Source organism: Oratosquilla oratoria, chromosome 11 (genome assembly GCF_046742065.1).
Source record: "Oratosquilla oratoria isolate Oo_2021 chromosome 11, ASM4674206v1, whole genome shotgun sequence".
NCBI lineage: Eukaryota > Metazoa > Arthropoda > Malacostraca > Stomatopoda > Squillidae > Oratosquilla > Oratosquilla oratoria.
The window spans coordinates 56,767,309-56,827,308 of record NC_134787.1 but is presented as its reverse complement, the minus strand read 5'-3'; the positions used below and the strand labels follow the sequence as shown (position 1 = coordinate 56,827,308).

The 60,000-nt window shown below is 41.3% G+C and overlaps 1 protein-coding gene across 1 annotated transcript; it reads right to left on the bottom strand.

The window, feature by feature from the left end:
* Positions 1 to 18,634: 18,634 nt before the first annotated feature.
* On the bottom strand, positions 18,635 to 54,665 carry LOC143029840 (fatty acid synthase-like). The gene is made up of 39 exons (XM_076192937.1): positions 54,448 to 54,665; positions 44,399 to 44,454; positions 44,092 to 44,260; positions 43,744 to 43,896; positions 43,453 to 43,626; positions 41,378 to 41,585; positions 41,016 to 41,247; positions 40,689 to 40,829; positions 39,974 to 40,069; positions 38,752 to 39,111; positions 38,409 to 38,657; positions 37,796 to 37,985; positions 37,458 to 37,687; positions 36,993 to 37,119; positions 36,515 to 36,692; positions 36,164 to 36,262; positions 34,307 to 34,463; positions 33,413 to 33,574; positions 33,076 to 33,313; positions 32,772 to 32,959; positions 32,094 to 32,240; positions 31,492 to 31,650; positions 30,621 to 30,920; positions 30,307 to 30,509; positions 29,817 to 30,177; positions 29,322 to 29,498; positions 29,019 to 29,198; positions 28,706 to 28,904; positions 28,413 to 28,593; positions 27,352 to 27,598; positions 27,006 to 27,149; positions 26,670 to 26,838; positions 26,416 to 26,558; positions 25,813 to 25,978; positions 23,693 to 23,896; positions 23,264 to 23,547; positions 20,403 to 20,822; positions 20,005 to 20,166; positions 18,635 to 19,898 (listed from the first exon to the last, which is right to left on the bottom strand). The coding sequence occupies exons 2-39, from the start codon at positions 44,447 to 44,449 to the stop codon at positions 19,782 to 19,784; spliced, it is 7,365 nt and encodes a 2,454-aa protein (XP_076049052.1). The 5' UTR covers positions 44,450 to 44,454; positions 54,448 to 54,665; the 3' UTR covers positions 18,635 to 19,781.
* Positions 54,666 to 60,000: the final 5,335 nt, after the last annotated feature.

Here is a 60,000-nt window from a genome sequence, read left to right as displayed (position 1 = left end):
GGACTCGTGATCGACAGATATTACCCTCCCGGATGAGAGCTCAGGGCTTATATATGGCCCAATCTATGGGTAACGCTGTGACTTTACACACACGCGCACGCATACACACAACTTCTTGCCCACCAGAGTTGGAGTACCGGCTCGCAGTCCAGCGATGCTGAATATAGGGCGAGACCTGATCTCAGAGCACTGAATTGGCGGTTGAAAACGGTACCACTGCACCGTTGACCCGCGCGCGCGTGTGTGTGTGTGTGTGTGTGTGTGTGTGTGTGTGCGAGAGAGAGAGAGAGAGAGAGATAGAGAGAGAGAGAGAAAGAGAGAGAGCCTATGTGGTACGTTGAGCTTCAAACTCACCTCGTAAGTGCCTGGACCAGGGCTCGATTCCCAACGACTGCCATGAGTCCGGCTCTCCGAGCACGTGGGGGGAAAGGCGAAGGCCTCGGGATTGGAGCTAAGCGTCTCCTGGCGTAGGCTTCCCTACAGACTCGGTGTGTCAAGTTCTTTACTACGATGACACAAATTACGTTTATTCATTTATTTAATTGTTTACTTATTTATCCATTTATTGTATTTATTTTGTTTATTTATTTATTAATTCATTTATTCTATTCATTTATTAATTAATTTATTTATTTATTTATTTATTTTATTTATTTATCTATCTATTTACTCTAAAGTCCCGACGGAACCAGGCGAACAGACGGTTCCGACGGACACACTAAATCCGACGCGGGTCCTTAACGGAATCTGACAGAACCCGACGGAAGGAAATTCCCTACAAACAGACGGAATCTGACGTACGGTTCCTTTTGCAACATGAGACCTAACAAACAAACAAGAAAACAACGTAAAAAAAAAAATCTTATGCCCGAAATAGAAGCGAGGGGCCTGACAAGTTCCGATGACGTCACGGGCGTCTGATGACGTCACGGGCGTCTGATGACGTCACAGGCGTCTGCTGATGTTAGACGATTTTATTTAGCTCAAGAGTACCATGACTATGGAGGAATGAGGAATAAGCGCTTCGGCACAAGTTTGAAATCTCTTTACATTAACATCTTCGGAACCACAATTTTGCCCCCCCTCCCCCAGCCCCCGAAGGATAGAAGCGTTGGTGAAATGATTCCAGGCGACAGACGCACTCCAGCAGCATCTCGTCCAGGTGACAGTCTCTTGGGATTCCATTACGGCCACCGGCGCCAGGCGATTTTATTCAGCTGAGGTAACTCCTTTACAGACTCTTTTCCGTCCAATAAAAGACGATAATTTTATTCAGCCGGCATGGAATCACCCACCGGCAGCTGTCCGGCTTTCAGTCCTGTCCGCGCTCCCGACCGACTGGCCGTCTGGCTTCCAGTTTCTTCAGCTTCCCCGGCCGGCCAGTCCCTGTCCAGTCAGCTTTTCAATCAGGCATTTCCGGCCAGCCGGCCGGCATCATTCTTTCACGGTTTCCCGGCCAGCCGGCCTCCTTAAGTTTCATTCTTGCCTTTCTATCCAGCTCTCCCAGCCGGCCGGCCTTCATCGTTCCTTTAACGGTTCCCCGGCCAGCCGGCCTCCATACATTTCTAGAGTTTCTTTTCAATCTCCCCGGCCGGCCGGTCAGTCTTCAATTCTTTCTGTTTTGCTGGCCGGCCGACCTCCTTTCTTACAGGCTATGTCTTTCCAGCCATCCCAGCCAGCCCGTCGTTTTCTTCTGTTTTATTTTTATTTTTATTTTTTTTTCTTGGACAGACGTGCCTCCTTTTTAACTTATCTTCTGGCTTTTCTTTCCAACCTGTCCCGGCCGGCTGGCTCTTCCTTTATCAGCTTCGCTTCCCAGCCAGCCGGACTCCTGATCCTTTCTGTTGAACGTGCCCCCGACTCTCCAAGAGCCAGAGGAATCGGTGCAGACGGCGGCGGACCGAAGAGGACATTCGAGATGATCCGGCCACTCTAAGCCGGAGAAGGGGAGGGTCATTCCTGCATTTTATTTTTTCGTTCTTTCTCTTTTCTTTTTTCTTTATTTTTCTACTTTTTTCTCGTTCTTTTTTTCTTTTTCTCTTTTCCCTTTTCTTTTTTTTTCTTTCTTTTTTCAGTTTCCTTTGCTACCGCAAGGCGATTTTATTCAGCTTAAACAAAACCTCTTTAGGACAATTCAGGGTGTTATGGCCTATTTTGATTAACTCTGTGAAAGGAAAGATATTTCGATTTGGAGAGTATGGAGAAAGATAAGAGGCTGAGATTATGGCTCTGTGGGATACCAAGAGAATAACTGATCAGTCAGTAAATCACTGAATGAGTCAGTCAGCCATTTGGCGTTCGCTGCTGAACAAAGGCTTCCCCAGACTTTTTCATGAGTGGCACAATTATATCAACCTCAACATCATTCCTGTGAACTTGTCTATCTCGTCTTTTCACCTTCTGTCTGGTCTTCCTCTTCCACACTTTCCAGCTAGCGTCGTCCAGTCAGTAACACATTTGATCGATCTCCCAACCTCTCTTCTGACTACCTGACCTGGCCAATTCAACGTTCACACTTTTATCACCTCCATAATACACATCACTTTAGTTTGCTCTGTTACCCAATTTGCCCTCTCTCTTTCAATTGTTATCCCCAACACTGATCTTTAACATCGTCTCAACACAATCCAAGATACTCGATCTGAAACACTGCTTAACTACGTTACCAGCAAACTCTCGATTAACCAAGAATCCTATTCCATTGTATCTTTCCTTCTCTTCATCTCCGTAGAGGAACAAGTGGTGACTGTATTGTAACTACATCCTCCTCCCTTCGGACTTCGCTCAGTCACACGATATCCTAGTTGATGTTCCCCAGTTCTTCTACCTCTGATCTGTGGTCTTCTGCGGGGATTTCCACGTCGTACTTGTAGTTTTTTTTCGGCATTTTAATTTAAATATTCAGATCTGCCTAGACAGGGCTAAGTCACATTCGAGGGTACATTGCCTGTAAGCAATTACGAGAAAGGAGGCATTACTGAGAACATCCAAAACTGACCCGCTCACAAAGCGTAGATAGTGCTAGCTGGCAACTGATTTGTAGTGAGAAGTCTTTGGTGGCATGATCTTATAGATGAAGCTTACTTCCTTTGAAAAAGAAGTCTTTCCTTTGGTTGGGTAACACGTTTGTTTGAATAAATGTAAGGAATATTTTCGGAGCATTCACATATAAAAACGCTGCTGTTAACACCTAAGATATAAGAATCGGTACATACAACTGACAAGCTTACCACATACTGATAATCAAAGTTGAGAATCTAACTGAGATATCTAAATACTCGTGCTGTTATATGTCATCTGGGACAATGGGGTTCTATCCTTTTATACATGGATCTGAGGACGTGAAAATCATTGAAACAAGGACACTTGAAATTAGACAGTCGGAAAGGTTGCCCACCTTGTCCGTAGTCCTAAGAAACGCACAAATGTTCCTCCGAACCAAGAACATATAAGCTATCCCCATGAACCACAAATCATCGTCATCAATACGTCATGGCGATATCAGTAATTGCAAAGCTATGAATCAAGCCATGATTATGGGGAATAATCAATGTCCTACGCTTTCACGACGTAATGCAACATTAATAACAGTCCTCTTTAGTATGTTATAGAAAAGGCTGTGTTTATCACTATAGTCAAAATATTTCCAGATAAAATTACTGTATTAAAATTCAAACAAGGTTAACCCTTTAACTACAGAAAGGTTTACGGAAACTTGAGCAAAATAATCAAGCAAAGAAAGAGAGAGAGAGAGAGAGAGAGAGAGAGAGAGAGAGAGAGAGAGAGAGAGAGAGAGAGAGAGAGAGAGAGAGAGAGAGAGAGAGAGAGAGAGAGAGAGAGAGAGAGAGAGAGAGGGGGGGGAGGGAGGGAGATAGGGAGATAGGGAGAGAGGGGAGAGAGGGGGAGAGAGAGGGGGAAGGAGAGAGAGGGAGAGAGAGGGGAAGAGAGAGAGAGAGAGAGAGAGAGAGAGAGAGAGAGAGAGAGAGAGAGAGAGAGAGAGAGAGAGAGAGAGAGAGAGAGAGAGAGAGAGAGAGAGAGAGAGAATTAGGTGCCGCCCTTTACAAACGGAGACGACCAGAATGGGGTTAACACAGGTGGGTTTAACCCCTCCACTAGAAAGAGTCATGCGCATCAGAATGTGTGATTCACCATGGTCTTGGATCAAGTGTTGGATTCGTGATCGACAGCTATTTCCCTCCCGTAAGAGAGCTCAGAGCTCATATGTGACCGATCTCTGGGTAATGTTGTGACCTTACACGCACACCCACACCCAACTCCCCGCCAACGAGAGTTGGAGTAAAGACTCGCAGCGCAGCAATACTGAAATTATTTCAAATTGGGCGGGATTCGAACCCGGACAGCCGTGATGGCAGCAGGGAACTCTACCAACTGTGTGTGTGTGTGTGTGTGTGTGTGTGTGTGTGTGTGTGTGTGTGTGTGTGTGTGTGTGTGTGTGTGTGTGTGTGTGTGTGTGTGTGTGTGTGTGTGTGTGTGTGTGTGTGTGTGTTGATTTAAGTACGTGATGCATGTGTCTACAATGTCTATGGAAAGCAATTGCAGCCCAAAGTAGAGCATGGAATAAACCGACACCATTTCTATTTAATCTATCTATCTATTTACTAATTCTATTCTATTTCATTTTTCCTTTGGACAGAGCCAGATTATACAAAAGCTTAATTCACTTTCCCCTATGCCACTGCTGTGGTCACGCGTACATCGAGATGCGAAACAAAAGATGTCACAATCTGTTAGTAGCGCATAACAGTATTGCCATCACAAGTTCCGCGAATTAAGATTAACTTTCCCCAAGAGCTTTCAAAATGAACCCTTCCCTTCTCTAATGTACCGCTGCATTCCATTAAGGCAGTGCGTGTGTGTGCGTGCGTGCATGTTTGCGTGCATATGTGCGTGTGTGGGGGGGGCATTTATGTGAATCACTATGGTCTTGGATCACGTGTTGGACTCGTGATCGACATCTACTACCCTCCCGAATGAGAGCTCATGTATGACCGATCTATGGGTAATACTGTGACCTGACACACACACACCTCCAACTCCCCTCCCACGAGAGTTGGAGTAACGGCTCGCAACGCACCGATACTGAAATAATTTCAGACCTGGGCGGGATTCGCACTCGGACCGCTGTAGCGGCAGTTGCGAAAGCTACCACTGCGCCGTCAAGCCGTGTACATACACATATTTGTGCGTGTGCGAGTATGTAAGATAGATGGCAAATAGTCTAAGGCACGACATAGAAAGACGTTGCGACCCTCCTTCCCCTCCACCACGCCCCCCTCCACATCGCAACGTCATCGAGGCTACGAGCCTGTCAAAGCCAAACCAACAATGATGACACACACTATTGATTAATTCACAAACTTCCGTGTTGGTCTGCGATCGTAATGTCCCTTTCATGGCCTGAAACAAATATTGACAATGGGAGAAAAGTGATTTGACAAATGGGTCGGTAAAGTATGTACATTATTGTGTGTGTGTGTGTGTGTGTGTGTGTGTGTGTGTGTGTGTGTGTGTGTGTGTGTGTGTGTGTGTGTGTGTGTGTGTGTGTGTGTGTGTGCATATGTGTTTCTGTGTGCATATGTGTTTGTGTGTGCATTTGTGTTTGTGTGCGTACATGTGTTTGTGTGCGTACATGTGTTTGTGTGTGTACATGTGTTTGTGTGTGTACATGTGTTTGTGTGTGTACATGTGTTTGTGTGTGTACATGTGTTTGTGTGTGTACATGTGTTTGTGTGTGTCCATGTGTGTGTACATGTGTGTGTGTGTGTGTGTGTGTATTCATTCACTTGGTCTTTGGATCACGTGTTGGACTCGTGATCGACAGCTATTTCCCTCCTGGAAGAGAGCTCAGAGCTCGTAGGTCCGATCTATGGGTAATGCTATGACCTTGCACACACACACACACCCAACTCCCCGCCCACGAGAGTCAGAGTAACGACCCGAAGCGCAGCGGTACCGAAATAATTTCGGCCCTGGGCAGGATTCGAACCATGAGCTGCGGGCCACTATTCTGGCAGCTCAGCGCTCTACCAACTACGCCACCGAGTCACCATGTGTGTGTTCACCTCGGATCTGCTGCAGTCTCTGTCGAGACAGCCAGACACCACCCTACGGCAGTGAGCTCAGAGCTCATTATTTGCCGATCTCTGGGTAGGTCTGAGACCACTCACACACCACACACCGGGACAGCAAGGTCACAACTCCTTGACTAACGTCCCGTACCTACTCACTGCTAGGTGAACAGGGGTTACACGTGAAAGAGACAAACCCAACTTATCTCCGCCCGGCCGGGGAATCGAACCCCGGTTCTCTGGCTTGTGAGGCCAGTGCTTTACCAATCCGCCACCGAGTGAGTGTGTGTGTGTGTGTGTGTGTGTGTGTGTGTGTGTGTGTGTGTGTGTGTGTGTGTGTGTGTGTGTGTGTGTGTGTGTGTGTGTGTGTGTGTGTGTGTGTGTGTGTGTGATTACCTAGTATTATACGGGAAGGGGAGCTATGCTCGTCCCGTCTTCATATCTCGCAGCATCTTGTTTGTTCTTAACCTCTTGTATGGTGTTTGCACACACTTATGTTTCGTCCAATTTATTCCAGACATCTACCACTCTGTCTGTGTGTGTGTGTGTGTGTGTGTGTGTGTGTGTGTGTGTGTGTGTGTGTGTGTGTGTGTGTGTGTGTGTGTGTGTGTGTGTGTGTGTGTGTGTGTGTGTACGCGCGCGCGCGCGCGTATCTGATCCGTAAGTAATCTCAGCTTCGGGAAATAAAATCGAATTAACACTCACCCCAGGGGCGCTTGGTGTAAGGGACTTCACTTGAAGTGGTATATGCCTGCTCGAGTATTTTATGTTTTGTGTCATACAAAGCCGCTTTCACAACCTCACTGATAATGTATTTACAAGTAAGATGATATATGTACTATAGTCTGTAGGTTCCATTAAACGTGAAAAGTTATGCGGAAAGTGAGTAAATATTAGTCTTTTACATGCCATTTATTTAAGATGTCAAATGACATTTTCAACAGCATGCTAAAGGTAAATACTAAAGGTAAATAACAACTCGATGAAAGATTCACAATGAAAATAAATCCTGCCCAAAATGTCAAATCGAAACAGACTGTAGCCGTCCATCTCTGTCAATTGCATTCTAAACGTTTGCGTTGTAATTGGTACTTACCTTAGTATCGTCTAAGTTCCTCGTTGGTGGATGAAAAGTAACTTCATAATGTCTCATTGGGTCTGTAGAACACTTAGAATTAATTCTTCATCGATAACTAAGTATTTGAACACTTCACAAGATAGTTACCGGAAATTTAGATGGTCTGGTACTCCATGTTACCGTGTAGTTGCACGTGTGGCTATTGCCTCGAATGTGTTGTTTTTGTTGTCGACAGTGTTGCCACTTTTGTAGAGGCGAATTCCCACAGATTAATTTTCCCCACAGATTTCCACAAACTGAAATTAAAATCCCACAAAAATTCCCACAAAATGTAATACAGCATTATTTCATATAAATTTATTATTGATGAAGAAAATTAAACATTTTTCCTTACAAAAAAAGCAGTTACTTAATATTTAACAACTATATAAACTTAAAAACTAGGTCTTTCCATTATGACTGTTCTGTAGACAGCCTGCAGCTACAGTAGGCCAACCAAAACTTTGCAATACAAACATTATAATGACAATAATTAGATTTATGGTTACCTACAGTCTCAGTTTCTTACTGCATTAAATCAAGATTAATGACATTCTCCTCCTCCTCCTCCTCCTCTCTAGAACCTTTAGCACCGAAATTTCTTATCATGTCATCAGTGGGCTGAAAGTTTACACACGACTGATAATAATGAACCAACCCATACCTTATCTGCAACAATGCCTCTACCGACCTAACCTTTAGACGATTTCTCAGTTTCGAGTGAACAACATTCATTTGAGAGAAAATTCTTTCTACTGAGGCATTTGAAAATGGAAGGGACAATAATGCCAGTACGAGGCCTGAAATGTTTGGGAACATTTTTTGTCCTGCAGAATTTTCCCTTTCATTTACCTCAGTCCAAAAACTTACTACATTACCCAAGCAACTTTTAGGGCACTGCTGAAGACACATTGAACTCCATTCATTTTCAAGACCATCTAGATCCTCAAAGGTAGACCGATACCTAGCACCAATCAGAGCAACAGGGTCTTTAATATGCGATGTGGCAATGGAAGGATGGAAATTTTTCAACATCATAAGTATCTCAACATTATCAGGTAAGCGCATCTGAACTTGTTTTATGAGTTCAACCACAAACTCTTTACGCCGCTCTTTGATATAGTGAACTTGAGCTACAGTTAAAGAACAAGCAGATGCATATGTGGTGAACTCATATCCAAAGTTCATTGCCTCACATGGCACAACATGATCCAGAAATTTAAGTTTGGGTAGGTTTTCATCAGAACATTTTGACAAGTGCTTTCCATTTACTACAATGTTCATTAGATTACGATACATTGCAATGAGATCCTGTGTTACTTTTGTGACATCTGCAGTTTGCGACTGGAAAATCTTATTAACACTATTTCTTTCAGAGTTTTTCTGACAAACAACAAATACAATTTATTCTGGTCATCTCTGTATGCATCAGACAGGGTTTTCGCTGTGTAACAACGTTCTTTGGAAGCACTCAGGTCAAAATGAAGCTTTAGAGCCTCCCACTGATCGATAATTATACTAAACGAGTGATGGAGTCAGATGGACGCGTCCAGGACGCGTAAGTTATGAAACGGACCTAACTATGATCCACCCCATTCCCAGCTTACCCATATTGTGTACCACAGAATTAGTTCCAGTATTTAAAACTGACTGATTCAAACAATACTTTTTCAAATTCTCTTATTTATGGAGAATCTTAGTTATTTGTCTGACTAATTGTTGATCCCATAGAATTTCCCACAAGTTGTATGGATTCCCACAAAAAAAATCCACAAATTAAGAACAAAATTGGTCTCCCCACAAACAGTCCCACGTCAGATCATTTGTCCCACAGATCTGTGGGAAAATCCCACAAAGTGGCAACAGTGCTTTGTTGTTTTTGTTGTTGATCCAGCAACTTTATCTTACTGTGTCCGGTTTGTAAGGTTTGATTTAGCTGACCATCTACAGTTGTTTTTATGTAAAAATACGTGTTGAAAAAAAATGCGGTGAATATTTATAAATACTATTGACAAGGTAAAAAACCTTTTAGACCAGTAATTGAATTATTAATCATCAGCCTTCCTTCGCGGGAGTTCAATTGAACGCTACTCGACCATAACAAGAGGAAAATGCCCTTTTCAAGGTATTCGTTTGACGAACATAATAGATTGATATTCTCCTTCTTATATAGAAAAAATGAAAAATGAAAAAAATCAGCAAAGGGGAATGAACAGTTACCGACCACAGGCGCGTCATAGCCAGCGCTATATCGGCATTGCACATCCGAACGAAGAGGTAAGTTGCATTATACCGGTTGGCGTAATTGTTCACAAAAGATAACTTGAGATTGTGGAAATGAATATATACTAAATTAATTACATGCCTCCTTGCATCATTTCCTGGTTTGTTTGAGTTCTATAAATAAGTAAAATGTCAAAGGTTAGTCTCTAGAGAGTCTAGATAATCCGGACTTTGATCACAAATATCGTCAACAATTATATCTTCCCCCTGACCCCACACACGATTACCTAGTCACTAGTGAGTAGGAATAATAGCTAGTCTATGTTCCTTCCCCGGCTCCTCTTTTTGTAAGAACGTGCTATTTAAAGTTAGTATCCCCCCTACTCTGAACTACTGAAGAGGACTGCAGTCGAAATAATTATGTATAATTCTCGTTTCCATTTTTTTCTTCTGCTCCGACTGTGGTATTAGCTTTGATATATATATAAATATATATACATACATATATTTATATATATGTATAAATACGTATATGTTCGTAAAGAGCTGGAGTCCAGGAGCCATGTTATCGGAAAATTTCAAAACACTGGACTCAGAGTAACAGAATTTATTAACCGACGTTTCGAACCCTGTCCGGGGTTCGTCCTCAGGGTTATACATAGTAAGCAAAAGGATTCAGTTATATAGTGTACCGATGTTCACTGGGACAGGTCCCACCGGATTGAACAAAGTTGAACAAAATCAAAACCTATTCCGAATGACAAAAGGAAATTAATTTCAAATTTGTATAAAGCGTCACCCAAATGAAAAGAATTGACAAAAACCACATATCCCATGTCATAATAAACGGAACAATACAAATTCTGAATGACACCCAGAAATTAATAACAGGGTAAGTACAAAGTGTCGACAAATGGAACCACCGAAAATAAAATTAAAATGTTTTTGTTTTTGTTTTTGTTTTATCTTATAGTTTGATTTGTACTGATAAGGACATACAGGACAGTTAGAGCGGTGACAGACGACCCGTGTAGTGCTTTTATGTCTGGTCTGTGACATTTGATATTTTTCTTTTTGCCCTTTTAATTCTATTTTCGGTGGTTCCATTTGTTGACACTTTGTACTTACTCTGTTATTAATTTCTGGGTGTCGTTCAGAATTTGTATTGTTCCGTTTATTATGACATGGGATATGTGGTTTTTGTCAATTCTTTTCATTTGGGTGACGCTTTATACAAATTTGAAATTAATTTCCTTTTGTCATTCGGAATAGGTTTTGATTTTGTTCAACTTTGTTCAATCCGGTGGGACCTGTCCCAGAGAACATCGGTACACTATATAACTGAATCCTTTTGCTTACTATGTATAACCCTGAGGACGAACCCCGGACAGGGTTCGAAACGTCGGTAATAAATTCTGTTACTCTGAGTCCAGTGTTTTGAAATTTTCCGATATATATATATATATATATATATATATATATATATATATATATATATATATACATATACACGTATATATACATATACACATATATATACATATATATGTGTACATACATATATAAACATGCTTACTTGCTTATAGAAGTCCGTCGCAGACGACGATGACCTCACTCCATGTCTTGATTGATGGTAGATGAGTAGAGATGTGTCAATGTTTTGGTGATTTCATTCGAATTCGGTTGGTGGCTTATTATGGTTAGTGGACTTTTTGATGGCTAATTAGTCAAATTTTGGACTTGCAGATACGACCACAAATGTTACAAGGGAAGTGTCCTTCTGCATTTTGTGGAGCATGACGCCGAAGACGTCGTTGTTCTGCAGTCCTGTTTATATTGGTGGTCAGTTGTTCACTTCCTTGGTGGCAGATGTTACGCCAACCTTGTCTGTTGGAGGCCAGGTCTTCAAGATTTGAAGGAGTGATAGCGCATTTTTTCAAAATAGTTTTCATGTGATCTTTATGTCTTTTTTTCGGGGTTTTCCTACTCTGCGAGTACCTTCAGCTAATTCGTTATAAAGTATCTTGCGGAGGAGTCTGTCTGCAGGCATTCGGATGGTGTGACCCAACCATCTAAGTTGACGCTGAGATATAATAGTTTCAATTGGGTCAATGCGTGCTCTGCTACGAATTTCTGTGTGTGGAACTCTATGCCACCACTTCACACCCAGTATACGTTGGAGGCAGTTGGTGTGAAAAGCCTCCAGTTTTTTCAGGTGACGTCGGTACAGCACCCATGACTCGCTTCCGCACAACAGTATGGATAGGAAGACCGCTTTATATACAGAGATCATGGTGGTGATAGTGAGGTCTCTGTTCATGAAAACCCTGTGAGATAGCCTCCCAAAAGATGCAGAAGCTAGTCCGATCCGCCGTTGCACTTCACTTGTGAGATCATTTGTGCTACTTAGGACAGATCCCAGGTAAGTGAACTCTTCTACGTTTCTAAGAGGCTGGTTGTTAATAAGGAATTCGTTTTCTGAACATTAATGGCTAGTCCTGATCGTGAATAGGCTTCAGCTACAGCATTGGTAGTTCGTTGTAGCCCATTTGGGGAAGAGCTAACAAAAGCTGTGTCATCCGCATATTGCAATTCATGTATTGCCTCCGCGGTGACAAGTGTCTTGGATTGCAATCTACGTATGTTAAATAGACTGCCATCTAAACGGTAAGAGATGTGGACGCCATCTGCAGGGTAGATGTTCTGCTTAGCAATTGTCATGACTGCTGCCACAGATTGAAAAGGATGGGCGCAATGACACATCCCTGCTTTACGCCAGTTCCTACAAAAAACGGATCTGATATTGAGCCTGAGTTTATTACTCTGGCCACTGATCCATCGTGGAAGGATCTAAGTACTGCCAGGAAGGTAGGGGGGCAGCCAAATTTTCTCAGTATTTCCCAGAGCAGGGTTCGGTTGACAGTGTCAAATGCTTTGGCTAGATCAACAAAGATCATGTGGAGAACTTGTCGTTGTTCAATGGCCTTTTCTTGGATTTGTCTAGCAACAAACACCATGTATACAGTGCTTCTTTCTTTTCTGAAGCCACTCTGTGATTCTGGTAGAACCTCTTCAGCAATGTGATCGAGGAGCCTGAAGAGAAGAATCCTGGTACACCTTGCTAAATGTTACAAGGAGGGAGATGCCTCTGCTGTTGCCACACACAGCCCTGTCGCCTTTCTTCTTGAATATGCTAATAATGTTGGCGTCTTTCCATTGTTGTGGACAGCAATTAGAGGTCCAGACTTTCTGGCAGATGTTGTGCAGGCAGTCAGTAATAGCACGCCCACCGCATTTGAGAATTTCTGCAGGGATGCCATCTGGACCAGCTGCCTTGTTGTTTTTAAGGCTTGTTACTGCTTTATGCTCTTCCCAGCGAGTGGGCATGTTGTTTAATTCTGGTAGTGAGGGAGTGTCTGGGAGAGTGTCAAACACAGTGAGGTCTGTGGGATTGTCCATGTTTAGGAGGTGTTGGTAATGCTCGGCCCATCGGTCCAGTATTTCTTTTTTGTCTATAATAAGTCTATATATATATCAAAGCTAATACCACAGTCGGAGCAGAAAAAATGGAAACGAGAAGTATACATAGTTATTTCGACTATATATATATATATATATATATATATATATATATATACATATGTAGCCAAGCCCTTTCTTACTTAATTATTGTATATATTTATTGTATATGTATCTCCTTTAATGTATATGTCATACTTCTTTATTATACATGAGTACTTAATATCAACATATATCTATTGTAAATGTTTTGTATAAGTAAGCCTATGTAGTCATTACAATATAAGTGTCCTATACATAATTATATAACCGAATATATATATACGTCATTAGGCGTACGCTAAACGCGTATGCGTCTATGCCAATTGTACACGTCGTAGAATTAAGGAACTAAATATATGTTACCCTTAACCATTTTGCATGCATATTCATCATTATATGTAATTGTTCTCTTGTTGCTGTATATTTCTATGTATATACCTAGATATGTTAGTATGTATTATTTTGCCCAATCTTTTTCTCGCCTAGCAACAATGTAACAGAAAGTAGGCCACGGGCGCGTCTTAATGCCCAGCTAGGCCCCCCAAGCATTCGCTTGTGACAGATCACTTCCTGTCTTACTTGTGTGTAGATCTCCGCAATAAACTTCTACCAAAATACTGCGTGTTTGGCACTTACCACACACACACATACATTTGTGTATGTGTATGTGCATGTGCATGTGTGTGTATGCCCGCGTTTGTGCGGGGTGCCATGTCTTTTGGCGGATCGTAGTGCTTCCTCATATGACTCCAGATCTGATAATCCTGGATCGTACTCGTCTTCGAGTTTGGTGTACATTGTAGTCTGATGATGACGAAGGGTGAGCTTGGTAGATGTTTATGGATTTGGCTGAGCCTGAGCAATCTGTATATATACCTTCTAGGCGGCGCCATCTTCACTTACTGCAGTGATGAGCAATCTTTTCAAGCACGCTTGTCAAAATCGGCCAATTTTCGATACAAAAATGTTCTCACGTCCCAACCGAAATTGCTGGGATCTTATTACTAGTAATATCTACATATGAATTTACCGACTCAGCTACGGTCTTTGGTAAAATTCTTCTCTTTTTACTACTCTATCTCTGCATTTAATGATCTTTCCATTCCTGTTTTTCAAAAATATAATCTGGAGGTGGAGGTAGAATGTAGATTGAGAGAAGCAAAAAAATGCCTCGGGCGATAAAAAAAAATGTAATGAAAAATAGATATTTGGAAATGGATGCTAAGAGATTATATAAAGGGGTTATTGTGCCGACAGCACTGTATGGGGCAGAAACATGGAATATAGGAGAGGAAGAGATTAAATGCGTTTCAAATGAATGTCTGAGAAGTATGGTAGGGGTTAGGAGTGAGAAACGAGGTGGAGGAGAGCGTGGGTGGAAAAGGAGTTGGGAGGTAGGGGTGATGAAAGAGTATTGCGATAGTCTGAACACATGGAGAGAGTGATCGAAAAAAGATTAGTAAAAGTGTGGAAAGCAGAGTTAAATGAGTGAACATGAGTGGGTGACCGAGGATGAGATGGAAGGATGGGGGTAAAAGAGGCATTGAGAAAGAGGGGGATGTCTGTCGAGGAAAGAAGGGAGAAGTCGGAGGATAAGGGTGAGTGGAGAATGGTTCTATATGGATGATGATGTGATACATCGAAGGGAGTGGTTATGTTGAATGATATTTTGACACAGCCCAAAGGGATTTCTCCCAGTCTTCTCCCGGCCTTGCTATGGATGTGCAGTGTCTTGCTGCATTGCTTCTGTCCCAGAGCAATGGGCAAGATACAAGGATGACCCGTCATCCAGGAGGAACCAAGAAAAAAGGGAAGGAGGTGGGGGTGATGAATGGGAGTGGAGCGGGTGGGTATGAAATGGGTGGGCGTGAAATTATGCCTTTTAGCCTTGGCTACCTCCCTTGTAAGAGGGTAAAAAACCCTTGGTATATGTATAATTTGCTGCTTCCCTGAAGTTAGTCTGCGATCAGCTCTTAATACATACATATACCAAGGCTTTTTCCCCCTTATAAGGGAGGTAGCCAAAAAGGAAAAGGCATAAAATAATTCCCACCCATTCCATCCCTGAATACACTCAACACCCCTCTCTTTTATCTTAGCACCTCCTGGATGACGGGTCATCCCTGCACCTTGTCCACTGCCCTGGGTCAGAAGCAGTGTCGCAAGACACAGCACATCCACAGCAAGGCCGCTTCATTAAATCGGCGACCCCCCCCCCTCTCCGTCCCTCCCATATAAAGGAGAAGACGGGGAGAAATCGCTTCGGACTGCGTCAAATTTTGCTCACACATACTACCTCACCCCCATCCCCCCACCCATTCCACCTCATGCATCACATCATCCATATACAACCATTCTCCATTCACCCCTGTCTTCTGTCCTCTCCCGTCCTTCCTCAACAGACATACCCCTCTTCCCCAAAGCCCCCCTCACCCCATCCATCCACCTCATCCTAGGACGTCCCCTCATGTTCACTCCCTCCACATCTGCCTTCCATTCCTCTTTTACTAGTCTTTCTTCACTCGTTCTTTCCATGTGTCCAAACCACCCTAATACTCTTTCATCAACCCTATCTCCTAACTCCCTTTCCACCCCCGTACTCCTCACCTCTCATTCTATCTAGCCTAGTAACCCCCATCATACTTCTCAGACACCTCATCTCAAACACATTCAAACTCCTTCTCTCTTCCTCTCTTATGTTCCACGTTTCTGCCCCATACAGTGCTGTTGGCACAATCACTCCCTCATACAGTCTCCCCTTAGCATCCATTCCCAAATGTCTATTCCTCATTACACTTTTTAATCCACCAAGGCATTTACTCGCTTCTCTCAATTTACATTCTACCTCCACCTTCACTCCACCTTTTCCTGCCACATTTGCACCCAAGTATCTAAAACTGTCCACTTCCTCCAGTCGCTCTCCCTTAATGATCACTTCCAGTCTACTGCCACTTTCACCCCTTGTACATCTCATCACCTTACTTTTACCCACATTTATCTTTAGCTTTCTTCTATCACTCACTCTCCCAAACTCTGTCACCAACTTCCTCAATCCCTCCTCCGATCCTACCACAAGCGCAGTGTCGTCCGCAAACAACAGCTGGCTCACCTCCTACTTTTCTCCATTTTCTTTAACCATCTCCAATCTCTGACCCACTACCCTTGCATTTACCTCTCGCACTACCCCATCCATGTATAAGTTGAACAGCCAGGGCGACATAACGCATCCTTGACGAAGTCCCACCTTTACCTCAAACCACTCACTCTCTCCAATTCTAAACCTGACACATGCTCTACTACTCTCATAAAAACTCTTGACAGCTCCTAGAAGCTTTCCTCCTATCCCGTATATCCGAAAAACCTCCCACAGTACCTTTCTGTCTACCCTGTCATAAGCCTTTTCCAGATCCATAAAGGCCCAAAAAACATCCTTCCCCTTTCCTATAGCTTTCTCACATATCTGTCTTACCACAAAGATCTGATCTACACAACCTCTACCCGTCCTAAATCCACACTGTTCCTCACCAATTACTCCCTCTCTTCCTCTCCTAATCCTCTCAATCAAGATCCTCCCATAAGCCTTCCCAACTACACTTAACAAGCTAATCCCTCTGAAACTACTATATTCACACTTGTCCCCTTTTCCCTTGTAAAGTGGAACTATACAGGCACTCCTCCAGTCCTCCGCAACTCTACCCTTTCTCCAGCAAACATTAAATAACCTCACCAGCCAGTCCATCACTGTACCTCCTTTTTTTAGACATTCTGCATGGCATCCATCCACACCAGGTGCCTTACCTGCTTTCATCATAACAACTACCTTCACTTCATCCTTCCTTATGTCTCCTTCATTTTCCTCACTCATCACGGTCATTTTCTTGCATTTCCCACTGCAGCTATCTTTCCCTCCCTATCCTCCTTCACATTTAGCGACTCCATAAAATATTCTGCCCATCTTCCCCTTACTGCCTTCTCTTCCATTATCATCTCTCCATCTACACCTTTTACCTTTTCTTCTCTACTTGATTCGCCTCCTCTTCCTCTCTTGATTTCTTTCCAAAACATCTTTTTATTACTTTCAAAATTTTCTGTCATACTCTTATCCCATTTCACATCTGCTCTCCTCTTTGCCTCCTTTACCTTTTGCTTTACTTCTCTTTTCTTTTCTTTGTACCTCTCATACGACTCCCTCGTCCTATTTTGTAACCAATCTGTGAAAGCTCGCTTCTTCTCTTCTATAACCTTTTGTTTCCTCATCCCACCATTCACTACCCTTTCTTCTATTTCCTCCTGTCCTTCTTGTTCCACACACCATCTTTGCACACTTAGTGACTCCCTCCTTGAACCATCCCCATTCCTCCTCCACACCTAGCTCTACTCTATCCTTCAGCTTCTTGTACTCCTCCTCCTTTTCATTTAAAGAGTTCACTCTAAGCACCTCCCTACCTTTTGTCCCTTTCCTCTTTCTCCATCTATCCTCCACACTCAACTTACCTTCCACCAAAAAATGATCTGATATTCCCCCACCCTCTCCCCTTAGCACATGTACATCCTTAACTCTTCCTATCATAATCCTATTTACCACTACATAGTCCATTAACGCTCTATCTACCACCCTCCCCCATGTGGACTTATGCTTGACTTTCTTCCAAAACACTTTTACCTTTCCAAACAGCTTCCTCTATTTCATCCATGTTTCTTCTTTTCTCTGATCTGTATTTTCTTCTACTCTATTTCACCTCTCCTTTTTTTTAATTTGCTTAGTCCTTTTTCTTTTAATTAGGTTATTTATAGTTTTGGAGCGTTTGTTTTCAGTTTTTTGTACTCCCTACTTTCTCTGCCGATTCCCTAATAATATTCACAACTAGTTTATTTCTTTTGGCTCTAGAATTGAATTTTGCTGTGCAACCTACAATTCTATAGTCATTACCCATATTTACTTTATTCATCACCTTGACAGTGCTAATGATCTTATCTCCTAATATAAAGTCTTTATCCTTTGTTGTTCCATTTGGACTTTTCCAGGTCCTTTTACAATCTACACTCTTTTGGAAGAAAGTATTCATTCTCGTATTATAATTCTCTGCAAAATTTACCAACATCTTGCTTCTGTCATTTCTCTCACCTAGGCTACTCCCAACTTCCCAATGCACAGATTATCTCCCATCTTCTTCCCCACTTTAGCATTCAAGTCACCTATTTATTACCAACATGAATTATTTTTTTTATTGATCCATTACCATCTTGATCAGGGGTTGGGTTCACTGCCCAAGATCTCCAAATTTTTCTTCTGTCTTTACACATATGGAGATCTCATAATCAGCAACTGCTCCCCTCCTACTTTCAACCAGTCATGTACTAACAGCCCCTTACTATTAGAACGACAGTCCAAATTTCCTTCACAGATAGATCCATGTTAAGACCCAACGTCTGTTTCCAGCTACTGCAGGGCCACAGGTTTCCGATCAGTGAAACTGAAGGTGGCAATTATTAGTGTTACAACTAAATCATTTAAGCTCTCCTCCATTACCAATTCATGCAAAATCAGAAAATTGTACACATTTCTGTAAAAAGATGATTGTGTACAGTTCAAAAACTTTTCAACTGGATCATACAGTACTTCGGGGTAATCACAAAAATTCAATTGCTTTTTCCTTTTATTTTGTTACCTTTGTCTACTACAAAGACAGCATGCACTGTACAACCGGTGTTGACCTTGTAAACTAGTTTGTGCAGTGACCTAAAAGATGGGTATATACCCTCACTTTTGAACCAGACAATAACCAAGTTCTTAGTCTTGCAGGCACGGAACCATATGTTGTGCTCCACTTAGCAAACAACAGGTCTAACCCCACTAAAACTTGGACTCTTGCATTGAAGGCATTGCTTGTTGTGACGTGCAGCAACAGAAGTTGTGTATGCAAACAGGTGCCTTGACACTGTCAATTGACCTGTGCAGTTACCATATATTTACATTCCCATTAATCCCAGACTCGCTATCCAAGTACAGTACTACCTCTCACTAACGGACGTTAATTAGCTGCGTTTGCAGTGTTTTCACTGTTTTTGGTGTCTTTGGTGCTGTGCAATCACTATGCCACCCAAAAACCACTCCAAATCAAAAGATTTTTCACATCAACGGACACTGTTAACCCCCTTTTAGTCCATTAATGAGAGGTAGTACTGTATATCTATGTGTAGCTACTAATATGTGCACATATACAGATTTGAGTTTCTAGTATCACAAAATATTGTGAAATGAATTCTGGATAACTTATTTTAAATAAATAGACATATTTTAAATATACAATGTACAAATGACGTGTCATGTATTATATACTATCTTGTGTGACATTTATCAATGCCGACCTGTTCTGCCTGTGCAGTGCAACAAAACACAGAACAAAGAACTAATCCAAGATGTCATGTAAGCACATATATGATGTTTGGGGTGAAAAAGGAGCATGTGTTGGGGTGGGGGGAGGGGGATGAAGACCAAGAGTGAACTTATGCTCAATGTATACACCTCATGGCCACACTAGTAATTAGGAATTGTTTTGTCATTATTACAACATGTTCACCATGTGAACTTTCGTACACATTTGGTATAGAGTTTATGCTTCTACGAAACAAATCAGCTCTTCTACCTATACATCAATTCTTTGGAGAGTTCAAATCTTTGGTTTCTCATTCTTCAGCATTATAGTAACTTTGTTCAAGGATTATGAACAGCAGAAGTGTTAGGAAATAACCAAATTATTCTACATCTACACTTCAGACCACCTGGTATTCTAGACTGTAGATAGGAATGCATTAATGTGTGTGGAAACAGAACTTGCTCCTTCTTCCATGATGAACGACTCATGATTTCCATCTACTTGGACTACTGAAAGGCGACCTGTCACAACCTGTAAATATCAAAGATAAAAATGAATATCCTCACCTATCTTGTACATATACTCAGAAGCCAATTCTATAACTAAATAATCACCCATTACCCAAGTTCCTAATTACCTTGTCAAGCCCATAACTTTTTCCAAGATGGAGTGTATGTGTATTGTTGGTGGCTTTAATTAGCAAGGCTGGTCCTGTCCATCGCCGCCCTGATGCCTCAACATCTGCGTAATCCAGTCCTAACTGCAACCGCCCCACAAATTGTCGTGCTGCCTCAAGAATCTGCAAATAAAGTTCAAGTTAACCCCAAACAAGGCTACTATATATTGAACAGACACTTCGTAAAAAAAAAAAAAATAATAAATAAAAAAAAATATAAACAAATAAAATAATAAAATAAAAGTTTCTTTCTTACTTCATTCTATCTAATATCTAAGTTACTTGTAATATTCAACAATATATTTTTGCATTTTTTACATAAACCTTAGAAATATATGAACGTTAAAAATAATGTTTACCTGCTGTCTGGTATTGTCCAATTCTGCACAACCAGCTTTCCTCCTTGCCATTTCTACCATTTCTGCAACATGATTCACCCGTTCTTTCCAATCACCCAATGCCATAAGAGCTGTTCTCAAGACAGCGTATTCACTCGAAAAGAATTGGAGGGCGAAGGTAATAAGGGCATTGGTTTGTTCCTCAACACTTGTATATTTTTCTATTTCATCATCATTCTTGGCAGATGTTAATTTACCCTTGCGGTTGCGGTAAGTATCTACTACTCCTGCTACGTAGGAATGTGAACCATCCAAGAAGATAAGAGATTTTGGAGGGCGATCGAGAGCTTGAAGTTGTAGAGCAATTTCAAAAGCTACAGTGGCACCAAACGAGTAACCAGCAATATGAAGGGGGCCCTCTGGGTGAATTTGCAGGATTTCCTGTTGAAACAAGATATTGAGATTAACTTTTAGGTCAATCAACTTTACGTACATATATATATACCAAAGGCTTTTTCCCCCTTACACAGGGGGTAGCCAAAGAGAAAAAGTCATAGAAACCTCTCCCACCCATTCCATCCCCTACATACTCCATTCCCCTCCACCCTCCCTCTCATCTTGGCACCTCCTGGATGACGGGTCATCCCTGCATCCTGTCCACTGCCCTGGGTCAGAAGCAGTGTTGCAAGACACAGCACATCCACAGCAAGGCCACTTCATTAATTCAGTGACCCCTACTCTCCGTCCCCTCATGCATCTTAACTATCTTATAATGCAAGTAATGATAATTCCACTTTCCACTGGGCACTATATCTGACTTTCTATTCTTATATACCTCTTCACCCTCTGAAGAATGCCACTGGCTTTACCAATTTCATTCTATCTTAAGCCACACCACTTGTAACCAGGGGAAACCTCTACAATCTAAAGGGTTTAAAACTAAACTCCAGAATCAATGAGAGGCACCTTCACAGTGAATATTAAGGAGCAGAGGATCACCTCCCTACCATCCATTTCCAAAATATAAACAAATCCTTCAACAAGGTCCATAGACACATACATACATACATATACCAAGGCTTTTTCCCCTTTACAAGGGGGGTAGCCAAAAAGAAAAGGCATAAAATCATTCCCACCCATTCCATCCCTGAATACACTCCTCACCCCTCCACCCTCCCTCTTATCTTAGCACCTCCCTCTTATCTCAGCACCATAGACACATGCCATTCAAAAAGATCATCTAAACATCAGGAACAAAAATACTGTACTATAGAATCCTGCTGGGTGCAATGCTTTCACCATCACTGTTCATCTCTTCAAGTGATCTCTCAACTCCAGAACCAGAACTAAACACCAATGTTCTCTTGTATGCAGATGACCTAACAATAACCCAGCACAGTAAATGCAAAACAGTAGCAAAGAACACCCAAGCCTACTTAAGCAAGAACAATGGCTAAAAAATAAACTACAAGCTTCACCCCAAAAGTAAACAGTAACATTACTCAAGACAACCATGAATAGAAAAAAATCACCCCATGGTAAAATTGAACAGCCAAGTCCATCCTGGATAAAAATTCTATGCCTCACATTTGATACTTGCACAACTTTGAGCCTACTCATCAAAGACCCGACAGCAAAAATCAACAAGGAAACAAACCTAATATCCATCGCAAGCACAGACTCTGGAGAACAAAAACTAATAACGATCTACAAGCAATTCTCAATAACCACACTTGACAATGTCAACACAGTACAGTTCCCAATTATCTGCAAGACGAATTTACAAACTTTACAGAATGGAGCACTAAGAGTAATAACAGTATACACTAAAACCACCCCTGTTGGATACCTGCATACAGAAACTAAAATCCTATCACATGAAAATGATAGGAACACTATTCTTCATCAAAAGCCTTTACACAACACACCTTTCACATGTTTTGGAGCATCACTAACAAAATTCAATTAACAAAACCTGCAGCATACTTCAAACATCTATAGCAATCTACCTGTATCATATAAAATGACCACCTAAAATACACATGCACCCAGATCACTAACCAGGCCTTTCAAGACAGCCTGCCATACTCCTTACTCAAACAACCCCCACAACACTTAAGCCTCCCCCTCCCCCAAAAGAAAGAAAGAAAAAATCAAATCAAATCAAATCCTGCACATGTTGAGAATCAATACTTGGACATGATAAAAAAAATATTGGTTACATTGATAAGGCCTAGATTAGAGTATGCAGCGACATTGTGGTCCCCCAGTACCAAAAAGAATATAAAGAAAATAGAAAGAATCCAAAGAGCAGCTACAAAAATGGCACCTGCACTTGCAAACCTATCATACGAGGAGAGATTGGCTAAACTGGAGTTACCAACACTGGAGCAAAGAAGAGAGAGAGGTGACCTATTGACCATCTACAGAATCATGAGAGGCACAGAGGTACTCGATAGAGAGAACTTACTTAACTGGGACAAAAGAAACACAAGAGGACATGGAAAGAAAATAAAAAAACATAGCTATAGAAGAGAACTGAAGAAAAACAGTTTTCCTCAGAGTTTTGGACACTTGGAACAAACTGAACAATGAAACAGTATGCGCAAAAACCATTCATGAGTTTAAAAACAAACTAGACACTGCAAGATACAAAGGCAGGACATCACGAGCATAGCTCCCCTTCCCACAAAATACAACTAGGCAAATACAACTAGGTAAATAAATACACTGACATGACTGCCAGTGTGTCACATGGTAGAAAGCATATTAATTCTTGCTTCACAATTTGCAAAGTGGATATAAACCTTTATTCAAGACTGATTACAGTACTTCTACTTGTATAATGCTAATATGGTACCTTCAATTCGTTCAATACTTGCCTTTATAAGACTTCGGGCTAGTTCTGGAATGCTAGAATAGGTGACATCACCAGGATACTGAAGAGCAAAGACAGGGAGACCTATATCAGCTGCCACTTCTTTCAGGCACACTCCCATGCCTTGAATTGGAGAAGCCACAAAGAGAGGAGTGGTAGATGATGTAACCTCGTTAAGTTTCGCTATTGTTTTGGTTGTGATGAGAGGCAAGGTGAGCCAAGGGTAATCAATGTTGGTAGGGGGCATAGGACTGCCCACTCTACTAGACCCTGAAGACCTTCCCTTTTCTGAAAAAAGAAATACACATATCTTGAGGTTTCAATTGTATTGGCTATCATACTACACAAAATCAAGAAAGAATCTTGGAAAGGCAAAAGCATATCCCAGCACTATACTAGCAAAATGGGTTCTAAAAATGTTACTACACCTTACCATCAACACTACTTCCATCCGACAATTCCTTTGTATCGTACAACTTTTCGATGGCACCCAGAGTTAGCTGTCTTACTTCACTTGGATTCAGGACAACATCTGCCTCACGTTCAAGGGTCTGCTTTACTTCAACACTCATTAGAGAGTCCAGACCAAGATCACCTAAGGTGACATCTTTACGAACTGTACTAAGATCCTTGACACCTGTAAACAAAACAACACATTATAATATTGTGTATTTTTCTGTTACTGCAATGCAAAATATATCCAGCATTTTGTATATACCAAGCATTTACAAATGCAAGTAATAAAATCTTGTTATACCACATCAACTCAATCACAAGCATCAGCTAATTAATCCATTGCCTTAGTTATCTTAGAGAAAAAAAAAATAAATAAAATAAAATAAATAAATAAACAAACAAACAAAATAAATAAATCACAAACGCACACTCCAGGGAGCCAGCCATGGCCATTAGTTTAACCCAAAAGTCACTCTGTGAAAGATTTTGTGTTGCTGTTTGAAGGGGCGGGTGTAGGACAGTGTAGTACGAAGTACTCTATTTACCCAATTGTAATAGACAAGGAAACTATACTCATGGGGTTCCATTTCTTTAATATCATATGTAGTTTTCAATTTGCTTATGTCTTTGCTTAAGACCAATAAATTTAAATTTATTTGAAAGGGGTGATGCATCTTCCTAAAAAATGCTGCATTTTTCTGTACTTACTTGTACACCCACCCACTCATTCAACCACTCGCTTAGTATTGGTTTCCTTGGTAATATCAATCTATCAAACTATATTGACCTATTTATTATAAACGCAAAGTAAAAAAAATCAAATTCAAAATTGATGAAACTTGAAACCAACAAATTATTAATCATTCAACCCACTGACCCAGATCTTTGTCTGGAGACCCACAGTTCCCAGGTAAACAACAACAGCCACCAGACTGCCTTAAAAGCCAGTGTTCAGATATGTCTAGAGTGGGACAGAATCCTTTGAGATGATTGTATCTGGTGCAATTTCTGTGGCCAGGCCTATTCTGTGCTGGTACTGTCAGTGCTGGATGAACTGAATGCAGTTGTGCTAGTGTGGTTCTTGCTTCTCTTGAAAGGGATTTTTTGCTGGTGTGTCAATTTGATCATCAGTAGAGTGTGATTGTCTTGAGCTTGCTTTGTACATACATATACCAAGGCTTTTTCCCCCTTACAAGGGAGGTAGCCAAAAAGGGAAAGGCATAAAAACACTCCCACCCATTTCATCCCTACATACACTCCACACCCCTCCCACCCTCCCTCTCATCTGAGCACCTCCTGGATGACGGGTCATCCCTGCACCCTGCCCACCGCCCTGGGTCAGAAGCAGTGTCGCAAGACACAGCACATCCACAGCAAGGCCGCTTCATTTAATCGGCGACCCCCCCTCTCCGTCCCCCTTTGCATATAAGGAGAGGACGGGGAGAAAACCCTTCGGGCTGCGTCAAAATTTACTCACACATACTACCCCACCCCCCTGCCCATTCCTCCTCTTGCAATCACATCATCATCCATATACAACCATTCTCCACTCACCTCTGTCTTCCGTCCTCTCCCTTCCTTCCTCAACAGACATTCCCCTCTTCCCCAAAGCCCCCTTCACCCCATCCATCCACCTCATCCTAGGACGTCCCCTCATGTTCACTCCCTCCACATCGGCCTTCCATACCTCTTTTACTAGTCTTTCTTCACTCATTCTTTCCATGTGTCCAAACCATCCTAATATTCTTTCATCAACCCTATCTCCCAGCTCCTTTTTCACCCCTGTTCTCCTCCTCACCTCCTCATTTCTCACTCTATCCAGCCTAGTAACCCCCACCATACTTCTCAGACACCTCATCTCAAACACATTCAAACTCCTTCTCTCTTCTTCTCTTATGTTCCACGTTTCTGCTCCATACAGTGCTGTTGGCACAATCAGTGTAAACATATTTCTGTATAACTGCCTTGCATGATACAAGTGGCAGGTTTCTGTAACTGTTTCAGTAGTATACTGCTGATGTAGTTTTGTAATCACAATTTTATCAAACATTTGTAAATGCATGTATTCCCAATTACAGGTTTTGACTGAAAACATACCAAGAATATTGGCAACAGCAGCTACAAGAGAGGCTGAGGAAGATGAATCAGACTTTCTGTGTCTAGCAGCAAAGCAGCATGAAGACACGACTGGAGCATTTTGCTGCAGGAGAACATCCATTGTTGCCAAGATGGATCGCAGGGATTGTGGTAGAGTCCCTCCAACCTTGAATGGATAAACACAAGTAAATAATTTATACACAAAAACATCTGACTAAACAGACAAGCTTTACAATTCTTTGTACATCTGCATTATCTAGTCATTCCACTGAATAACCATTGACTGCATTAACTAATTTGAAAATGGGGTTAAATATTCAACCACCACTACTCACGAAAAATGTTAGCTTACCGAGAATATGTATCCTCATTTTTATGAATTCTGTTTCCCTTACGACCAAAGGGTAAAGTATCTCCCAGCCCAAAACTCTTACACAAATCCAAATCTCCATTTACAATCCCCTACAATTTACCTGACATAGCAATATACAGTTATTCAAGCCTTGATCTCCAGGTTCCATTTTAAATGTACATCAGCAAATATTCACACATGGGTTACATACATGAAAAAGTATTTATACCCATGATTGTCATTAAACTTACCTCAACATCACCCATGGTATCTGCTAGAACACCTACATCTCCTACTGCACCCCACTGTATGGCAATGCCTGGCAATCCTTGTGCTCTACGTTCCTCTGCAACTCGCTCGCACTCCGAATTGGCCCATCCATAGTTGCTTTGACCTAAAGTGTATTAGCAGTTATATATATTTGTACACACATCACTAGTTTCACAAACTATTCCAATACTCCATGAATTCAACCAAAGTTAGAAAGGACCTCAAAATTTCTCACCTGCATTTCCTCTGCCACATGAAACACTACTGAAGGCAACCCACATATGGAGGTCTGGGCAAAGACTGCGAGAGGCCAAATCTAAACTCTTGGCTCCCTCCCCCTTCACTCCTATCACACTTTTGAAGGTTGCTGGGGTTTGATTCTCAAGTAGAGCATCACGAAGAACCTGCAAGGATTATTTTATGTGAAATGTTTCGAGTCCCAAATTTTACTAATAATTCTTGTTCAACATACCAAATCACAGTCAGGATTATCATAACCTGTGTGCTGCAGGTATACAGAGATACTACCAGTCTAAATAAACTTTGAAATTAGACTTAGAAAACTACTTACCATAGCAAGGTGGAAAATGCCACCCACTGGACCATCTTTCATTGCCTCTTTCAAGAGCTCCTTTGCACCTTTGACATCAGAAGCATCTTGGCGAAGAACACTCACTTTTACTCCCATTTCTCTCCATCGTCGCACACACAAGGCCTTTGAGAAAAAGTAAATACAAGAAAGGATTTAAAAACATTTCCCATTTTGATATCAAATGTATCAATGGAATTTCTCAATTTCATAATAGTTTTAATCTTACAATGTCAGTGGCAGGTTCTATTTATTTGATCAATAAAAGAGCTGACAAAATATTTCTGAAGATATTTTCATCCTTATAATTTGTGGTACTTGTACTCACCTGATATCCAGTAGAGATTCCTTTCCTTGATGTCAGTACCAATTTCTTTGCACCTCTATGAATTAGCCAGTCACCTAGCTCTAGGCCAAGACCACCCAAACCCCCAGTAATTACATAAACAAGATCTGGGCGTGCATGGGTGCGGGGTACGGCAGGGATGCTAAATGAAGACAGGGAATCTTTCTGTTGTTCTTCTGACCGAACCTCAAGAAGTACTTTACCAATATGTTTTCCACTTGCCATGAACCTGAAGTGAAAGCAACATTTAACTGTAACGAGTCTCACAATTTTCAAGGAGAGTCTGCCATTCTGTTGTGTCTTTCCCACTGCTCAAGTGTTTATTTAGCTATGCGAGTGTTTGTGGCTGCTGTTTCACATATGTGGATTTTATGCATTTGTTTTTTGGCTACCTCTTGTAAGGGGGGAAAAGTCATTGGTATATATATATGCATGTATACACAGACAGACCAAGGATATAGACATATATATATTGTTGTAGAGAGATTACATAGATAGGTAAGAGATAAAGAGTGATAGAGACAGCAAGCAAGTGAGCAAGACAGAGAATATAGAGAAAGGACAGAAAAGGAGAGCTTATATAAATAACTTACAGCAAGAGGATATAGAGATATATTTAAAGATATACATAGATAAATAGATATATATAGATGTAGAGATGTACATGGAGATAAGTGTCTTTCTACACTGCTTCTGACCCAGGGCAGTGGGCAGGATGCAGGGACCCATCATCCATGAGGAGCTAAGATGAGAGGATGGAAAAAGGGTGATTGAGGGAGTGGAGAAAAAGCTCTTGGTGTATGGACAGACAAATGTAGAGAAACACAGATGTTGAGATATACAAAGATGTAGAGAGATTTATATATAGAAGTAGAGAATATAGATATAGATTTACATAGACAAAGAAAAAGTGAAAGACAGTGAGAAAGTGAGAGAAGGTGAGGAAGTAAGAATGCATGAAATTGAGAGAAGGCAAGAAAGTGAGAGCATGCAAGAAAGTAGAAAGAAATATTGAAAGAATGAAAAATTGTTCACATACACACCTGAAGGCATCCTCAACTTGACTCCTGGTAAAAACAGTGTCTGGGAGAGGAACAACTTCACCCTTCACAATGCCATCCTCCAAGAGGTGATGAAGACGCTTTTGAACTTTAGGTGAAGCATCAAAGAGAGCATCCAGGAGGATTCCATGGAAGGTTACATTCTTAAGGAACACAGCCATTCCTAGTTAAAGAGATTTAAATTGTTAGGTTGTACATCAGAAATATGTCAAAGTCTGAACATTTGTATGGTATCTATTTGTTTTGGTAACTCCTCCCCATTATCTGACACTCACCAAGTGGAGTGTTCTTTGACAAGTCAGCTTTTCCGATCTCTAAAAAGTGACCATGTTCTTTCAGACATCTGACTGAAGCTTGAAGAAGCTCCCCAGCTAAGGAGTTTAGGACAATGTCAACACCCTTTCCTCCTGTTCGTTTGAGCACATCGAATTCAAAACTGCTGTCGCGTGAATTAGCAAAATTCCAGTCTGTTAGCTGTAAAGATACAAGATTTTAAGTGTAATCTGTACAAGAAGGATACCTACATAGATTTTTACAAGAAAAAAGTAACATTTTTATTTCAATACAAATATGAAATGTACAACTTACTTGAGGAAATCTTTTCTTTAGGAACTCCCTCTTTTTTTCACTACCAACAGTGGTGAAAACTGTACATCCCCGGGCTAGTGCAATGCTAATTGCTGCTTGTCCAACTCCTCCAGACCCAGAGTGAATAAGAACACTGTCTCCTTCTTCTAATGCACCTCTAACAACCAAGGCATAGTAAGCCTGGAAGAGGTAATACAACTGTTAATTATAGTTGCACGAAATATATATATATATGCATACATACATATACACAACACTAAAAACAAACCTCGATTCAACCGAGAAATTTTTTAATTAAGTTACCGTTGCATAAACAACTGGAACTGTTGCAGCCTGACGCAGAGACCAATGGCTTGGTACTGTCCATGTGAAAGCTGGATGACCATACACATGGGTTGCTAGGCCCCGGCAGGGTACAAGGCCCATTACACGTCTACCCAGTTTTGTTACTCCAGCAAATTCCAAACCCAGAATACAATCCTTTAAAAAAAAGGAAAAGAAAAAAAAAATGATCATAACCTACACATCAGTTTACAAGAAAAACATCTTAGTATATACATACATATACCAAGGCTTTTTCCCCCTTTATAGGGAGGTAGCCAAAAAGGAAAAGGCATAAAATCATTCCCACCCATTCCATCCCTGAATACACTCCACACCCCTCCACCCTCCCTCTTATCTTATCACCTCCTGGATGACGGGTCATCCCTGCACCTTGTCCACTGCCCTGGGTCAGAAGCAGTGTCGCAAGACATCTCAAAATATCTCAGTAGCAGATGAAAAGACCAAAAAGCTTACCTGAGCTGCAAGATCTCCAGGTAATGCATCAGGTGGAAGGTTACCAGTGGCTAACATAACATCACGGAAGTTCAAAGGAGCATAGGAAACGTGACACTCCAAATCGTCTATTCTTTTGTCATCTTCCTTCAAAACTGGATTCTCATACCATTGCAGTGAACTCAGGTCACCTCTTGTACCCACATTGAGGAGAGCAGACTGTGTTGGCTGGGGTTGGATGGGGGGTAGTAAGCAATGTCTGTACGATCCCCACATACCATTGAACCACACATTAATGGCAAGATCATGAAGAGTTCGTTCATTCCAGAGTGAGGAGTTAGATTCAGAGAGGTCCAATGTTCCAGTCATGTCAAAGATGCATCTGTAGTGCACAAACATGTTTAGGCATCAGTACCTAATCAGTATTGCCCAGATCATTACTCAAATTCATACACGAACAAAAAAAATGTATAACATTGTTCACTTTCACTCCAAATTAATGTTTACAAACCTGAGCCGTTCACCACCAGGTTCTCTTCTTAAACAGTTGACAAGCCCCAGCAATCCCCCTGATGGGTCTGAAGATACAAGCCATAGCTTTGAACCTTTAGGATCCTCAGGTGTCAACATCTTTGATTTGAGTTCTTCCACCCATGTAAAGGTCCTACATTTCTCATCAACAAAGATCAGGTCCCTTTTCACTCCATTACTAGCCTGAAGGACAAGAAATTTCTAAATAATGTAGACTAAACTGGGATATATCCCTTTAATAAAATCATATCTTCAGAGTCAGGAGAGAGAGAGAAAAAAAAAAGCTCAACTTGCCTTTTTCCATAAACCAAATCCAAATTCTGGTGCCTTTGCTACTTGAACCATATCACAAGACTTTAGCTTTTTAGCTTCATCCACCTCATTCTTTGAGATGAGCAATACCCAAGTCTTATCTTCATTCTTTAAGAATTCTAATAGAGTTTCTTCAACATGTTCCACTATGAGAAGACTAGGAGGCTGTGACAAACTATTTGCTAGGTTTTCTTCTTTGGTTACAGCTATACCCAAATTCTCCAAGTTTTCTAGACTGACTGAATCCTGCATAATTTCATCACTGAACACTGTATAATCCATCTGCAAAATAACAATTAGTACACTTACTCTCCTATATTTTTTCATAAGTACATACCTAACAATTATTTAATTAAGTAATTTTCATAATTACATAAAGACTAGTGAAAGAGGTGTGTAAGACACGTGGAAGGAGTGAACATGACAATACGACCAAAGACAAGATGGATGGATGGGGTAAAAGAGGGGCATTGGGAAAGAGGGGAATGTGTCAAGAAAGGAAGGGAGAAGACAGATAGGGGTGAGTGGAGAATGGTTGTGTATGGATGATGCTGTGATGCATGGAAAGGAGTGGGTTGGGGATGGGTGAGGGAAGGTGTGTGAAAGATATTTTGACGCAGCCCAAAGGGAGCACCAACAGTAATAACAGGACCCACCAAATCCACCCATACAGGACACCTATATGGAGAAACCAAAATCCTCTCAATAGAACATCACAAAAATTAAAGGAACATGCACACACACACACCCAGGGGCACACTGGCACCCACCCACAGGTGTGCACACACAGGCAAACACTTGTATTTATTTCATGCAGAGAATTAAGAAGTTTTACAATGTTTTGATAAAATACCTGAACAAGTGGTTGTGTGGCCATAGCTGAATGGATAGCAGATGGGATGAAAGAAGCCACATCTGACAATACATGATTTATTTTGAGTCTCCTCACAGTCATGTTTTCTAATACAAGATCCAGAAAATAGTAGAGACCAGTCTCTGGCGATTCACAGTTCTAAAAGAAAAATTAAATACATACAAATAAATATATAGATAACTAAATGTGGTGTTAATGATACTAAGACAAAAGTATGGAGCTTTATTCATAACCAGACATTTTGACCCTTTGAGACTTCTTCAGTTGACTCGAGAAGGTCCAACAGTCTGAAACGTCTGGTTCTGAATAAAGCTTCTTATTCTAGCTTTAGCATTTTATTGCAATTTAATCTCCATATTTTGTCAATCTATATGTAAAAGACTGAAAATGTACACATACATGTATATGTACATGTCTATGTGTATGTGAATGTGTATGTGAATGTGTATGCAAATATATATGCAAATGTGTATGTAAATGTGTATCCATTTGTACATACATAAATACATACAGTAATCGAGATTAATCATGAACTAAAATGGAAAGAAATATATTACAATTTTAAAGCATGGGTACATCACCTGTTGCTGTAAGAAGTATGGCACAAAGCTCTGCTTCTCAAGAGTAACTTTGTCCTGGGGTAGCTTCCTTGGGGCATGGGTGGCTTTTAGTCCAGACATGGCTACACCCCCTCCTACAGTCACGCCAACATCAGGGTTGTTGGCAGCCTGTATGGTAATTGAGAATTGTTGCAATTATTATTTAATCTTCTGACCACAAGATAAAATCAGATGATTGAATTCCAGAATGGAGAAATTAATCACTTTGGTATGATGATGCCTACATAGGCATCATGAGGCATGAGTGGGTACACAAGGATGCCGGCATGGGCATCTTGATTTTACAATTTTTTTTGTAGTTGTACACAAGTTACCCCAGCAATTTGTGAACTGGTTTGATCACATTTTCTGTGCTTATTATTACTCAGTAAAAGAACAAGTAATACAGCAGTGACTTTATATTTCATTATGCTAGTAGTGTGACAAATCTTACATGTGGCAGCCAATGCGGCATACGAGAATTTAACTTGTACTGAAATGGTTAAAGACCTACTATTGGTCTGCAAAACTACTTAATACTTTATGGTTTCAACACTGCATGACTTTCAACATTGACTTTATTTTTTTTTTATAATAAACACTAGTTTTATTCCTCCATGGGCCAGCCCTAAACTAAAACAAATACCTAGAAATACTAACCAAAACAGCCTGAATGTTATCCTCTTGCTTTAGATTTTCCTGAAGATGTGCAGGGTCAACAGTAAAGCTACGAATTCGAGTGGGAAGGCGCAAGGCACGATGACCCACGGCTCCAAGCAACGAGAACTGCAGTATGGTGTCAAGGTAAGACACCCAGTTACCATGCCATTGTATTTTGCCACACAAACCTGGTACAGATACAGTTGGGTTAGTATACAACTTCAGGTCAAATCTGTTTTGTCAATGAGAAGTGATCCACAGTTTAAGATTTTATATTTCATACTTTATCTCTCTTTGCTCCTACCTTTATTATTAGCACTGAGGATGCCCTTAAATACTCCTTGGTACTGATAACCTCTCAGTCGTAGTTCTCTATAGACATCTTGCTGGTTCAAGTCAATGTTCACTTCATCCTCTAGTTCATCATCTGTGATATGACAATTCTGGGTTGCAAGATTCTTGCGAGTCATTACTACAGCCGGACTCTGCTCAGCTCCAAGTTGCACTCTACCTGAGGCAGCAACTGTTTCACCAACAGTCACCTGCAATTGTTATTTAACCAAAATTAAGTAAGGCTCATCATACGTTCTCCACATTCCAAAATAATTGATATACAGTTCCAGTTTTGACATAGGTCTTACCTCAAAGTCTCCAGAAAGTAATAACAGTCTAACAGATAACACAACAGAAGATCCAGGTGGGGGTAGAAGTGTAGCTTGATGCAAAGCAACATTGCTGAAGGTGACAGGTGTATCTTCATATGAAACTCCTTTCAAGCGACACAAGGCACGCCATGCCAGCACCTGAAAAAATTACTTTTCAATACATTTTGCAATATTTCAACATATCCAACTATACCTCATGTATTATAACCTCCCCCTCTTTCTATATATCAAGGGTTTTTTCCCCTTTATATGGGAGGTAGCCATTCCACTCCCATCCACCATTCTTTGTTCACTCTTATCTTAGCTCCTTGTGGATGAGGGGTCATCCCTATCTCCTGTCCATTGCCCAGGTCATAAACAATGCAGCTGACATAGAATTTCCACAGCAGGGCTGCTTCACTCACACAACCATCTCCCCCATCCTCTCCCCTCACGTAGAAAATAGAGACTGGGAGAAATCCATTTGAGCTACTTCAATATATCATCCATACTCAACTATCCTCCACTCACCCCTATCCCCTGCCTTCTCCCTTTCTTGTTCAATAGACATTCTCCTCTTGCTCAAAGCCCCTTTCACTCCATCCATCCATCTCATTGTTGGTCGCCCCCCCTCCCCACCAAGTTCACTTCATCCACCTCTTTCCACACCTTTTACTAATCTTTCTTCACTCATTCTTTCCATGTGTCCAAAACATCCCAATTATTTTTCATCAACCCTATATGTCATCTCCCTTTCCATTCCCTCTCTCCTCCTCACCTCATTTCTCACCCTTCCAACCCTGTAACCCCTACCACACTTCTCAAACACTTCATCTCAAACAAATCTCCTCTTTCTAACAAGTGTAAAAATCACTTTACTATTAGACTTACCATATAACCTGTAGCAGGGAAAATTACCCTTCCGTCAATAGTATGTCCTTCCAAGAACTTGTATTCATCAGAACCAAGGTCAACCTCAACAGTGTATTCTGATGATGATGGTGATGTGGTGAATGTTGCAACATCCCATTCAACACTGTGGTCCCATCTGGAGAGGTAATACCAAAAGAGAAAAATGTATATACATATATTACTAGTTAATGCAGATCATAATTTTCATTTTCATGCATGGTGGTAGTAGTATCTGCAAGCAAATGTTCTTATTATCTCATAGGCCCAAGAGAAACAGGGGACACTTTTCAATGCAGAAATTTGGGGCAACAAATGACTGAGCAAGGTTTTTAGTTTTGGAATTAAAACTACACCAACTCCCATCTTCCAAGACCAATAATGGATACCTGCTTGTGGTGGCCTTACAAGACAATTATCTCTCTGCCTCTTGTATTCAATTCTTATTCTTATCAACATCCTTATTTTGATCAGGTTAGTTGGGCTGGACTCCAAGTCTCGAGACTGGACCCAACATAAACTATTTTTCTTCCACTTTTTCACATAACTAGTGTTGACAAGAAACTGTTCCCCCCCTCTCCTTATTCTCCTCCTCCATATAATGCAATAAAAGTAGACTAACTATTGGGCTGTGCTGTAGATCTAAGCTCCACTACCAAGCAGTCTTTCACCTATGTAATTATTGTACTGGTCAGTGACACTGGTCTGCAGTTCAATAGTTTTTTTACTTCCTCCTTTACAAATGGGTACTATATTAGATCTTTTCCAGTTTTGTGGTACCATCCTTTCCTTTAATGAAAGGATATGAATCAAGAGAGACAAAGTAAATAAATAGATGAAAAAAAAATCCAGACCAATAAAACTTCATACAATATCACGAGTATCTACAAACCACCCTCCACATCAGTACCACAAGGCTACATGCCCTAATTACAACCTCTTAACAGTCTTAACAAACAACAGTGGCAGGTAACCTAAATGCACACTACAGAATATAGCTACACAAACATCAGACCAAAGAGGAAACAAAAGGCTAGAACATCTCCAACCTGTACATGAACTCTGCAAATACCCCAATAAACAACTGCCAACACAACCAGCATTCCAAGACATTGTGCTTACCTAATCATAGTATACAGGAGAGAATATACAGTATGCACATAGTATCTTCTTTAATGTTCTTACCTTTGAATTTATTTACATTTCCAGATTGGACTCCATCTGAGCCAGTGTTTTTCTTTTTTATAACCCAGGGCACTAGCACTTTTTGGTTAATTTTGTAAAACAGTTTCTGTGATCTGAATACAACAATCAAGTTCACCTTAATCTTTGTTCCTTTAATGATGGCAGTGCTAACATTTCCTCAGTTTATCTGCATGGCTGGGGACCATTTTAATCAATGCTCTACCTCAAGGCATAGGAGTTATAGCCACAGTACTCTGAACTATAATTTCGGAATATAAATAGCTATTTTGTAAATACTAGTGACAAAACTAGACTTTTGTTGGTAATAGGGCACTTGTTTTTTCATGCAGTCAAATACTTTATATTCACTTTTTTGTATCCTACATGGGGGGGTAGCCAAAAAGAAAAAGGCATAGAAACCACTCCCACCCATTCCATTTCCTATATATTCCACTCCCCTCCACCCTCCCTCCCATCTTGTATCCACCTTTCTTTAATGTGTACAGCCCTATGAACAGCCACTTATTCCCCATACTAAGCCCATGACTTTACCTATTACCAACAGATCAGACAAAAGGATATTGACAGTTTTCAGTGCTACAGAGTTGCTACAAAGGGGAAAGCAAGGCTATGAAATCAATAACCAACACTTACGAGACAAGGTTTGAAAGTGTAGGTGTGTGAGAAGGCACTGGTAGATTTACATTTGGATACAGAGATCGAAGGCGGGGTTGTAAGCCATTCATATACAACCTGAAATAGAGAAAATTTTGTTATGGATTTAACAAAAGTCTTATAAATGGCTTTGGTTTTATTTTATTTATTATCTTGTTTTATTTTTTTCATCAATGTAATAAGGGTGAACTAACCACCCACTACTGATAGGCTATCTAGACCCTAAAGTAAAATGATAGGGAGAACCAACTTCAGCATCCTTCTTACAAATTAACAGTGCACATGACCAATGAAGAATGTGTAATTACTTACAATTTCAAGGATACCTACTTGCCAATTGACTGAAGGAAAAAGCCAAGAGATGAAGGAGCTTCTTTTCTAACCAGAGGTATGGAGGCCTGTGCATGTGGCAAAGCACGGCGAAGAATACCTTGCAGCAACCCATGAGGAGCAATTTCCACAACTACAGCACCCTTTGGAACTTTCTCAAGGGCATTGGCAAACAGCACTGAAAAAATATAAAATTTTAAATGCAGGTTTTCAATAAGAATAGTATTGCTGTATCCAAATGCTTGAAAATTGCCTCATGAAATTCAAATCTTTCATGTGAATGGTGGACAGGCTGAAAATCATCTTGCAAATGTTACAAGTATCATATTCAGCACACAATATACTTAACATTTTCACACAAAACATTATTAATGTAGCCTCAAATCAGATTTATGAAACATGATAAAAAAAAAATTTGCATTACTGTATATTGACAACAGTGTTATGCTGGGAAAAATATTAATTCAATTGTACTCACCAGGTGACAACAGGTTGTTGACCAAATAGGTTGGAGTTGCAGCAGCAGCTAGTGATGTATTCCAACTTTTTTCTGGGACAGAGGAACTGATCCATCTTGCAGATCTTGTTTTTGGGCAGGGGATCAACTGCAGCACAAAATCAATTCATAGTACAGGAGTTATAGACATACTTTAATGCTAAAATCAATTCACATGTGTGCATACATGCAAGCATGTATGCTCCTTAACTCAAATGTTTATGTTTAAAATTGCAGGAAGAAGTTAGCAGATCTTGTGTTCAGTCCAGATACAGTGCCATCCCTTTGCAGTTGCACATCCACATGAAGGCAAGGGTGTCTGGTTCTGATAATCGGTAACAGGTACAAGATTTTTCCCAACATCAGCCTCAGAATCCCCCAATTGCAGATAACCATTATTAGTTACAGCTAGAAATCATTAATACAGTGAATTAGCTGGATGCTTACCTTCTTTAATTCTTGCAAGAGCTTTGGAGCTGCAGCCTGTAGAGAAGGATGGTGGAATGCCACACCTTCAGATTTTACTGATCTACAGAAAACTCCCTTCTCTTCTAGTTCTTCCTGAAGTTTCTGCATGGGTTCAACTGGTCCAGAGATGGTGACGGAATCAACAGCATTGTTGCAGGCCACAATGATGCCATCTTTGCAGTATGGCTCTGCTTCCTCCATACTTAGCCCTGCATAATTATCAAAACAGTTTGAGAAAAATGTTGGGAGTTAAGGGAGAGACAACCAATATGACAAGTTGTCATACTCACTAAGCAGCAATAATCGTGAAAACTCACCAACAGCAGCCATAGCCCCAGGGGGTAGATTTGCTTCACTAACTGCCTTTCCACGCCAGAAAGCTGCTAACACCGTCTGTTCTGCTGTTAAGCTTCCATCACCATAAGCACATCCTAGTTCCCCAACACTGTGGCCAATCATTCCAGAAGGCACAATTCCTATTGACTGGAGTACCTCTGTCAACCCCACCTAAAACATAATTAGGACATCAGTAAAACCAGCTCCAACCATCACGATCACATGACCCCTTTAGTTATATGCCTAAGTACCTAAAGTGTGTACAGACTCCATTGGACCACATACTTATAAAACTGAACCCTATAGATTGTCAGAAACATACGAGTAGTTTAATATAAAATCTACTCTGTGAGAGTTAATATGGACAATTAAAAATGAAGTAGTCATGACAGTCAATCTTAATGTTGTGGACACTGGACCATCAACAATTAGTCAACTTACAATTCTTTAAGACTTGTACTTTGTTGTATGCAAGAATATTTGAACCCTTCCTTATATATGCCCTTCTATATACAATTTACTTGAAAATTAACACTAATTTGTCACCAAGTGTAAAGGTATTTTCATGAACTTAGCAAAAGTTGTAACATTTACCTGTACAGCTGCAATGGCTACAAATGATTTAGTTGTAGAAGCACAGGCTTTGGGGTCGGAGCTTGTAATGACATCAATAAGGTTAATTCCATAAGGAGAGAGGGCAACATTACATTTCTCAATGACACGGGAAAATGTGGGAATGGCCATTAGTTCTTTGCCACAAGCCACCCACTGGCTACCCATACCAGTGTAAATAAACCATACAGGTGGCACTGTGTCATCTCCTGTGTTAGGAACACTCTGAACCTGAAAAATCAAAATGCAAAACGTCACATTATCACATTAGAAATATAGTACAGGTAGACCCATGTCACAAGTGTAACTACTAAAAAATTCAAACCTGGGGTTCAGAATCTTCATCCACAAAGACAAAACCACGGTATAGATGGGAGAGGATAGGTCTTTCATTGATATGGTCAAGCAATGTGAAGGCACCATCTTGGCCAGTCAACTTGCGTATTCCTTCCAAGGACTTTACAAGTGATTCTTCAGTTCTTCCTGATGCTACTACTAGTCGAGGCAAGGTTGAAATACAATTTGCTTCATTTGATTTTGGTGGAGTGGGTGGAGGAGTGACAGGTTCACCATGTAGGGAAATGTCATCAGGTGAGCGGAGGAGTACATGTACATTTGCTCCACCAAAGCCGAAACTATTAATGGCAGCATATCCTCCTGACCATGACATGTTCTTATTCACAACCTGCAACAAAATTGCATGACAAGGTCAGGCTATCATGCCTATGCAAACCTGTAAAAATTCCAATTTTAAAGTTTTCAAATTTGCAATCTAAACCTCAGCCTAATCAACAAATCAGGTAATAGGGCAACAGAATCATACAGTGACTCACAACTTGGACAAGAACTCTTACTAATTAAAGGAAGGTAAAGTGTGAGAGGATTGGAAAAGGGTTAATGTGGTACCATTAACCCCTTCACTCCGGGCCAAAATCTCGCGGGCAGCATTAGCTGCCAGATGTGCGATGTTGAGTCATAATACTCGCATTATAAAAAATAAAGTTACCGTTGTATTGCTCGTTCTCTTTCACCCTTGAATTTTGATAACCATAGAAAATGTGATGAAGCCAGTTTACAGAGTATGGGGGGGCATGCAGGTACAACTACAATATATAAAATCAAGACACCGACATGAGCATCCTCATGATACCTACGTAGGCGTCATCGTATCGAAGGGGTTAATGGAGGAAGTAAGGTGAAACCAATGAACAACAGACCAATGTCACTGACCAAAATGATAGCAAAGTATTTTTCAAAGCTCAGTCACCTCTTAGAAAAGGTTTATACAATTCCTCCTAATGGACAACTTTCCGAGTCAAGATATTTAATGTATGCCCTTGCTATGAACTTGCTTGCTGCCAAGCAGGACTTGAACTGCCTCCATTCCTGACCTGCACCACAGGTAGCAATGATCTAACCCATAGACAATAAATTTGGTTTTCTAACTATGCAGTCAATACCCCACTATGGGGATCAATTTCCCAACTATTCAATGAAAGTAAATATTTCCATTAATATAATCATTAATCTGACCACTCTGCACATACCTTTATGGTGCCATCATGCAGAACTGGTATATTTGGGTTAGGAACACGGAAGTGTAGATTGCCTGGAATCTCTCTCCTCTGCATTGCCAGCAACACCTGTGGTCAACAATACTCTTTTGATAAGTTCCATATTTTATGTTAATCTCTCCACAAGAAGAAATGAGAGCTGAATAAAAGAATACTAGCTGGTAAGGCACCTGGGTTAGACAGGTGTGATGTGGAGTGCAATGAGAAGAATATAGTGGACTGGCTAGTGAGGTTGATTAAAATGTGCCTAAGGGAGGGGAACTTTCCTGAAGATGGGGGAAGTGCATGTATTGTTACACTACATAAAGGAAAAGGGAACATTAATATAGTAGCTATAGAGGTATTAGTCTGAAAAGTAGTTGGTAAGGTATATGGGAGTGTTAAGAGGATTAGGATGGGAATAGATGGAATAACTCGGGAAGAAGTGTGGATTTTATAAAGAAATAAGGTGTGTAGTCAAAATTTCTATAGTAAAGCTGGCATGCAAGAAGTTGTGATAATAAATAAGGATTTTTTTCTGGGCTTTTAAAGATTATGAGAAGGTATTGTGGAGCGATATATATATATATATATATATATAATATATATATATATATATATATATATATATATAAGCAATGTGTGTACATATATGTACATATATATTTACCCAACTGTAATTAATGCATGCTTTATGTATATTGCTCACCTTAACAATTGAACATAGTCCAGATGCAGGTTCGGAATGACCCATATTGGACTTGACAGATCCAAGCAGAAGAGGTGATGAAGTAGATCTGTCTTTACAGAGCACTGCAGCTAAAGCACCCAATTCCTGAGGGTCTCCGGCCTGAAACAGATCAGGTCAATACAAGAATGAACACTTGCACACAAGTTTTTATTTATTCATTTATTTATTTATCATTATGATTTTTTTTTCACATCCATCCTAGATAAGGACCAAAAGGTCTCCTGTCAGCATGCCCCACCTTTGTAATCCTTTATAATCAAAACTGGCAACTATAATCAGTTTTACCTTTGTTCCTGTGCCATGTGCTTCCACATACGATACATGTGCTGGATGTATTCCTGAGTTATTGTATACTTCCTGTAGCAATTCCTTTTGCACAGCACCAGAGGGGAAAGTTACACCCTCAGTCTTGTACCCGTCTGTGTTGGTACGAGCATGAACCACTTGTGCATACACACGATTAGCTTCTTGAGCCTTTTGTAGGAATACCACAACTACAGCTTCACTTCTCACGTACCTGGAATGATGATGAAAGTGTTGTATATCTTCAAGCCTACATTAATCTACTCCTTAATCCATAATATAATCCATTTTTAATTCCTCTCATACCCACCATGGGCAATACACACAAACCACAAAGTCCTTACCCATTTCCACTCTCGTCAAAAGCCTTGCATTTGCCATCATGTGCTAGCATACCCAAATTGTCAAATTGCATTGAGGACTGCGGTTTCAATGTCAAATGAGCTCCTGCTACTACAGCTGCTTCAATTTCTCCTAAGGATATAGCTGACCAAGCATTTTGAAGTGCAACCATAGAGGAAGAGCATGCTGTATCTACTGCATAACTTGGACCTAAAGTGGTACAAAATTCATAGTTTATTTTTTAACAAGATAACTGTTGCGACACATTTTACATCAAATGATTATTAAATCAAAGATGTAATAAATATAATTTTGCTTGAAGGAGGAATGAGGAGAGAGAGAACAGGGAGACAGGGAGGGATTTAATTTCATGACATATCCTAGCTATAAGATCTAAAATTCACCAACAGCTCTTTGCCATTTGTATTAGAGCTTGCGTTAGGATTAGAAATGGAGAGTGAATGGTTTGAGGTAAAGGTGGGACTTCATCAGGGGTGTGTTATGTCGCCCTGGCTGTTCAATCTTTACATGGATGGGGTGGTGCGAGAGGTGAATGCATGGGTAGTGGGTCTGGGGTTGGAGATGATTAAAGAAAATGGAGAAAAGTGGGAGGTGAGCCAGCTGTTGTTTGCTGACAACACTGCACTTGTAGTAGGATCAGAGGAGGGATTGAGGAAGTTAGTGACAGAATATGAGAAGGTGTGTGAAAGAAGGAAGCTGAAGATAAATGTGGTCAAAAGTAAGGTGATGAAATGTACAAGGGGAGAGAGTGACAGTAGGCTGGAAGTGAGCATTAAGGGTGAGAAACTGGAGGAAGTGGATAGTTTCAGATACTTGGGTGCGAATGCGACGGGAAAGGGAGGAGTGGGGGTGGAGGTAGAATGTAGATTGAGAGAAGCGAGTAAATGCCTTGGTGGATTAAAAAGTGTAATGAGAAATAGACATTTGGGAATGGATGCGAAGAGGAGGTTATATGAAGGAGTGATTGTGCCAACAGCAATGTACAGGGCAGAAACATGGAACATGAGAGAGGAAGAGAGAAGTTTGAATGTGTGAGATGAAATGTCTGAGAAGTATGATAGGAGTTACTAGGCTAGATAGAGTGAGAAATGAGGAGGTGAGGAGGAGAACAGGGGTGGAAAGGGAGTTGGGAGATAGGGTTGATGAAAGAGTATTAGGATGGTTTGGACACATGGAAAGAATGAGTGAAGAAAGATTAGTAAAAGAAGTGTGGAAGGCAGAGGTGGAAGGAGTGAATATGAGGGGACGTCCTAGGATGAGATGGATGGATGGGGTGAAAGGGGCATTACAAAAGAGAGGAATGTCTGTAGAGGAAGGACGGGAGAGGATAGAAGATAGGGGTGAATGGAGAAGGGTTGTGTAGAGATGAGGCTGTGATGCATGAGGGGAGTGGGTGGGGGATGGGGGGTGAGGAAGTATGCATGAGAAAAAAAATTGATGCAGCCCAAAGGGATTTCTCCCAGTCTTCTCCTTTCCTGCATGAGGGGACGGAGAGGGGGGGGTCGCTGAATTTATGAAGCAGCCTTGCCGTGGATGTGCTGTGTCTTGCGACACTGCTTCTGACCCAGGGCAGTGGACAGGATGCAGGGGTGACCCGTCATCCAGGATGTGCCAAGATACGAGGGAGGGAGGAGGGTGGAGGAGTGTGGAATATATGGGAAATGAAATGGGTGGGAGTGATTTCTATGCCTTTTTCTTTTTGGCTACCCCCCTGTGTAAGGGGGAAAAAGCCTTGGTATATGTACGTATGTATTAAATCTTCATCTCCAATATCTTTACCCTGTCCCCTTATCTCCTGTTTCACTTCATCTCCAATATCTTTACCCTATCCCCTTATCTCCTGTTTCACCCTAAGTCGTTTCTCTTTAAGAAATTGAAAATATTTCAACTATGATCAAATTCATGCCTTTAAACATGTTGCCTACATTTGCAATTTCATGCATCAACCAAAGCAGTTGAACTATCTGAATATCACTTCAAATCTACTTCTATCAACTAACACTAAAAACAGTTGTCCAATGCAAACTCAAATTATACACCAGGCATTCACACTTACCTTTGAAGTCGAATGCAAAAGAAATCCTGTTGGCAAACATTGCTCGACAACAGCCTGTCAGTCCATACCCAGAGATGTTGTCAGCATCCTGTGTCTGTAAATCCTCAGTTTCACTGTTGCTTACACCTACATAAACACCTACACGTCTTCCACGCAACTCCTGTGGGTTCACACCTGTTTGGAAAAATAATATCAATAGATCTAAATTTTCTAATAAAAAACACAGCCAACACTATATATTTACAAATAAGAAAGGTTACATCAGATCTGGTTGAATTTACAAGAATTTACCTGCATCTATGATAGCCTCATAGGTGAGTTCCTGGAGAATACGCAGTTGTGGGTCCATGTAGTGTGCCTGGCGGGGTGACACATTAAAGAAAGAAGCATCAAAGTGTCGTAGATCTGGTATTTTACCATTCCGAGTTGGAAGACCATGCACACCTGTATGAAAAGTAAAGAATAAGATCTGAAGCATTGCTAATTCATTTATCTATTTATATATTCATCTATTTATTCTTATCTTTATCATTATCATTCTTTTTTCAAAGGTCCTAGGTTCATGGTCCAAGTAAACATACACAACATATATTAGTTACTCTTGAAGATCTAGAAAGCTAAAATACTGCTAATACTAACCAGGTTGCCAACGTCTGCCATCCTCTGTGACCATGTCTACACCCCCATATAGATTTTCAGCAAATTCTTCAATCGATGAGGATTCTGGGAAGCGTCCTGACATGCCACTGACCACCACAGTTTCAAGTGGCCGTCTTGGGCATGTGGTGGGTAAGAGGGAGGCACCCATCTGAAGAAACATCTCATGAAAGCAACCTCAGAGTTCCAATGTTAAAAGAATACTTAATGTAACAATATGGATGAACATTACATTATTCAAATTAATTCATAGTAACTGTAAATACTGTCAAAAACAAACTGTTCTTACTGAAGTAGAGTCATGTCGTACAACAGGTACAACTTCTGTGTATGCAGGCATGTTTTCTGGAAGAAAAAGCAAGATTGTAATACAGTAATAGTGAATTACTTACATTTCTACATACTCTTCTAATTATATACATTAGCCCTTTTGTTTTTTCACCGAGTCTAAAACAATATACATGTATATCTACTTTATATTATATATATATATATATATATATATATATATTATATATATATATATATATATATATATATATATACACACACACAAGCTATCCAATGATACAAGAACTGCATCTATGAAATTGGCAAACTATTTCATATTTACCCATTTGCCCTTAAAAAAGATCAGTATGAAAATCTGTACACACCTGCAAACATTTTTATGCTTTCACCTGCTCCCAGCACAGACAAAACTTTGGCAAGTTTTGAGGTTAGGTGTTGTGCCATTCTCCACTACAGCCCCCCTCCAAAAAACGCCGATTAAAAATCTTTTCCGACATTCCTATTACCTTGCAGTACTTATTTATGGGGTTCAAAATACTCAATGATAGGAGTTATCCAATAATATAAACAAGAACTGCATATGACAGATTTGCATTCTTTCCTCATGCCCAGTCAGTGTGGACACTTTAGTCAGCTTTCAACACTGCCACCTGCTACATGGCAACATGCAGACTTGCATGAGGCGCACCATGGACCCCGCTTAAGCCTCTGAAGTTGGCAATGAATGAATAAATAGAGTTTAAATTTAACAACATTGTATGGTTTCAGGGTTTGGTGGACTAACCTGTCCTGGGCTTAAAGGACAGGTTTGGATATGGGTGGTCATTTGTAGGCCCAGATTCACCTACGACGTTTTTACTGCATTTTTTCTTTTGTACGTCTTTTTTCTTGCGACACTGCTTCTGACCCAGGGCAGTGACAAGGTGCAGGGATGACCCGTCATTCAGGAGGTGCTAAGATAAGAGGGAGGGTGGAGGGGTGTGGAGTGTATTCAGGGATGGGATGGGTGGGAATGATTTTATGCCTTTTTCTTTTTGGCTAACCCCCTTGTAAGGAGTAAAAAGCCTTGGTATATGTATGTACGTCTTTTTTTACGTTCTCTGTGGTAAAATCCTTCCTTCCACACACTCGAACCCATCGCTGACATTTTCAAAGTACAAACGAGTCATGTAGAAAAGTTAAGTCAGTTTCTGTCAAAACGGCTTATAAACGTGGAAAATTCACAATTTTTCGCGTAGTGAGGGTTACAGATTAGTTTGTCCGCAAGGGATTTTCCCGCGCTATAACATATGACGTCATATCAAAGTTTGTTTATATTTTTTTAGGAACAGTGCGGATCGCTAATCTTAGCAATCCCAACCGTTTCGATCTTCCTTAATTAATTAAACATTGCCTCTAATCTCCGACTTCATCATTGCGGTATAATGTTTTTCTCAAAGACAGCGCTGGTTTTAAGTGACGTAATACAGCACTGTACTTTCAGAAGAAACGAAACCAATCATTTCATTGAGCACACCTCGTTGCCTAAGAATCCCCAGACTTAAAATGTACAATCAACTGAAAAACTGGCGAGATATGAACGGCTGTCGAGTTTCAGTCTGTGCTCTGTGAGAAAGCTAGCGACAGAGGTATTGGCTTGTTTGGCGCCCCTCACTCCTTAGCGAACCTGTTCTTGGAACTTCCTTTGCTAATACGAAAATACAACTTACACAAACACATTTTATCATTGACTTCATGCAAAGATGGCGCGCCGTATGCAGCCCACATGTTCGCGTTACGGCTGAGCTATCAGTAACCTGGGTTACTGATAGCTTTGTAATATGACGACTAATTGCAAACTTCCTATAATAGCGAGTTACTTTTTGCGCAATTTCCTGTTCCAAAACAAGAAGTTTCGAGCTCGATACATCAATAGAATTTTTTTTAGAGAGCATTTTGCTGCATATTTTTATAAGCACCATTTTTACTTCAACTTGGAAACTTGTATATAGAACTTTCATAATCCTTCCACCAATTGATTGCAACAAGTCTCGATGTCTGTTCAGATTTTTTTTATGGGCGCTCTGTGCCTGCCTTTCCCATCTTCAGCCCGTCAAATATAGACCAGCCCAGATCGGCAATTACATTTTTGATACAGTAAATATACTAATAAATAGTAATCCAAAACAAATTGGGTTACACGGGCTTCCACGTGCCCATTTGGATATGTCTTCTTTTCCTCCCTCTGTTCTAATTGTTTGAGCACACTGCAGTCATCGGTTAAACAATCCACATATTCTGCTTGCACTTCGCTTCCACCAGTGATTTAGGCTTTGGGTGCTAGGTGCATATTAAAGAAAGGCTGAATGTATGATTTATGCTCGGAAATCGAAATAAACTTCTCCATTACCACCGAGTTTAAACATGCAAAATAAAAAACTAAAATTAATAAGTAGACATACGGCATAACCATATATACCCACCCAGCCCCCTTTCCATCAATGATCTCTCACCCAAGCCGTGCCCATCGGCTCAATCATAACCGTTATTAATTCCTGCCCGTTGGGGTTGTGCTGTATCGTCCAGCTGCAACCTGGCCGGGGACAACACGCCACTATCGCGCGTGCGACCACCTGACTGCAGAGCCTCTCCACACCAAGTTGGCTAAAGAGCTCGTTGTACATTTTAACAATTGGCGTCAAGGTTACGTACCGGTGCCAACCAGTAACGGTTGCTGTGCAAACTGTTAGTGTTATTCTCCCTATTGTTCCAAACATGGTCGTAATTCTTGGCTTTCAATACTTTACGCTATCACAGGAAGAGGAACATAGGCTACTACCCGTTGCACGTCTCCATAAATTGACTTCTTCAATGTTGGAGAATAGGCGAAATGAAATGAAATGAAATGGACGTGAAAACTGGAGAGAATTGCATCATAGCTCGTGGAAAGCTTAGTGTAACAAATAATCACTTACATAAACGTGAACAAATAAGACCAAATAAACTACCAAACAAAACTAAAAACGACCAAACATGCACAAGCACGCGCGCGCGCAAACACTCAACGGCACAGTGGTAGCTATCGCAACCGCGGCCACAGCGGTACGAGTTCGAATCCCGCCCAGAGCTGAAATAATTTCAGTATATCTGCGCTGCGAGTCGCTACTCCAACTCTCGTGGGTGGGGAGTTGTGTGTGTGTGTGTGTGCGCGCGCGTGTAAGGTCACAGCATTACCCATAGATCGGTCATATATCAGCTCTCTTTCGGGAGGGAAATAGCTGTCGATCACGAGTCAAAGACCATGGTGAATCACACGCACACACATATGCAAACGCGCACACATAACAAATGTGGAAAAGAGGGGAGAGAGGGAAATGAGGCAAGAAATAAAATAGTTTAATCCTTTCGCTGCGGTGATTCCATATCGTCTCTTTCGGCACTTAGAACAGACAGTCGTAAAATGCAACGGAAATTAATGTACTTTACGATCCTGTGGCGAACATTTACACGAATTTCGAATTGCCACGTAGAAGCATTTTCATTTTCTCTCGTATCCATTTTTAACAGAAAATGGTTAAGGCAGGACTATTAATAGTCGAACTCATGCACACTAATTGTATATTGCTAAGTTTCCTTAATTAAGACTGGGGGAAAACATTTCCCAATCATCATTTCACATACCAACTTTGCTCAACAAAATAATCACTAATGACACTACGGAACCCAGCTCACACACCTAAGCTCTGATGTCAACTGATCAGCGGGAACTGAACTCGAGACTTCCCGGTTCTGGGATAAAAAGGGAAAAAGTTGCCCACCAACACTCCTTCCTCTCTACCACTCCCACCTTAACACAATATTCGCGCGCCTCCACAATTACCCCAAACCTTTCCACCGCAATACACATCAAAACTTCAGCTAAACTGACCCCTTCGTCCATTTTTCAAACCCAGAAGTATTTTGTAGTTAATAATATCTTTTGCCCAAGCATTTCAAACGCACAGGAAAAGATTATCTTCCGAGCCAGCCTAAGACTTTATTTATTTTGCATATCTTCATAACCACTTTCATCCTACTCCGACACACCCTTAGGCTCGCTGGTTCTTTCCATTCCAACCGGTGCCACACCCTCCTCCTCCATTCCCAACTCTGCCACACCCTCCACTCCACTCCACTTCCTCCATTTCAACTAAAACCGTCTTCTTTCCCAGCTAGACATATTCACAAACTCCGATGCATGCACGCAAGTACGTATGCATATATGCATGCAAGTACAGGATGTATGCATATATGCATGCAAGTACAGGATGTATGTATATATGCATACAAGTAAAGGATGTATGCATATATGCATGCAAGTACAGGATGTATGCATATATGCATGCAAGTACAGGATGTATGCATATATGCATGCAAGTACAGTATGTATGCATATATGCATGCACGCCAGTACATATGCATATATGCATGCACGCCAGTACATATGCATATATGCATGCACGCCAGTACATATGCATATATGCATGCACGCCAGTACATATGCATATATGCATGCACGCCAGTGCATATGCATATATGCATGCACGCCAGTACGTATGCATATATGCATGCACGCCAGTACGTATGCATATATGCATGCACGCCAGTACGTATGCATATATGCATGCACGCCAGTACATATGCATATATGCATGCACGCCACAACGTATGCATATATACATGCGCGCCAGTACATATACATATATGCATGCACGCCAGTACGTATGCATATATGCATGCACGCCAGTACGTATGCATATATGCATGCACGCCAGTACGTATGTATATATGCATGCACGCCAGTACGTATGCATATATACATGCACGCCAGTACATATGCATATATGCATGCACGCCAGTACGTATGCATATATGCATGCACGCCAGTACGTATGCATATATGCATGCACGCCAGTAAGTATGCATATATGCATGCACGCCAGTAAGTATGCATATATGCATGCACGCCAGTACGTATGTATATATCCACGCAAGTACATGTGCATGCATGTATTCACGTATGCATGTATTCATGTATGCATGCACCTGTGCATGTGTTTATACATGCATAATATATATATATATATATATATATATATATATATATATATATATATATATGTGTGTGTGTGTGTGTGTGTGTGTGTGTGTGATTCACCAGTCTTCGATCACGTGTTTGACTCGTGATAGACAGCTATTACCCTCCCAGATGAGAGCTCAGAGCTCATATGACCGATCTATGGGTACTGTTGTGACCTTACATGCGCGCACACCCAACTCCCCGCCCACGAGTGTGTGTGTGTGTGTGTGTTGTGTGTGTGTGTACGTATGCATATTCTCCTTTTTTCAAACCATACAGTCCACGTTTTTAAGTACCGAAAAAGTATCAGTGCTGATATTGCACACAAGTACATATTAACGTAAGCAGATCTTCCTGTAATTAAAATCACACGTGTTTATCGAATCTGCATCAAATTTCGGACGACCTGCTTCAAGAGTGCAACAGGCAATGTGGAAACAAATTTTCACCAGACGACTTTTGCCATCACTGGAGAAACTGGGTTTGGACGTGTTCACACGCTGCTAATCCAATTTTTCTGTGGTTCCTCTCGTGTATGCCAACTGAATTTGCACGTCTATCTTAATCACTTCCAGCTGCAAGCAGTGCGCTAAGCGCAGGCTCCTCCTCACCTTTCCTATTTGGTTGAAGTGCCTGACGCGAGCAAACAGGGCTCACGTTTGCGGAGAGGATGTTAAAGAAAACCCTGTTCCCTCTTTATACTTTTCGGCATATCTATCAACAAGTGATCTACGTGTTACTTAACTTTCATTGCGCCAAAGAAGCGGACACCTATCGGCACTCAAGGCTAGCATGCTACTTACTTTTGCTAATTTCTTTCAGTATAAACTACTTCTGTTACAGTATTCTAGATTTCCGTAAGAACATAAACAAGTTTCCTAAAATTTGAACAAGTTTAACTTCATAGTTCGTCATTCAGCTTCTCACTACACGACGCAAGAGAAATTTGACATTTGGAAATTTGAAAAACAAAAGATCGTGACCAAAGTCGTTTCTACTCAAACTAAGTACCAAAAGCAAGTAGCATGCTAGCGAGAAAAGACTAGTGTTCCGACAGTTTTAAAGCGCTTGCAAAACTCTACAAGCCCCATTTTTGATAAATTCAGTTTACACCTACCTCTCGAAGATAAATCTAATTTTGCAGCCAAGTAATATTATCACTGGTGTACCTAGTCTTGAACACAAGAGTGCGTTGAAGTCTGCAGTTTTGTGGAAAGTATGCCACAGGACACTAAGGAGGCACAGATGATCATTTAGCATCAGTCCTAAATGGGCTGGGGAGAGGGTGGATGCTGGATCTATATGTAAACATACCACATAACCCCTACTCTTTCTACCCATAATCTACTGTTAGCGAGCAAGAATGCATCTGATATAGCATTAGGTTTACCGACAATACTGAATACAACGCTACCCACCACGTGCTCACATACTGAGCATCTGGCCATACTATGATATAACACACATCTCGTCCCACGAGGGAGTGAACCGAGTATGCTATTAGAATTCCTTCATATAGAGTTGCGAAAAACCTCCGCAGAATGGCCACAAAATTGCGGTGTCCGGAATTATCGCAACTCGAAGAATCACAAGAGCAAACATTAAGCACGAGCGAAAATTATTTGGCCACAAAAAGGCTACCTGGATCTTTTATCGTATCTCGTCCAATGGGATGGATAACAGAAACCGAAAGCACCCTTCACGCCTCCAACTTTCCATCCCGGGATGGATGGTGGGCTTTCTTCGCCCCCAGAGAAATGGCAAGCGCCCCTCGCCCCATCAGACGAGAAATGCCAAGCGCCCCTCGCCCCATCAGACGAGAAATGCCAAGCGCCCCTCGCCCCATCAGACGAGAAATGGCAAGCGCCCCTCACCCCATCAGAGGAGAAATGACAAGCGCTCCTCGCCCCATCAGAGGAAAAATGACAAGCTCCCCTCGCCCCATCAGACGAGAAATGCCAAGCGCCCCTCGCCCCATCAGACGAGAAATGCCAAGCGCCCCTCGCCCCATCAGACGAGAAATGCCAAGCGCCCCTCGCCCCATCAGACGAGAAATGCCAAGCGCCCCTCGCCCCATCAGACGAGAAATGGCAAGCGCCCCTCACCCCATCAGAGGAGAAATGACAAGCGCTCCTCGCCCCATCAGAGGAAAAATGACAAGCTCCCCTCGCCCCATCAGACGAGAAATGGCAAGCGCCCCTCGCCTCATCAGACGAGAAATGCCAAGCGCCCCTCACTCCATCAGAGGAGAAATGACAAGCGCCCCTCGCCCCATCAGATGAAAAATGCCAAGCGCCCCTCGCCCCATCAGATGAAAAATGCCAAGCGCCCCTCGCCCCATCAGATGAAAAATGCCAAGCGCCCCTCGCCCCATCAGATGAAAAATGCCAAGCGCCCCTCGCCCCATCAGATGAGAAATTCCAGGCGCCCTCGCCCCATCAGAAGAGATATGATAAGCGCCCCTCGCCCCATCAGAAGAGATATGGCAAGCGCCCCTCGCCCCATTAGAGGAGATATGGCAAGCGCCCCTCGCCCCATCAGAGGAGATATGGCAAGCGCCCCTCGCCCCATCAGAAGGGATATGGCAAGCGCCCCTCGCCCCATCAGAAGAGATATGGCAAGCGCCTCTCTCCCCATCAGAATAGATATGGCAAGTGCCTCTCGCCCCATCAGAAGAGATATGGCAAGCGCCCCTCGCCCCATAAGAAGAGATATGGCAAGCGCCCCTCGCCCCAACAGAGGAGATATGGCAAGCGCCCCTCGCCCCAACAGAGGAGATATGGCAAGCGCCCCTCGCCCCAACAGATACGATATGGCAAGCGCCCTGCGCCTCATCATGGGAAAGCGTGAAGAAATTCATCCACTTGGTGATGGAAAGATACTCACCCCCCAGTTAATAGAAGGAACGCGCTGCTCGCCCACCGGGGCACGGAAGAAACGCGCTACTCGCCCACCGAGGCATGGAAGGAACGCACTACTCGCCCACCGGGGCACGGAAGGAACTCGCTACTCGCCCACCGGGGTACGGAAGGAACCCGCTACTCGCCCACCGGGACAGGGAAGGAACCCGCTACTCGCCCACCGGGGTACGGAAGGAACGCGCTACTCGCTCACCGGGGTACGGAAGGAACGCGCTACTCTCCCGAGTGGAGGTGGGAACTTTCCTCACACCCTACGAGGGAGCTGGACAACAACGCATTACTTCCTTATATATGGAGGGCTCGAGGAGATGCTCCTCCCACTATGAAGGTGACCCCTCTCCCTACATTACTGAATGGGGAATTGCTCTTCCCCCATCCCACTGAAGACGGGATCAGTACTTCTTCCCTATTGAAGGACAAATGGCACTCCTCCACCTCCTACCCCTCTTAGTGAGGGATGGGAATGGTGCTCCTTCCCATCCCCACAGAAGGACAAGAACGTCGCTCCTCCCCCCCCCCCCACAAGGACAAGAACGGTGCTCCTCCCCTTTCTCTACTGAAGGACGAGAACGGCAATCCTCCCCTCCCCCCCTCCTACTAAGGGACGGGAACGGCGCTCCCCCCCCCTCCTACTGGGAGACAAGAACAGTGCTCCTCGCCCTATGGAGGTGGTCCTCACCGTATGAATAGATAGGAGCCGGGAACTGCTTCCAACTTACAACATCCGAAGAAGTTTTGACGAGCTACTAACTTCACCCAAGGCGGATGGAGTTGTTACATACCACCTGGCCTAACCTATGGAGGGAGGGGGTTGATGCATGCCACTCGCAATACCTCAGGAGGGAGAGGAATGTCTGCGCCATTCGCCCCACCCACGGGAGAGCAGTGTCTCGCCCCACCCAACTGGTAGAAACTAGATACTACACCCAATCGGAGATCGGTTGGCATACTACTCACCCCATCTGTTGCACCACTACCCCAGGTTGGATGACACGCTACTCATTGCCCCCCTCCCGATGACGTGCCTCTCGCCTCACCCGATTGGAATGATGCACCTCTTCCGCTATTGGTCGACTTACTTCCCACCGGGTGGCAAGTCACTTTCCCACCAGGCTTAACAATTCACGTTTTCGATCTATATCGCGTACGATTCTCACTCTATAAACTGCCTCCCCTCTCCGTATTGTGATGCGTCTTACCAGGTGTATCGACCTGCCACTGATGGCTTAGCTGCAAATTCTCGTATGCTTGCGAAAATGCGGGTCGGCACGAGACCACAAACCGCGTCGACTATTATAGACCGTATGCTCAGAGGATATACCGCCGTTATTTGCATTGGAGGGTGGTTTCAGATCCCACATATTCGTTTGAATTATCCATATCCACCTGCAGATAACCTAGTATGTTTTACACATTACATAAGGAACCTGGAAACTTATAGAAATGCATTTTGCAAACCAACTAGCCAAAGCTGACCTATGGCAAGACAGAACAGCAACTGTCGGTGTACCGCCGATAGCCGAACGTTGCAAACCTCCGCACAGTTACCGGTAAACATTCAGCTGTCACCATCTGTATGTGAACACTTCGGATTTATGTCACTAAAGATCGTCGATTGCTCTAGCATTACTACACATGCGAGCCACCACTCGAACTTAATAACTAACTACACCATCATATGTATTTGTAAGTTACTGCGTCTATGCATTGCCGATCTACACTGCATATCTTCAAACGTTGCATCTTTGCCTGAAAGTCGGTGATCGATATTTCACCAGTGGTTCCTATTTAGTTACTTTTGCAAATGCACTTAACACGTCACTACAATTGGTAGATTCACAATGCAGACGCACATCTACTTTTATGAGTGCAGATTCTAGAAAATAAAAATACCAAAAATGACTGTTTCCAGGGGATATAATACTTACTGGTACTATGACCTCGTAATGTTCACTTCTACATTATAACTTAGCGAAGTCGACACTAGTACTATTTAGATTACACCAATTAGCATGAAAATAATCTTACCTTCGGTTGTTATTTCCTCACGATGAATTTCACTAGAGTTGTGCTGGAGTTCAAATATATTGTACGTTCCTTTAACGGCTTTATGTCCTATTTTAGTTTGCCATACTCCACGTTTAACCGACACACACTATCGCAACCTTAGCGCAACAACCAATGAAGCTGAGTGGCTGTCACAATGGCCGAGATGGGTTTTATGTAGAGGAAACAGGTCTGGTTCCAACGGCGAGTGTTCCAGCCAGTCTTACGATGTAAGACCATATGGTATGAGCCAATCAACTTCGCGTCTGCTCATGACGTCATAGCACGCCACAGTTTTATCCAACCAGCTCTCAAGCTTTGCTCACGTCATTCAGCGCGTCATTCCAATGTCTGGTTGCGTGCTGTGTTCGACCGCTCCCCAGTCCCCAGTCTTCAACGCACTTTTTGCATTTCACCCTAGGGATGCCACGTATTGCGATTGTGTATGAATTAGTTCTGAGACTGCCCGTGTGATAAGCAGGTCTGACCATTTTTTATATAAGATCATGCACGTACATAAGATTGTAAAGAAATAATCTTATATCAGGTCTAATATGGGAAAGACTATTATTCATACACAACAATAAAATCACTTGAAGATAGGCACAAAAATACAAAAAGATCCCCTCCGATTGCAGGTTAATTGCAGGTTTTAAGCTTCAAATCATACAAGATACCCTCACTAAAGTAAAATCGTTAGTGGCTGCCATATATATATATATATGTATATATATATGTATATTATATATATATTTATATTATATATATATATATACATATATATATACATATATTTATATATACATACATATATATACATATACACATATATATATATATATATATATATATATATATATATATATATCGAAGAAGGCTCGTCGTTTACGAGTATAATGACATTCCATGCTGATAGATTAGTGAGCGGATAAGGAGCAAAATATGTATAGCATGTTGACAGTTACACTTTATTTGAGAACTGGTGATATGTACATTGAGTAAATGATATAGAAAGGAAAATTTAACCTTATCACTACAACAATTTCCGTTTATTTGGTTATGTGTGATATGTTCGTATATTTCAGCGCCGAATAAGTGAAATATTTCCACAAACTCCCGATTAAACTCATAACAAAGTTCAAAACCCTTCACCGGTTGGTAAAACCCATACGGCCATGCATCAACACCTCGAAAGATCAAAGAACCAAACCTCACCTCCATTCCCTTTAATTGAGACGAGTTGCCAGCCGCTATGCCAAGCTGCGTGTCAACATCGGGTGGTGACATTTATGACAGCTAGTCGGCCTAAGTGCAATTACGTTCATTTCCAAGTGGATTAATGTAGACACTGTTTGAAACTGTGTGCCTTCATCTATATTCAGTATCCTTGTAGTATCAGAGGTGGAAGAGGTAATGGGAACATAATGTTTACAGAAAATCTCAAGTGAGAGATTTAAGACAGTAAAAAGAGAGAATAAGCCAAGAGAAATTGGCTGCAACATTCAGCGAACCTGAACACGTCTTGACACAAGTCCGATAAAATATGTGTACAAAAAACATCTGCAAGATCACGATTGAAAAAGTAACGTTTCTCCATGACAGACGCCGGCTCGGCTCGGCGTGGTTGAGGCGGCAACAACGACGTCCGGTCGTATGCAGTCTCAGCCCACAAGGGAGGGTAGCCTCTTACGTAAAACAAGTAGGTGTTCGCATAACCAGACGTAACCAGATTATGTTTACCTATACTAAATATATTATAAATAAATTACCATGCCCCATTTGGCAGACAGCAGAATTTTATCTAGTAAGTGGACGTTGCAAATAAATTGTTGCAAAAGTCTAGTAATTCTGGCAGAACAGCTGTGTTGTCTAGAACGTTCTGAGTTTCGTGGTACAACCGAGCTGAGAAGTGAGTCACTTCCCAACCGTAAGATGTTCTTTTTATGTCAAATGAAATTGTTTACTGTACGAGAATAGTATGTGAATCTAGTACTTTCGTATTGCCATGTGGCAATGTTTTGTTGCGCGTGCATACAATACTCACGCGCACGCATTTACCAATACACACACACACACACACAAACAAACAGCATTTAGATGATTAAAAAAGCGGAGACCAAATTGGTTTCTATCCCTACTGATAAAACTAGATAGAATTATGAAGAATTCTTAGAATATTTTAACCATCACTGAAGAAAAGAAGTGACTTGATAGTAACGTACAACGCATTAAAATGAGTGGATGAAGGTGGCAGAGAAACTTGGTATGGGACAGGAGAGATACAAAGGGGCATATGAACGAACATACAGAAACAAGTCTAAAGAAAATCAAGAAACTAAGTTTTCCGTATCTGCTCCTTAAGTAACTCAGAAGCTGAAACAATCCTAGCTAAAACCATAAGCAAATACAAGACTCGGTATGATAGTTGGAGAAATGAGACAGAATCATAGAGTTTAGCTTGTTTCCTGTCTTTTGCAATTGGGTAAATACGCACACGCAACACTGGTGTGGTGGTGAGCGCATTAGGCTCCACCCCCACCCCTACCCTCCCTCCCTCCCTGCACTAAGTTTGCTCTGTGTTCACTGCGAGAAATATATATATATATATATATATATATATATATATATATATATGTATATATATACACGCATATATATATATATATATATATATATATATATCACAACTAACACCACAGTCGGACGAAAGAGTTGCGTAGGCGAAACTATATATTTCGATTGCTAACTGCAATCCTCTTCAGTAGTACAAAGTGGAAGGAGGATGCTATCTTAAATAGCAACCTCTTACAAAAGAAAGGGAACATGGAAAATAATAACCGTCACTACCCCAACCCTATGTGACTTGAGGATGACATGAATCCAGCATGTGTTCCAAGACCATAATGAATCACATGCATGGAACATACACACACACGCACACACACATATATACACGCGCGCGCATATAAACACACACACATGCACACAACTTCCCATACAGATACACAATTTCCTGGAATAGCTTAGACGTACATGCATCCAATGTCAGCGTCAATGTAAAAACATACGTAAATTCAAAACTAGATATCACAGTCGCAGAAAAAGACGGGACCTCATAAATATAGCTCCTTTCCTGTATGTAAATATAAGGAACTACAATTTAGTAAAGACACACATGCATACAGTGAAACATCCAATGCCAGCGCAACTCCAGATGTGGCGGTGAAACGCAGCATCTCAAAATCGGACTAAAACGACCGTCAAACGATATATAAGTTATTTGGTGTTTTGGTAAATTTTCAGAATTGTACACCTACGCGATATAGCAATGGAAAATTAGATAATAAATTGTTGAATTATAATACATCAGTGTAACATACATTGTTCTTGGTGGAAATCAATAATAGACAAAGTTACTAAAAGCTATAAACAAACAAACGTAGCCGCTTTGGCTACTTGAGACGCCATCTTTGTTTTTGGTAGGGACGGAGGTCGAAGAAATTAAAGTATGATAAATTCGTCTATTCTAACCTTACCTACCTACCTAACCTTACCTACCTACCTAACCTTACCTACCTACCTAACCTTACCTACCTACCTAACCTTACCTACCTACCTAACCTTACCTACCTACCTAACCTTACCTACCTACCTAACCTTACCTACCTACCTAACCTTACCTACCTACCTAACCTTACCTACCTACCTAACCTTACCTACCTACCTAACCTTACCTACCTACCTAACCTTACCTACCTACCTAACCTAACCTGCATTTAGTAAAGCGGTGTCTGTAATTCTAGAGGTCATCAGGTCGTTGTGATCGTCTCCGCACTTCCCAATATATCAAAACAAATATGTTGTCTATAGGAGTCGACACAACTTCGTTTCTGCATAGCTTTTAGCAACGTTTTCTGATATTGATTTCCGCCAAGAAAATATCTATTACATTGCTGTATTATAATTTACAAAACTAATATTTAATTTTTTTAATGCTATACCGCCTTGGTACTTCTAAAAATACCGCTGTTTGATTTGAAATATATACATATATACTCGTTTCCGAAATACGAGAGAGGCTTGACATAAGTTTCATTTGAATAACCCTTTCGTGTGTGTGTGTGTGTGTGTGTGTGTGTGTGTGTGTGTGTGTGTGTGTGAGAGAGAGAGAGAGAGATTCACCATGCTCTTGCATCACGTGTTGGGTTCGTGATCGAATGAGAGCTCAAGGCTCATATATGACCGATCTATGGGTAATGCTATGGCCTTACACACACACATACACAACTCCCCGCTTAGGAGAGTTGGAGTGACGGCTCATAGCGCAGCGATACTGAAATCATTTCAATGCTGGGCGAGATTCGAACTCGGACCGCTGTAATACTAATTACGCATGTTACCACTGTGCCGTCGAGCCCTGTGTGTGTGTGTGTGTGTGTGTGTGTGTGTGTGTGTGTGTGTGTGTGTGTGTGTGTGTGTGTGTGTGTGTGTGTGTGTGAGTGTGAGTGAGTGTGTGTTTCACTATGGTCTTGGGTCACGTGTTGGATTTGTGGTCGATAGTATAAGAGCTCAAGTTTTATATTATCCGATCTATGAGTATTGCTGTGAGCTCACACACTACACATACCCATCCCTCTGCTAAATTAGGACAGGAAAGGTTTGTAGTCACGGAAACCTTTACACAGTAAGTCGGGCATCGTGCTCGGTACAACATATCGTCAGCCTCATAAAGAAAGTGCCTAAATCATTTTTCAAAATTTTCAGGAACTCGGAAAAAAAAAATCGTTTTTCTATTTTATAAATGTACGTAATGTTCCTCCTAACGTAGTTTTAACCTACTCAGACACTAAATAAAACATTGGGAATAGTACCACAAGGAGCAATGAAAAATTGATTTAGAAAAAAAAAAATCCAGAAATTGACGAAAATTTAGGTAATTTCTTTACGAGGGTGACGATATACAACTTTTAATTTTCTTGCTTTGTCCCCTGCCCAGTTCTGCTCTCTCCTCTTTTTCGATACATTTCTTTTTTTTATTTCCTGGTTTAAAACCCTCCAAAAACCCTTGGTTCTCTTGTTTAGTTTTATTTTCTTTCTTATCCATGATTTCCATTACAAACAATTTGCTATCTTTCTTCCAGATATTCTTGAACTCTTCCTGCAAATTTCCAAGACATCTTGACTACCTCATTTACCGTAATTTGTGGTTTGGACTCGATTTATTTTATGCTCAATTTTTGATGTATTGACTTAACCTCATTATTTCAATTTAATAATTCACATTTGAATCATCTCCTACAATTATATTACGGATGTGATTTCTTAAGTATTTTGTAATTCAGGTTCCCTCCTTCCCATCAGGAAATGCCTTTCTGACCAGTATACAATGACAATGCAGCCTCCCTGACAATTTTTTTTCTTTTCTTTTTTTTAGGCCTTGTATCGCCATTTTTTCATTTTGTACTGATCGCCTTTTTTCTGCTTCATGATTTCTTTGAAATTTACCTTTTCCCTGAAATGTCAACCGCATTATCT

Coding starts and splice junctions, on each gene's coding strand:
- LOC143029840 (XM_076192937.1), bottom strand. CDS start 44,449: ATGCCTGCATACACAGAAGTTGTACCTGTTGTACGACATGACTCTACT. Junction 43,627..43,743: donor TGAGGCTATCATAGATGCAG/GTAAATTCTTGT, acceptor TTTTCCAAACAG/GTGTGAACCCACAGGAGTTG. Junction 30,178..30,306: donor CCTGGTGGTGAACGGCTCAG/GTTTGTAAACAT, acceptor TGTGCACTACAG/ATGCATCTTTGACATGACTG.